This window comes from Corella eumyota, chromosome 1, assembly GCF_963082875.1.
Source record: "Corella eumyota chromosome 1, kaCorEumy4.1, whole genome shotgun sequence".
NCBI lineage: Eukaryota > Metazoa > Chordata > Ascidiacea > Phlebobranchia > Corellidae > Corella > Corella eumyota.
The window spans coordinates 964,841-1,019,830 of record NC_137490.1 but is presented as its reverse complement, the minus strand read 5'-3'; the positions used below and the strand labels follow the sequence as shown (position 1 = coordinate 1,019,830).

Genomic DNA, 54,990 nt, shown 5'->3' with positions numbered 1-54,990 from the left:
AAATAACAAACACGGAAAAGCGTTATTTTCTGCTTCCGCCTTTTGTGGAATGATTTTTGTCGTTTTGTCGACGTTTTTTTGCTAAAATAAAAGCAGTACTTCATTATATATATGTGGTTTCATTAAGGAGAAATGTTTAAAAAAAGCGGTTTTATTTCTACTACTTATATTATATGGTTCTGTATTAAATAATTAAAGGGTAAGAATAGAATATAACGTAGTAACAACGTGTAAAAATGCGGTTTTATATCTTTGAAACCTATTTTTACCTAATACAATTACTATTTTATATGGTTTTTAAGTTTATAAATAAAATAAAAATATAGGTTAGCGTACTTAATGTAATTTTAAGTCTTTATGTATTGGGAATTTTAATTTAAATATAATTTTAATATCAAAATTAAAGATATTAGAAAACTTTTAATTAGAAGTAAGATCAGACAACGATGTATAGACCAGTAATAAAGGTTATACCCAAGTACATTGAAGTACTTTAACATCTCAAAACTTAGGTTAAGTATTGTCGAGTATTAGTATTAGTGCTATTGACTTTTTAACTTCGCATAATAAGCTCCTTAGCATAACAATGTTATGAGGGATCGCTCACTGGTAGTTTAACTAAAATAAATTTGTTTTAACGGGCTAAAGAATACAAAAAGTATATGTGTTTTTGTTGTAAAATTGACCGCTAAAACGTATTATAATAGGCCGTTTTTTGATGTAGTAACAGGTTCTAATATTTGTTTAAATTTTAAACATTTTTGAATAATATTAATGTTTAATTTTGCTAATTTTTGTTAATTTATTTTATCGAAAATACGATTTTTTATCGTGAAAATAAAATCTTAGTTAAATAACCCACAATCAAACTAACAAAACATACAATTTGCATGACAATATTAGAAACTAAATTCTATTAATTCTAGAAAGAAACAGTTTTCAAAAACCCAGTTTAAAAAGATAGATTTCTTTTATGCTTCGGTCATACTCAGCTAAGCGCATCGTTCATTTTAAACCCCAGTTATCTAAGTTCTAGAGGCATCAATAGCTTGAGTATTATGATAGTTTAAAAGATATAATGTGGTTGGTTATAACAACTTTTAAAGTTAGATCGACTAGTTTATAGTTTTTGTGTTTATTTAAACCTTTTATTGTTGTTTAAATAATGAGGAGATTGTTACGAACTAGTGGCTTATTATTACGATTATAAGTGAAGTATTATGAGGTCATATTTTATATTATAACAGTCAGAGATTAGGTGTTTTTTATATAAATATTTAAAATAAATCAATTTTAATTAGCTACAATTTATATATTAATAGTTTTAGTAGGTTCAAATCATTATTAAGTTACTAATTCTGTATTCTGGGGATTTTTTTTAGTTTTAAAATTATTTTTATATTTGATTTATTGACTAAAAGGCCAACTAATGTTATTTTCGTCCTAATTTAATCAATTTAATTTTGAATTTGTATTTTATATAAATGCTATCATCTGAATAATTCATTGTTTTTACGGATTCTCTAGTTTTGCGACTAGCTTTTAAAAATTTAAAACGGAATTTAAAATTTGTGATTTTTTTGAAAGGTTTAGAAATGTATATTTTAACATTTATTAAAAATTAAAATTGAATTTTTAAAAACATATTTTTTAACTACTTTTACGTACGTTTTAAAGATTAATAAAAAACGTAAGTTTTAGTTATTTTTTTGTAGTTTTTTAGCGTTAGTTTAATTAACTTTTAGGCGTTTTAAAAATTCTAGTTTTTAAAAATACAAAATAATTTTCTATAGAAATTAAGACATTTTTTATCTTTTTTTTGCATATTAATATTTAGGTAATAATAACCACGTGTTTAAATCGTAGTAAAATTATTTTTTTCCAAAATTTTTACTTATTTTTCTCCCACGATTTTACAACAACAACTTTAATCGCTTAATGTTGGTTTGGGTTAAATTTCAGTTTAGTTTCTTTATTGTTTGCCTTTTGTTGGTATAATTGTTCTCTGTTTTCGTTTGTTTTCGATGTGGAAAAGACGATTTTACAACTTAAATTTACGGTAGTGTTACCAGTGTTTCAAACTTAAACTTCAGATACATTTTTACATCCCAACCTAGTCTAAAGTTGTACAAGTTTAAGATATAATTGACCTCATGATATTACCCCAACCCAGTCTTAATTTGTACAAGTTTAAGATATAATTGACCTCATGATATTACCCCAACCCAGTCTTAATTTGTACAAGTTTAAGATATAATTGACCTCATGATATTACCCCAACCCAGTCTTAATTTGTACAAGTTTAAGATATAATTGACCTCATGATATTACCCCAACCCAGTCTTAATTTGTACAAGTTTAAGATATTATTGATCTCATGATATTACCCCAACCCAGTCTTAATTTGTACAAGTTTAAGATATTATTGATCTCATGATAATACCCCAACCCAGTCTTAATTTGTACAAGTTTAAGATATCATTACTCTTATAATATTACCCCAACCCAGTCACAAGTTTAAGGTATTAGTGACTAAATAATATTACCTTAACCCAGTCTTAAATTGTACAGGTTTAAGATAATATTACCCTTTTAATATCAGTGACCAAATAATATTACCTTAACCCAGTTTTAAATTGTAGAGGTTTAAGATTTCAAGAAATATTACTTTTTTTACAATTTAATTTAATTTTTTTAACAATCCACGATGCTACAGTTTCATAATTTATCATCGTAATAAAAATATTTACATACGGGAAATCGTGATCCAAAATATGGGAGAAAAATAACAAACTACTGGCAGAACGGTAGAAGCTTAGATAAACAAAATAGCAGCAAAAGACAAAGGAGCGACCCACTTAACTGAGTGCTTACTCAAGCGATCACAATCGTTCTTTTCATGCCGCATTGACTTAACTTTGTTACCAGTTCGGTTTTTAAAGTTTAGGTCAATTTTTAGGATTTTAAGTTTCAATTTTGAGTCTTATTTTAAAAGGTTTTTTAGGAAATATTGAGTTTTTATAATAGTCCGTTTTTAGTTTTTGTTTTGTAGGGAAATAGGTATGTTATATAGAAAGATTAATTTAAATAAATAAATATTACTGAATTTATATTTAATTCAGTTTACCATAATTTCAGTTGGTTTTAAGTTTGTTAAAATTTAAGTTTCCATTTTTAAAAGGTTTTAGGAATATGGGTTTATGTTTAAAATCGCTTATTTTTTTAGTTTTTATTTAGCAGAATTGTGTTATTTTCTATAAAAAGAATGGTTTATAAAATAGATATTATTACCGAATTTAGATTTTAGGTAAAAAAATTTCAGTTTTAGGGCTAGAAAAATATTTAAAAAAATTTTCGTAGCGTTTTTAGTCTTTTTTTCAGTTAAAACATGTTATATGTCTGTATGTTGTGTTGGTTAAGTTTAAGATTTAAATTTTAGTAGTTTCGTTAAATGTTAATTAATTAGTGATTCAGATTTTAAACTTTTAACATTTTATGTAACCCTGTCAGCTTTGTCAGCTCATTTTTAAAAATAACATTTTAATTAAATGTTAAAATTCGAAAAATATATTTTTGACATTTTCTATGAGTAATACTTATGTTTTCGAAAGCTTATAATTAAAATTTTATTTAATTAGTTGTTAGTAAACCAGTAGTTTAACTGTCAAGTATTTCAATTATGCATTAAGTTAGACTATGACGTCATAATTAAACCTTATTACGTATTTTATATTTATAAAAATAAATAAACTAAAAAATAATTTTTTTAATTTTTAAAATCTATTTTTAATTGCATTACAAAAGCTTTTAAACTTGGATTAAATATGTTTTTGTTAAATTTTAAATTAAATTTAAGTAATTTAAAATAGTGTTATCTATAAAAATATGTTAAATGTGGTTTTTCTTTTAAATTAATCTTTGTTTTAACTTTAAACAATTCCGAATTTTTTCCTTAGAGAAATGAATAATCTTTGTCGGAATTTTTGAAATAAATTGTTTTTATTAAGATTGAAAATTAAAAGAATAATAAAACAAATAAGAGTATTGAGAAAAGAACAGAATTTGAAAAATTATTTTTATTTATATTATATATGCCGCTAAAATGGTTATTTTTTGTTAAAAATATTTAGAAAAATGCATTTTTAGACTTTTTTAAAACCGTAAACTAAAGTGGTAGCGTGTTGATGTTTTTGTTAGCGATAAAGTCAACATATATTATTGCTAGAACAGACTTTATGGCGCTTTTAAGCACACTTAGCTCTGTTTTTATTTTCATTTACTTATTTTGGCAACTTTTGTTCGTTTTATGTTATTATTATTAATATAAATATCATTATAACGTAACAAACTCCATTGTTAGAGTTCAATTAGATTCATAATTACGCAATAAACTCTTTAACTTATGTCATAAAGTAAAATATAATTAAAATTAATAACCCTAAAAATTTCTAAAAAAGCGTTTTTTGTTTTGGCATTTTTGTAAATTATTGCTTTTTTGTTAATGTAGCCGTAAAAATAAATGAACCAAAATATTTAAGTTGTAAATACGAAGTTAGACATGAGTAGGAGTTCGTTAATTTTATTTTTATTTACTCAGTCTAGCCTTGGTTGTTGAAAGATTTTTACACTAATGTGTTAAAAGTTTTTTGGAAAAGTTTTTTTCAGAAATATTCGGTTAAAATATAAAAAAGGCGCCATTTTCATAAAAAAAAATCATGTTTTAAAATCTAATTTATTATTAAAGTAAAAACACCCCCGAGAAAAAATTGTAAAAATTAGCAAATTTTTTTTTTTTTTTATTTAAAACTTGATTTTACTTTAGACTTATGGTTTATACAGATCTATAAATAAACAGTTAAGTGTGAAAAGATGTCGCGAATATTGACATGGGAATTTACTTTAAACTAAAAGGTTAATAAGCTAATAAATATTTCCTACAACTTTGTGAATTCTTTTTCACCAGTGATATTTTTAAATTTTAATGTTTTTTGCGTTTTTTTTAAGATAACAAAATGACTCTAAAATAAAATATAGTTTTAATAATTAAATTAGCTCTATTTTAATGGTTATTTTTTGTTTTAATTTTAATTTTTTATGTTTTTTTGCATTATTTTTAAAGATAAGAAAAAATGTTATAAAACTATAGTTTTAATAATTTAATCTATTTTAATGGTAATTTGTATTTTTATGACAGTAAGTTAATTTATTTATTTAAATCACTTTAACGGTATTATATACGACGATTTACTAAACATATACGTTAGAAACAATTTACATAAACATACAAAATATATTTTTTACTATTTAAACAAAACAAAAAAAACGTTAGCCTACGCTTATTTTTTTATACTTTTTAAATTAATTTTTTTGGCAATTTTATTTTTTAAATTTTAATTTTTTTTGGGTTTTTAAAATTGTAATTTTTAATGGTTAATATTCAAACGTAACCCTATCTTACATGTCCGGTATAATGCCCTAAAAACTACCCTGTAATAGATTTTAATGGAGATGTTTACTCACAAGGGAAAAAATAAGTTTTTAAGTTGGTTAATACATGAGGGAATGGTATTCTTGAGGGACCTGGTGTTTGTGTTGGTTTAAATTCTGACCTGTTTAACTATTCCTTGTATTATTGAACTAGTTTAAATACCTGGTTTATATTTAAATAATTCGCAAAACGTGAATTTTTACGTTTTTATATTTTTTAACAATAACAGTTTAATTTTGTTGGCATTTGGCAACGATTTTTTATGTAAAAATAGATCAGTAGAACCATATTATTGCTTAAACTATGCCAATATCTAAACTATTACAATAGTTAAACCATATTAATACTTCAACCATTTCTAATAGTTAAACCATATTAATACTTCAACCATTTCTATTAGTTAAACCATATTAATAATTTAACCATTTCTAATAGTTGAACCATATTAATACTTTAACCATTTTTAATAGTTGAACCATACCAAAAAATAAACCATATATACTAATTTTCTAAAGGTAACAAATAAAACTAAGAACAATAGAAGTTAACTATATTATACGACAAATAAATACATCTAAACTAGAAATAAACATAACCAAATAAACCAAATTAAATGTTAATGTACCTGATTACAATAGGAGTTTAATTTTTTTGCATTAAAAATTTTGTTTTTTTCAATAACACCTCAAGATACGGTTTATATTTTAAAGTTGTGTTGTTGTGACGTGTTTAAGCTATGTGTAAACGCTGGCTCAACGGCGAATAGTATGGCATTGGTGCGGCTCGAACCAGAAACCTTTTGGGGTGTTTAAACTAGCCGTAAACGCCGAGCTTAAGGGTAAATAGTGTGGCATTGGTGCAACTCGAACCTGAAACCTTTAGACTTTCATTTTAATTTAGTAACCTTACTGCCATATTGTTATTAAAACAATTACACAACAAACCGATACTAATATTAATAATAACAGTTAACTTATGTTGGCAATGAAATTGTTAACTTGCTTTTAAAACGTAGCCAAAATAAAATCGATAATTTTTGACAGTTTTCGTAACAAATTGAAAAATAAAATTAATTTTTTATCCATTTTTTAATCTTAAATCAAACAGCAGCCAGTAGCTGAACAGACCAACATTATTTTCCAATACTCGGCCTTTATATTAAACAAATATTTGAACCTTCGGCGTTTTGTTGACTCAACTTAACACCCGTTTTGATTATTAAACCATTTTCAATCGAATTTTTTGATCTATTATTTTGATGATTAATTTTAATCTCAGGAGCTACTGTTTTCTTGATTCAAACGTTTTGTAATGGTGACGTCATAATAGTTCAATGGTATTAGGTTTGTGACGTGATTTGTTTAAATATGGTTTTAAAAAGTTTAATTTTAGAGCTAAATTTTTTTTTGAAAAGTAATATAAAAGTAAAAGTGTTATATTGTAGAGTTTTGCAATTTAGTAAGTGATGTATATAGCATGTTAATATGGTTGACACTTAATCATAAAATGGCTTTAGAATCTTTAAAAAATGTTTGTAGTACTTACAATTTAGTTTTCAATAATACTGAAAAATAATGAACATAAAAACCAGGTTATCATTTTTTTGTGTGACGTAGAAAGTACTAAGTTAGCGTAGTGAATGTATACAAGCTAGTACTTTTTACGTCATCACAAGCAGGGGTTACTTTTTCTCTTTAAATAAATTTAATTTTAATTTTTTAAAGTTGTATTACTGAAAACGTAGTTGAAATTATTTAAAGTTAAAAACATTTTTGTGTTCAGTGACACCAACTTTATCAATTTATAAGTTAAAAAAATTGCCATTCTAGGAGTTTGAGTAAATTTTAGTCTGCGATATTTCAATATTATGCAACTCCCTCAGTTTGTTATCGAATATTTATTTGTTTAACCCTTTGATTTCGTCTGTTTTAGCCTTAAGAAAATAGTTTTAAAGTGAAAGTGTTCATTATTAGGTCGTTGCCACAGCTATAATAAACTTTCGTTATTTTGATAAAGTCTCGTTTGATTTTATTTATTATTTGAGCAGTTATTTTGGTCGTAAATTTACTTTAAAATTTATTTTTGACAAAAACTTTTAAAAACTTTTAATGATTTAAGTTAAAAACAACTTTTTAAACTGTCGATAAAAACTCGTTGCAGTTTTTTTAGATATAAATTTTTATTTTTATAATTGTTTAAAATATTTTTTTGTAATTGTTTAAAATAAGGCTGAGTTTTGTATTTTTTATAAATTGTTAAAATATCTTAAACTTATAAACTTTATTTTATTGTTAAAATCTTTAATTTTTAAGTAGTTTAAAATACCAGAGTATCAATTTTTTGTAATCATATTTATAAATATTTAAAACTATTTAATAAATTTAAGATAAATATTTATTTGTTTTGTTTATTTTATTTTTTGTACAGTTTTTTTAGTAGGATTTTTAATATATTTTTGCATTTTCTTTAAAACTTCTTTGTTAGCATTTTTACTAAGTTTAAACAGTTTGTAATATAAGGTTAAACTAAAGCTTCCCACTTAGCAAACATCGTAAAACTGACTGCATTTTAAATATCGTTGGAACTTGCAACTAATATTTACCCACGCACCACATATGCTAGTTTGTAGAAGTTATAGAAAAAATAATAATGTAACAACTTTGTTATATTAAACAATAAAAACATGGTTCCGTTATACTTCTTATGGTAGTCAACTATGAGCCGAAAGGTTTCGGGTTCAAGCCGCACCAATGCCACACTATTCGCCCTTGAACCCGTCGTTTACAAATAGCTTAAACACGCCAAAAGGTTTTGGGTTCGAACCGCACCAATGCCACACTATTTGCCCTTGAACCCGTCGTTTGCATAGCTTAAACACGTAACAATAGCAAACCTTTTCTTATAATGCGTAAATACTAAAATAATGTAATACAAAAAATAAATGTTTTTTTGCGTTTTTTTAACTTAAAAAAGTAAATATTAAGAGATTATCTTTTTGCATTATGAAAAACTTTCGTCAAATTTTAAGTTTTACCCAGCTGCATATTTTAATTGCTGCACCTGGCACAACTTGTGACGTGATAATGTACACTAGTGTGACGTTATAGTGGTTAGTTTGATTCACACTTGCTTGGAATTACGATTGCAGAAAAAAGTTTTTTGTGGATTCAAAATTTTAAGAATTTTTTTTGCTTTTTGATTAAAAATTTTATGCGAATTGATGTATTGAAAATTTTTTTATTATTTGTATAAAAACCCTTTTTTATTTAAATATTTTTAGAATTTTTTCCTCTTTTTTAAAATCTTTTTATCTTTTTTAAACCTTTAACTTATTGTTAAAATTTCCAGTTAAAAGAAACTTATTATTAAAGTTTTTAGGGATTAAATTTTAAGACCAAAAAAGCTTTTACCAAATTTTAACACAGCGCCGCGCCAATATTAATGACTTTATGACGTCATTTATCTTCAAAATTTTGTTTTTTTGACTTTAAATTTTTTGAAAAATAAAAAAAAAATTTTAAATTTTTGAAAGTTTTTTTAACAACACGAACTAAATATTGAATTTCGAATACGGATCACTGAAAATATACATCATAAACTCATCACTATTACGTCATAACCACTTTCTTGTTTTCACTATAAACAAACTTTTGTTTTAAACTAGCTCAATTGTAAAAAAAAATATTTTTTGTTTTTTTAATTTCGCCAATTCCGAAAATATAAAAAAATATTTTGGTAAAAATTGAGCGAAAGTAGAAATTTATGGTTCAAGTTTAGGTTCAGACAAATGGTTTCCTATTATGACGTCATAGAGTTGGGGTAATATGGGTTTGTGACGTTAACAGTTTGCTTAAATATAAACAATTTTATTTGTTTTGAAAAAAGTTTTTTCTTTAAATCTGAATTTTTTTGCTAGTTCAAAAAAATTATATTTTTTGCTGTAGAGCTAGATTAATTTAATTTTAATTTTTAATTAGTTTAATTATAAAATAAAAATTTAAAAAATAATTTATTTTTACCATTGATGTAATATTGAGTAGCACCTAATAACTACTTATGACGTCATAGTGGAGTGTTTGTTATCAATAATTTACATTGTCAAGTTGTTTGAGTTCAACTTGTTACCAGAAGTTTAAAAATTCGTTTTTTTTTTGTTTAAATTTTGTGATTTTTTAGATTTTAAAAGAAATCTTTGAGTTTTTATTTGTAAATAAGAAAATATTTAACTTTTCTGCTAAAAATTCTGCGTTAATTAAATTAAAAAATTAGTTTATTTTATATTCTGTAAATACTAGAAAACAATAATTATTTATTTTTCAGACTTTCAAATTTTCGGAATTAAAAAACAATTAAAACTCGATTTATTTCCTTAAAAAGCAAATTTTTTCTCCCCGCGCAAAATCAACAAAATAATCACGAACTTCTACGATCTAACAACAACTAGCATTGCTTGTATGACGTCACAATCACGCTTGAATTGTTGCACAACAATGACCCCATTGTCAACTACTTTTGTGGTAAAATTTAGGACAATATAAGTTAGGATAATAGACTTTTAGAAGTGGGTTGGATCTAGGAAAAAATCATTAAAATTTTGCCCTTATATTAAACCCGCGTTTAAACCTCGTATTGTTCCTGGTATTTGCAACATTTTTGTTTAATTTAACTTATTTTAAAAGACGGTTTTTTAAGTAGTTTTGTATAAACGGCAAATTCGATTTAAAAATTAAAATTTTTACATTTTAAAATAGAAAAAAATTCGAAACTTTTAATAAACGACATTTAAACCACGAATGCGATAAAAAAAATTATATTTTACTTTTTAAAAGGTTCAAAAGTTAAAAAAAAACGGAATTTTTATTTTCAAAAAAACTTTGTTTTTTACGTTGTGGTTTTGTTGTAATTTTGTATAAATGCCTAAATCGATAAATAATTATTTTTTACACATTAATGATAATAAAAATGTGAAAAACTTTAAAAAATGTTTTTTTTTTTTTAAAAACTTTTGTTTTTTTGTAAATATTGTCCAAAAATGGTTCTAATTCGCCTTAAGAAATTTCTTTTAACTCTGGCCCCATTATTATCCTTGCATCTGAGCCCAGTCTTAACTTAATGAGGGGGTAAAAGGGTCCCCTGGTCACGGTAGAGCGCCACCAATAACAAATGGAAGTTACTTGATACTTTCACGAGCGTTATTTACTTTTACGAAACTATTTAAGGTTGGGGTAGTGTAAAAGGTAAACAACAATGTTTTTAGGACAAAACTGAATTAATACAACTTTTAAGTCTTAGATGGAACTGGTATTTTATGCTAATCTAATCCAGTGTTAAGTTTTTAAGCGAATTTTACGATAAATTTAATCAGTTTTTAATCTTTTTTAGAATGAAATATTACGATAATTTTATTTAGTTTTAAAAGCATGTTTTATGTTAAGAATACGAGTTATGTTTTATTAAAACATTGTTTAAAACATTGTTTAGTAAAACAGTTAAGAATATAACCTTTACTAGAGCCTTTATTTATTGGTCAGTTTTAAGAAAGTAGTTACATATTTAAGATCTTGGTTAATAAAGTTACACATCTTTTGCATTAAAGGGTCGTTACAAGATTTAGTTTATGTGCAAAGCTTTAATTAGGAAATAACGTTAAACAGAGTAAAGGATATTTTATATTCTTTAAAATCTCTCTTTAAAAAATTGGTGAACGCTCCCTTAAAAATCAGTAAACGTCCTTTTTAAAAAAATAATAAACAGTTCCTTAAAAAAATTAGCAATCTACATTTCTAAACAGTAGACGGCCCTTTCAAAAAATAACTAATCCCTCCCTTTAAAAATGAGTGAACGCCCCTTTAAAAAATCAGTGAACGCTCCTTTTAAAAATAACTAATCTTCTCCCTTTAAAAACGAGTGAACGCTTCCTTTAAAAATTAGTGTCCCCCTCTTTAAATCTTAGTGAACACTCCCTGTCAAAAGCTTTTTAGTTTTAATTCACTTTCCAGGTTTAGTGAACGCTCCATTTAACTTTTACCCCAACTTTCATCTAGGGTGAAATTCCTTGGGTTTTGGCACGAAATGGTTAGTGTAGAATTGTTGCGGGGTAGAGGGGTTTTATGGATTATAACTCGGTTGCTTTTGTTGTATTTTTAAGAAGTTTTTTAACACGTTTTTTGGAACCTTATAAGTAAAGTTTTTTAGTAAAACAAATAATGAGTTTTTTAGGATTTTTTAATTTTTTAAGTCGTGTTTGAATTAAAATAGTTTTTAGTCTAAATATGAAAAGGGTAAAAATTGAAATTTTAGAAAGTTATTAGCAAGTTTTTAACATAGAATATTATCAACCTAGTAAAAAATTAAAAAAATAAATGTTTATTTATTAATAGATTGTAATTAAATTATTATTTATAATATATATTAAATATTTGCATAATTTTATTGTTTTTTTTTGTTTTAAAAGTAGTTGAAATTTGACGATTTTTCTAAAAAAACGTCATTTTTACCGTAATTTTTTGCAAATATAGCAGAGAATTAAAAATAACCTTTAATTTATTAATTAACAATTTGTAGTTAAATTATTTTAATTAGTTAAATATCTATCTTAAACTTTTTTATATCAATTGCTAAACTATTTTAAAAGTAGTTAAAATTTAACGAATTTCTGAACAAAAACGTAAAATATCTCACAATGTTTAGTGTTATATTCGCCCACCCAAACTTCATAAACTTCGCTGTTTTGAACTTGGATTAAAATTGAATTTTTGACACTTCTACACACACCGATTTCTAATCTGAATGTTAACCTTAAATATGAATGTGACGTCACAATCTAATGTGTGTGGTCCTGTCGTCATAATTATCGGGTTTATGATGTTGTTATGTAGAGGATTATTGTATTCTAGTATTTGTCGAACAATGAAATTTTTGTCGATTGTTTAGATTCGCGAAAATAACGAATTTTTATTATTATTCGATTTTGTTGTGGTAGAATTTAAGAAAAGCTTCCAGAAAAAAAATTAATTTAAAAATAAGAAAATTTTCTTAAATTAAAAAAATAAAATTTTTTTTTGAAACTCCCACGTTGAAAATTTAAATAAAAAAGCGAAATTAAATTGTGTGGGTTCCGCCTCGGTGAACAACTAGTATGACGTCATAGTTAAGTATCGCTTTCACATGAAGTAGAATCGGTTGAAGAAGTCGTTAACATTCCGTAGAATAATTACCAGTCTCAAAGCGCGATCGAAAAATAAATAAAAACTAAAAAAAAAAATTTCTTTGAACACTTAAGAACACTTTCTACACCATCATGAGGTCGTGGGTTCGATCCCCACTGCTCTTATGCTGTAGCGCCCTTGAGTAAAGCGTTATAAACGGTATAAACTACTGCTCAGCCAGCATTTAATTATTTGATTAATTATCAGGCAATTATAATCTATAATATCTTAAACTACCAAAGGCAACTCAAGACTGGGTTGGGGTAACTGATGTTACTCTATGTTTAGGTCGCGCATTCGACTTTCCCACATCGAGGATAAAGATATATATAAAAAAATAATTTTTTTTATAAACAAAAACATATTTTAAACTTGAACCTAATATTATTTCGGGTTTTATTTATTGTTCTCCGTTCATTATTCTCAATTATTTTCCTTTCTATGACATCATAATATCGTCTATTCATAAGATGACATCATATAATTGGGCCAAGGGTAGTAATTTTATCCAATATTGTTGATATTAAAGTTAAAAATAACGTTTTTAGGTTTCTATATTTTACCGAAATAAGGTACTGGTAGTTTACCAAGAAATGCATCTAATTTTTAAATTTAAATATAGTTTTCTTGTAGCAAAAATAGAAATAAAACGACATTAAAAGTTACAACATTTATGTATTTTTTTAATTAGTTTTTTTTGCGCATTAATAAATGTATGTAAATATTAATGAGACTAGAAAAATGAAAAAAAAATTAATTTAATGATTTAAAACTTGCCATAAATATTAATTTTTACATTAAAAATATAAAACCAACTAATAAGATTTGAATATAAACAAAAAACTTTACCATTTCTTTAATTAAAATCAGATTTTATTTATTATTGGTGTTATATAGGAGAATATAAACTTAACATAAAGCGGTCCAGAAATTCTAGTTTTAAAAAAACGCGATTAAAATTCAATCGCCGCTGGGTTTGTTCACGTTAATCATCCAAGTTATTTGTTTTTCGACTTTTTAAGATCTCGAACGTCGAGGTAAATATAAGTTCAGATTAACGAGGTTATATAGCTCCGAGCGTTTGTACGAAAATGTTGGATTTTTTATAAGAATCTTTTTTATATTTTTTTACAAGAAACTGGTTTTTATAATATTTGAAATTTACAGTTTTTAAAGCTTATATGCACATAGATTTAGATTAGGAATATTAACTTATAAGGACTTGTATAATATAGCAGAATCTTTAATATGAATATGTACTTTAAAAATTATTTTTTAGTAGTTTATATATTATTTTAAATTTTACTTTTTAGCATATTACTTTTTAGATTTTTAATATATTTAAAGTGAATTGTTTAAAACAATTAGGTTTGTTATGTTATTGTTACAATTACGATTGTTTAATTTGATTGTTTAAAACAATAACAATCAAGTATTTATGTTTATTTTATTTAGGAAAGTTAAATATTTTAAACACGAAGGTTTTAAGATTTTTGGTTTCCTTCTTAGGTCCGTCTGTTTTAGTTTAATTATCTAAATTTACGCAAAGATTTTTAAATACTCTCTCGTTGTAACATTATATTCTAGTAGAACCGCCTTTTTAACTCCAGCCAAAACTAATCGTTCACTTAAAAATTGGATTTATTAAAACCAAAGTTTTAAACGTTTTGCGTAGGTTTTTATATGCTGTATGTTCAGTTATAAGTAAAGATAGTTTAAAATTGTTATTGTGTTTTAAATTTGTGTTTTTTATTCATTTATAATTGTTTAAATTTCGTTTTTTAATTTACAATTAGTATATATATATATATTATAAGTCAAACATTTTCTAACTAGATATTCGGCAATTGAATGGAATATATAATAAACTAAGGCAGACAATTTGGATAAATATTAATTTAAATTAATAATGTATTAGATAATTGGTTTTAAAATTGTTAGAATCAAAATTTAGTTTATTTTTTGTAATCAGTTAGTGTATTTAAACTATGTATGATTATTTACTTTTATAGATTAAACCTATTTTTGATAAGTTGGTGACTTAAAAAGTGGAATATATCGACAAAGGTTACTTTAAATTAATAATGTATTAGATTGTAAAATCGTTAATTTATGTAAATTATGTATATAAAGTTTTATAGATATCTTGATATATTAACTTATAGAGTAAATGTAAAAATTAAAACACCATTTATTTTGTTCGTATTAGTTTAAGTAAATGGTTAAAATGTGGTTTTTAATTGTTTTATTTATTTTATATCAGAATTGTTTAAAATTTCAGATACTTGAAAGATAATTAAATCAAACAGTCTTAAAAATTTTTTGAGCTTGAATTCTTGATATTATTGAACTTTTTAATCCATTTTAACAAGAACTTTATAATTACATGGATCAAACTTTGTCCTCGGGCGTTTTAATATGATTGTGTGGTTGGCTTTTCAGAGTACTTGATGTACTTCGTGTCTAACTCGAACCACCGTTGTCTGTCTAACATTTTAATCGTTTAATTATTAGGAGTTGAACAACAATTGTCCCATGTAAATAAGAACACGATATTTTTATATCGGATTACGTCATTTAAACAGGTTTTGTTTTTTATAAGCGCCTGTCAGTTATTTTTTATTGTGTTATTAAAAAAATAAATTGTTTAAAAAAAAAACAGAATTTAGATGAAGTTTTTAAAAAAAATTTGACAACATTGGATTTTTGCACGCGATTAGTATAGTTATATTAATATAAGAAGTTCAATAACATACGAAACTCGAAGGTAAAGTAAGGCTGAAGTAATAAAAGTAACTTAAAGTTAAGGCTGTAAGGTCAATAACCCCTAAACTAAAGGCAATTTAATATAAAACGCAAATAGCGAAACCATAAAACTGTAAAGTATGCAAACTTTAATTTTTAAGTAAAATGTAACTAAAAAAGGCGCAAAAAAGTTAACTTTTTTCTGCAATTAATAAAAATTTTATCAAAAAAAACGTAAAAAAAATGTTAACTTAAAATGAGTTTTTTTTTAAGTATAAAACTTTGTTCTAAATATTACAATAATTATTTACTAGTTCACTTATTTATATTCTTCAAAAATTTCACCAAATTCTATCAAAGTAGTGGTTAGTTGTTCAACAACATTAAACAAATATTTAGTTGTGAAAAAAGTTGTTGCAAAATTAATAATTAACTTTTTTGTATTGTTGTGTAAAACTTTATACCGAGGGTGTTACTAAAATTAGAAATTAGATTTTTAACAATTTGTTTTTTTTTGATGCAGTGTCATTTTTAGCACTTATTAGGAATTAATTAAAACCATTTGTTTATTAAATTAAAATAGGTTTTTATTTATATTATTTTTAGTTTTAATTTAGGTAAAGAAAGAATTAGAAATAACTAAATCAAAATGTTTTTAATTTACCAAAATAAAATCTAATGACAACTTTAAAATATGAACGCTTAAACTGAGATTAAAAAGTGTGTTAAAATAAATAAAATTTATAAATAATTGAAAGGAATTTCAAATTTTTTGTTGAGTATAAACAGAGAGATTGCAGAACAACATCAACTCCCTTGTGGTCTTGAATCTTTGCAGACTTAATCAGCAACAACTTAGTTTAAATGGGCCACTAATAATAAAGTGTTAAGCTCTAGTTATTTGAATTTAAATGATGCAGTTTAGTAATGTAAATGTTATAGTATATATAGTAATGTAAACTCTTTTACTAGAATTTAAAAATGTTGCAGCTTAGAGTTAGGTAGAATAAAAATTTATGTTATTAAAATATTAATAATTGTCTCTTTGTAATGGTAACTGATCTTTCTTATATTGTTTTTTTGTTTTTTAGAGTATTGGGTTAAATTAATTTAAGTATTGCATAAATAATTGGGTGGAAAAAGAAAACCTATTTTTTTAGTTTTTTTGCAACATTTAAAAAGTTGCAAATTACTATGCTTTATATATTGTTTGTTGTTACTTTTTTGAATTTGTTAATTATTTAGGTTAAGTGAAAAATGTAGAGATTTTGTGAATTTTACTTAAAAAAAAAGTTTTAAATTCTTATATAAAATCTACTTATAATAAAATCATTGCAAATGTTAAAAGGAAGTCAAAATACTAGAATTGGGTATCTAGTAATAGTTTAATACTGATGATATTGTCATAAATTAAAATATAATTACCAAACTCAATATTTGGTTTGCTTATCTCGTTGTCATGACAACAGCAGTTTAACCTAAACCTAAACTAATGGCACAAGTTGATATTGTTCGGTAGCGATATTGTTAAAACGTGCCGTTCACTTTAAAATCTAATTTTTCTTCAACATTTTATTGTTTTACGACGGTAATGTTTGCTCTGCGCAAACAACGCTAGTTTTACACGAGCTTCAATGCTTTTAATTCCTCGTTTATTTTCTTAAATTCGAGATTCAGCAAAGTAAGATTAATGGCTTTAACATTTTTAACTGAAAAACAAGTTTCTGGAAATTTTTGTTTAATTTTTAACCAGGATTTATTAGTAGGTTTAAAATTGTGAGTAATATTGCATTTTAAAATATTTTTTGGTAATCTACAGTAAAGATATTAAGTAATTGGTATAAAATAGGTACAAAAATAAGAACTAGATTTGTAAAAGTATTCTAGTACTTTAATTTAATATATATTTAACCCATTTTATTCGTTCACAATATTTTTGTTACCAATATTGAAGTTTTATCAGCAGTTGTTGAAATTTTTATATTTAAATACTAAAAAATCAGAAAAAATGTGTTATTACTGACTATTTACAATTTCATTTATGAACTTTCACAATTTTTATTCTTACAGATATTATTAAGTTTTTTTATTAACTGATTATGTGAATTAAGAATGGGTTGTGCACATAGTATTAGTGACAACCATCCAAGCATGTTTAAAGCCAGGAATCTGAACAATCACGATAAATCGATGAATTCTGTCATTCTAGAAGGTAAGTTACAGCAAAATTATTTTTTAAGTTTTTAGGGGAACTGTTTTTGTTTCGTTTTTTATTGTGTTTACCTTTTCAAAGTAAGCTATTGTTTAATTTAGAGTTTTCGCACATTGATAAAAGTAAATAATAAATTTGATATACAATTAATATTACAACAATGCGACGGGAAAAAATGACAAAATCAATTTAATGATTTACATGCCAAAAATATTAATGTTTACATAAAGATGTTAAGTATGTTATGGCATGGTCACCAGACCCAATCTTAGTTACACTTAATTACAAAATTATTTTTATTTGAAAATTTTTTAGTCAAATCTTATATTATTTTACTTTACCTAAGATGTTTCAGGTAAAATTAATTTAACAATTGCAAACTAATCGATATTTTAACTTTTAATATGTTTTTATTGCGAATATTTCAAATACAATAGCATTAAATGGGGCCTAAAATTTTTCATTTTTTTTAAATGACATCATCGTGAAAGATTTTAAAAGTTGGCAAATAGTTAGTTTGTTGTTGTTTTAAGTAGGCAGGGTTGGTTTAAAACGCTTCATTTCATCTCAAATGTAACTTGAGAGCCTGGGTCAGAGGCTGAAGAAGTTATTTTGTTAAATTCACGTTTTTAAACTTTACCTCGACGTGGTTTTGAAATATGTGTGGTTCTATTTTGTGTAATTACCATTTTTGGATTTGAATTCATGTTTTAATTTATTGTGTTGATGGAAGATTAAAGTTTTAAAATGTTGTGTTTTTGTACTAATTGAATTATTGGCAGTTGATTTTTTAAAATAGTTTGAAAATATGAGTGACATAAATATATATAAATCCTTACAACTTACAAAATTTTTATTCCAAATTAAAAAATAAACTTTGCTGAAAAGTTGTCAAAAAATTTAGTTTTTTAAATAGAATAGAACAAAAGATATTACTTCATACAGCACCGAATTTTAATTAAAATCTACTTAAAAAATGTTAAAATATTTTCGATTTTTTTAGCCTACTTTTACTTGTCAAAAATTCTCAAAAAAGTTTTAAAAGATTTATATTTTTTCTAACAGTTCAACGCTCTAGAGTGGTAGTTCACAGTAGAAACCAGAAAGTTATGGCAACGTGGCCGATATCTTGTTTAAGAAGGTACGGATGCAAACGTGATCTTCTGTTTATTGAAGCTGGAAGTGGATGTGATACTGGACAGGGTAAGAACTTTTTTCATGTTTTTTTTTATATTTTACACAGTAGCAACTTGTTTTCGGTTTTGTAATTTTTTATATTATATACATATATACAAGAAAAGCTATTATATTTTGTAGGCTATGAGTTTAAGTAAAGATTGTAGTGAATTTATATATGGTTAAGATCCTCTAACTATTATATAAATACTATAACTTTAACTGTTATTTTCTACATTATACTACAATAGTAGTTTGTTATAAACAGTTTAAGCATGTAAAATAAATTAGATTTAATCTCAGATTACCCTATATTGAATTAATTCTTAAACTATGTTTTTTTACATTTTATAAAAACAAATGCATAAAATGCTTATCATAGTATATTATACAAATAATTCACTTTAAGAAATGTGTTGTATTATATTTCAATGTAGATTTCTCTATACTTATAATATGTTAAGTGTATTAAATTTTCCCAACCCACACCCAATTATGACTTGGAATAAAAATGATTTAATTATCATGCTGTCATGTTGGTCTTCCACATCAAAGATATAATCATACTTTTACACATATATGGATATTAATATTACTGGTCGATTTATTTAATTGTTGTAATATAGTTGCAACTCTCAACTAATATTTGCTTATGGTAATTTACATACCACAAACTGCAGGTTTGTTTATTTTGTAGGCCTATAAGATTGGCATACATATTTATAACTGTATTGTCCACTAAGCTCCATTATAGTTTACTATATTTAAACTTGTTTTTACTTAGGTATGTATTTGTTTAAATCAACCCGCACCGACCAAATCTTTAAACTTTTGAAACGATATTGGACGGAAATTCAGCAACAAAATGAACAAGTTAACAATGAGATGAATAATCCAAATCTAATTCCAATCACATCCTCAAATTCCAACCAAGCACAAACTGGTGAGAAAATAAAATTTTAAGTTTATTTGGTGTAAAAATTTGCTTGTTTTTGAGTTTGTTTTTTTTGAAGTCCTAAATAAAAAGAAGGCAAAAGTAAAATAATATAATTACACAAGGATTAAACTAGTTTATGGATTAAATATTACCAAAGTCAACCTGAGACTGGGTCAAGGTAACAAATGTTACTCTATGTTTAGACTGTAAAGTCGACCTTCCCACATTGAGAATAATTAATAAAAAAAATACATTACACATAGTTTCGCAGTAAAATATGTTGTTTTCATTAATTCTTTATCATTTTTGTGGTGCCAATTATAATAAAAATAACAAAACTTTAAAATTTTTATTTTTTTTATTTAGTTATCACGACAGTTACGACTCAAAATCGTGAATATTACAACATGAACCAAACCCCAACTCAGAATGGAGATGCCAACTACACTAATGGATGTGTAAGAAATTATGCTAGCTCTAGTGCATCCTCTACTGGCCACCATACTCCCAACACACCTGCCCCTAGGGGGAGCACTTCGTCTCAACACCCTTGCAACTGTAAGTTGATTTTTAACATTTTGCAATTAAGTTTTATTATTATTTTTTTTAATTTACTGATTTAAAATTTTTTTTTTACAGCTGGCCTCCCCTCCCTACCAGAGGAGCACACTCCCTCACACACCCCTTTATTAGATGGGCCAACTACTTTCACTTTACAGGCAGCCCCAGCTTCTAGAAAGGTAAGAGTTAAAAGGGGGGTTATTTTCAAAATTGAAGATTGTTTATTATAACTAAGTTTAATAACAGTTTAAAAATACCAAACTTATGAATATTTTATAATTTAAAACTTTTTTGTTTTAGGAAATGTTAAATCGAAAACGTCGAATAAATAGTGAAACTGTTGCCTCATATAATCGCAACACACAACGAGTTATACTTGAAAGCCCACAACGTAGGAACAGCGAGAACACAAACTACGAGAACAATGTTCTTCCCACCTCGTCAACAGATGGAATCCAATCAGGGAGTTTCCCTAGGATGAAATACGACAAGAAAACCGATCAAGTGAAGTTGGAGACGAAGAAAACTCGTGTGAGTGAAAACTCGTCAATGATCTCGCCTGATATTGAGTCAGTTAGCCGAGATGTCAGCACCATGTCACTTAAGTCTGACTGCGAACCCCTTCTGACCCCTGGGAGTAACAGCACATCAGGTATAGGAAGTATGAATGGGAATAACGGGGTTAATTTGACCTCTACACAACCCCCTCCCCCAATACCCCCCCTAACAGCATGCATGGACCCATGGAAACGAAACAATTTTCACACAAATCGGTTCCATCGTCGTTTATCCCCATCTTTCGTTCCACAAAGTGCATGTGAGTATGTTAACACTGTAAATGTGGGTAAAGATGTAGCGGGCACCCCGTTACCCGCAACTGCAGTGGGTACAAACATGCATTTTAGCTTTGACTTTGATCATTTGTATCCTAACCGCTCAAAATCAAATGGTTTTTACGGAACTCGGTCTTCTGAGTTGAATTACGCGATGGTGGAAGTTTCGACGAAGAACGGGGACGATTTTAACTGTGGGGCTTCTTCTGCATCATCAGGAATCCCTGGGACCCCTCGAACCCCTAAAACGCCCAAAACCCCCTCTTTAAAGAACTCGTCGACAGATTACGCCATCATCGACCACAAGAAAACGAGGGCGCTCTCGAACGCTCATCGAACCCGACAACGTGAACGAAAATCTCGCCATGGAAGTTCAGAAGTCGCGCTTTTAAACCCTGTGTGATGTCATAATAAAGTAACAATGATATCATATAAACAAGGGTTATGACATCACAACTGATGAACGTCGAATGGGAAAAGATAAGGAAGATGTGTTGATGATGTCATTCCTGTAAAATACGTCACGTTGCCATGCCAACAAACTTTTTTAAAGTTTTTATTTTTTGCTTGATGTAAAAACCGAAAATTTTGTTCATTTCTGAAGAGAATTATTTTTTGTTATCGTTTTACTGAGCTTTTTAGTCAAACCACTTTTATCGGGATTTTTTCGCTGGTTTTAAATATTTGTGCAAAGTTATGAAACTGCCAAGCTACTGAAAGTTATTTTGTTGCTGCTTGGAATTGGGTTCTGCGTTGAAAAAACTGTTTTCTAATCAGTTTTATGGATTTTTTCTAAATATTGCATTTATGATAATTATAATTATACAATTTTTTAAACATTTGTAAGGTACAAAATTACAACATTTTATTCAACTCTATATTGGTACAAAATTGAAAATTTTTTTATACAGTTCCTGTATTATTACACATTTAAATTCAACCACAAAAATTAAACAATTTGTAAAAATTTCAATTTTGAATAACACTTTTTTTGTAAACATTCAATTATTTTTATTTGCCTTTTTTTGCTTTTTGTTATAAACGGTGCCTTTTTATTATAAATATTAAATGTTATTAATAAGAAATCGTGATTTTTTCTAAAAATTCTGATTTTTGTTATTTTTAATTTTTTAAATCATGAATTTTTTGGTTCTGTTTTTTTTCCAGGTTCTTTTTTTTATAAGTTGGTTTGCAATATTCTCTGCTGTCAAATTGTCAAATGGTGCTTAAAATAATTCTGTTTTTTGTATTTTTAGAAACTAAAGTATTTTTAAAATCATGTATATCAATTATTCTGTATGGAAACCGTGATGTAAGTTAAGATACAAATTATTCTGCATTAAAATTGCAAATAACTCCTAATATTAAACTGTTTTTAACTCTTTTAAACTTCGCAAAAAAAATCTTTTTTGTTTTTTTAATATTACAACTTTTGTAACTGTTCTCCTTTTTTGTGACGTAACAGCGACTGACAGTGACGTCACAATTTCATATTTTTCACACTTGAGTGTTAATTAGTCCTGCCTCCTTTTTGTTCAAATAAATCATTCTTTGTTAAAATTTTGTTTTTGTCAGCCGCGCTAAATTGTTGACTTCGAGGTCGATGGATCGATTCCCCGTGAACGCTAACTTTTTTTTCTTTTTTTATAACAAATTGTTGTTTATTTGTTATGAATTGCCAATATTAAGCCTTTGTTAAAGCTATTTTGTAAACAATTTTCGAAATTATCGAAAACGCATTTGACCGAATGAACATCTTTCCGAAAAATTTAAGTTTTGAAGACGCCATTTTACCGAAATATTATGAGAAATTTTAGGGAATTTACCAGAGTAGGGGTTAGGGTAAAAGTGGGTTATTAAAAGTGTTTTATTGTCGGTAAAGTGGCATTTTTGGGAATGTGGTTTTCGGTCAAATGTATAACCGAAAAAATCGCGTTTTCAATAATTGTCAGTTACTACAAAACTGATAAACTTTAAAATATTTGAATTGTAATAAATAATTGTGACGTTACAAATCCAAACAACAACAAAAACAAGTTGAAAGATGTGGATTGACCGGAATCAGGGATAAAACTTTCATCTCCATCTTCTCCTTGAACATCTAATCCATATCCAGGGGGAATACAAGACATTCCTAAATTGATGATAAATTTAGACAATTTTAAAAATGTCCTGACGGTATATAAAATATTTTAAAAAACAGACAATTGTTATTCGTTCAATATCTGGCATTTTGTAATTGTTAGAGATCAAGGTTCGATTTTCATTGTTGACAACGAGATTTTTTTGTTATTTTTTTATCTTCGATGTGCAAAGGTCGACCTTACGATCTACACATAGAGTAACAACCATTACTCCGACCCAGTCCCGAATTGCCTTTAGCAGTTTGGGATATTATAGATTATAATTGTCCGATAATTAAACTGCTGATTAAGTGTTAACTTAGCAGGACTTTATACCGTTTAAAATACTTTAATCAAGGGCACTACAGCATGAGAGTAGTGGAAATCGAACCAAGAACCTTATGTAGTGGAATCAAGTGTTCTGACTACTACACCATGCTGCTAGATGTTCAGTCTATCAGTAGCATATTTAGTTACCTGGAATAAGTGTAAGAAACGAAGTGATCGTAGTTGTCCATGAGAACGTTGTGGTAGTTGGTTCAAGCGGGGGAATGAATGGAATATCTTTGTCTCTATCTTTATTCCTGCACAATTTCACTTCACAATAATCCTTCTCACCTTTCGTTTTCTTCGAGAACAAAATCAGATTTCGAGCTGTTGTGGGTTCTGTAATATTACTAAATATCTTGCAGTTAAAATAAATAGTTGATAGACCTTTCTACGGTTGGAATTTTAATTTTCGTAATATGGTCGCAACTTTTCAACTAATTTTTGCCAGTAATAATTTAATCTTGTACCACAAATAACAGTTTTATTAAATTTGTAGGCCTATAAATTGGACATTCATATGTATTTGTTCACTAAGTTTTATTATATATAGATGATGAATAGTTTTTGGGGTAATATTTTGTACTGCTGGTTTAAATTATATCTGGTCTTCTTTGCATTTTTAGAAAAGGATTGAGGTATAAGGGGTGAATAAAAATGCCTTATTGTCGGTAAAATGTCGTTTTCGGTTTTATGTTTTTTTGTAAAATGTCTATTCCGTGAAATAGTCTTAGTACGATAGTATTACCTCAGTTACTATCTCGGTCTTAAAGTTAATTTAAAAGCACCAACTTTTTGCCGCTGGATGGGGTGGTTGGGTGACTCGGATCATAATATCCTCCACAATCGTCGCAAGAGGGCCCTCTTTTGTATGGAAATCTAGGCAAAAAGTTTACAAAAATAAATTCACCAAAAAAGACATTTCTTAAACATTAAAAACTTCTTTAAATCTAGAAAATACCTTTATGTATATAGTCTAGCTTATAAGATGCATTACTTTTGGCAAGTAAAAACTTATCTTTTCTTTTTTTACCTGAAATTAACACAAGTACTAACCTAGTCTTAAGTGCTGCTGTATACGACCATTCAGTAGCTAAAGGCGAGGTATAATCTAATACATTACCACGCGGAGCATAAGCGCATATCAGTAGAACTGTATTCGTCCAAACTATTCCATTAATTGTGTAATTTTGAGCTGACGAAGCTGAACAACCTAGCTTGTAAGTTTCGGCCCAGATTACCTAAGTTTTGGTTGGTAAAAGTTGATTTTACGAATTAAATAATGACCTATTTTAGATTTTATAAAGAATTCTACTGGTTAGAATTACTAAGATGGGCCTAGGATCGTTATAGCCTTTATAAAGAGCGCTACAACATGCCAGCAGACAGCAGTAGTAATTAAACACCAAATTTAACGTCTTAATTTACTTGAAGAACGCTACAAAAGGGCAGCAATAGACTTCCTATCTAAAACAGCCTGTCCTTAAAAATCTAGGCTTCGCGATATTTTATTTGTGTTTAAATTAAGTTATTGAAATTAAAACTAACTTGTAAGTAATGTCGACATACAGCATCACATGTCCTGGTTTCATAAGTGTAGAAAAATTTCTCGGACAACCAGGCACTTATTGCGTCACTAACGAACGTTGTTGGCAAATTATTACGATTTTTCCAAGCAAACCAATTAAAACCAATCTCAGTATCTAGTGAACTATGTCGGATTATATTATCTAGTTGGATATTTAAATCGTTTTTAAGCTCCCAAAAAGCGCTTCTTTCACGAAAATCGCAACTATTTGTCCGTATTTCAGCTACCCACTGTAACTCCTTATCCCAAGTTATATATCTCATATTAGTAGCAGATGGATCGACTTCTCTTCTAGCCTGATTATGAGCATCTCTTAAAATTTCTTTATCGTTTTCAGTAATATCCAAATTGATGCAGTTTTCTTCGCCTTCAATTACTGAAAATTCAGTTGTAGCTGGCTCGATTGTTAAGTTTGTTGCTGATGGATCTGCAGTTGTTTTACAGATTGGAAGGTCTTCTACATAGCGGCCATTTAAAAATAACCAGCGAGCCCGCATACGGTTGTAAAGCGACTTCTTTTTAGGTTTTACACTTGGAAGTTTGGGTGTACTTGTAGTTGTTAAATTTAATGCTGTTGTTGTAGTTGTGGTCTTTGTTGTTTTGGGGTTTTTTGAATTCGAAAAAATATTTCTAAAGAAATCACTAATTTCTCTTTTTCGTATTTTTTGTCTGCTAATAACTTCAGCTTCATAATTTGTTCTTTCTTTAAATATTTCGTCTTTCTTATTTATTGAATTAGGTAAATACTCAGCTGTGATAATGTTGTTAAAAATAACAATTAAAATCAGTATTTTAACGTAGCTGCAATTAATAATAATTTGATTATTTGATTTATTTAAAAGCAGCATTTTTAAATTTATTAATATTTTAAATAATGATAAACTACTAGAATGTGCGTAAATAAATGTGCATTGTTTAGGCCTTGTTACATCATTATATTGTTTATATTTAATTTTAGTATTTTTTTGAGGATATATAAATAAAATAATTTTATTCGCAAAAAGATTTAAAAAATTTTAAACTGGCAACTCTGGGTAATCACGTGCTTAATTAAACCATGCATAACTAATTAGAAGCAGTTTTGTTCCTCTTTAGTAATTTCTTGGAATTTTTTCGCTTTTATTGATTTTTAAAGATGTAAAAGGTTAACGGCTTGGTTAGATTTTTAGCTGAAGGTTTCTTATTTTTAAACAAATCAGTCAGACTGTTGGTATAAACAAAATTATTTGTATTTTTGTTAAAACGATTTATAACAAAGTCAAGACGTAAATTAACTTAATTACCGAAAAATTATCAGACATTATACTGTGCGATTTTTGCGTGATAGTATAGGGTCATATGTAAATACCCATTTTCCATTTTGCAAAGTTAGTTAGATATGATCCCACTACTTACCTCCCCTTGCTCTATAGTAGTACTAAAATAAGGGACCCAGAAAGTTACGGGGTGCGGAAATTATGGATAAATGGAGGCTGTATATAAAACGTTAAAAAAATTTGCTGAATGCAGAAATGGATGAAAATTTTATACCTTTTCTTAATTTTCCTGCGTGCTTTATAGTCGATTTTGCATCATACCTTGACCTTTGTAGTTAGTCCTGCATCATCCCTTGAGTTAAATACTGCATTCATCCTGCAGTAAAGTACAAAAATGCTGTTCCGTCCCGCATTCCGCGATTTTTTGTTAACGTTGACATACGGTCTCGCACTATCCCGCACCCCATACTTTAGTATTGTCCTTTTGAATTTCTTACACTTGTTGGCTTTCTGCAACTTCCCACATCTTCTATTTCAACATCCTTTGATCTTTTAAATAAATTGAATATTATAAAGTAGTTTAGAGCATGGTTTACTGCATTTTACTTTTCAACTAATTGATTTACATTCACTAACTTTTTTTTTTTAGAACCCGAAAAGTTGTTTAAATTTTTTTTACTTGAACAAATAAAAATATTTTAAACAAAAATGCCCTCAGGAACTAACCCGGGTCCACAACCTGGGGGTCCACACGGTTCCCCACATACTAAGGGTGAATCAAATGCTACTGGGGGTGGGTTACAGCGAAACCTCTCAACAAAGGGGGAGTCCCTGTATAAGATTCTTGCATTAGAGAAAGGAGCAACACCAGAAGAAATTAAAAAGAAATACAGGTTTGAACTTTTCTACAATTATATTTACTTGTATATCTTTAATATATATATAATTGTAAATCAGTAGTAATTAAAAAAATTATGCTACTTGTACAATTCTTTAAATTACTCACTTCTTTTATGGTTTTTATTAAAGTCATTTTTATAGCACAAGTAATTTTATTATAACGGCTCAAAAATTTTGAGGTAAAATTAGGAAAATTAATATTTAATTGGAACAAACTGTGTTAGAATATTAAGTTAAGGAATTTATTTTACCAGTACAATTGTGAGATGCTGTTATTTGAAATCATCTTGAACCCAAGTTTAAATATTCTCTTTTAAATTGGCAAAACCCTAGAAAACTTGAATAAAAGAAAAGATAATTTCTTGACCTTAATTAAAAATGAGAAAACCTATTATAAAAAAGAGAAACTATGGACATAAAACATGTAGATATATAAATAATTTACGATGCTTGTTGTCCATAAAGGCAAAGGTGAATTTAAAAAAAAATTTTAAAAAAGAAAGATTTAAGTTTAAAAATTACTTAAAATGAAATTAATTAAAAAAATAAAATTGACGGAAAGCCTTTACCTGCCAATTAAATAAAGTTTTATTAATGTAAACCAGTTTCTCTTAATAGGTAAGCTGGGCAATGTGCACTATTACCAATATAACTTCTAATTGTCAAGAGTTAGGGCAAGCAAGGTAGCAGAATAAGTTAATTTATATAGGTCTATATAATTAGGGCAAGCAAGATTAAGTAGAAACAGTAATTTTATAGTTGCTAGGCCTATTTAGAGAGGTGCTTATGTAACTTTATATATATTTTAATTTATTAACTGTATTTTAACTATTTTAACTTTAAATTTCTGTGTGATTTTTAGACGACTTGCATTAAAATATCATCCGGATAAAAACCCAAATAATCCAGAAGCAACCGAGAAATTTAAAGAAATTAACAACGCGAACAAAATCCTCCAGGATGAGAAGAAAAAAGAAATTTACGATCGTCACGGCTCGTTTGGTCTCTACATCGCTGACCAAATCGGGGAGGATAACATGAAAACTTATTACACTTTACAATCACCATGTTTCAAGGTAAATTTACTTAAAACTAGGTTTATATAACACAAGAGGTAACTATGAAATATACCGGGTCAAATAGATTAAACCCTAATTCCAACTTACACTCATTTCGAATACACATGCCATTCATTTAATATATATATTTAATTTTATTGATCCCATATATTTTAGGTACCATTATGTAAGCTTAGATGCTATGCTATGTATATGTAATGTATTATCACTTTAGTTTATGTTATTTAATTTAAAGTTTAGATAGTAGTTTTACTATATTGAAATCTTATGTTATTTGTTTAAGCGGTTGTTTGTAAATGCTTAGTTTCAATTGTCAAGGTATTTATTAAACTCTAGGCTTAGTTCAATATAGATTAAATGTTATATGGACTTGTATTACCTATGGATAAAAATCTTTGTTTTTTATTAACCCATTTAATGGATTTAAAAACTAGTTTTTGTTGGGCTTAATATTTTACATGATAATTTATTATAAATTTAACCTTATTTATGATTATGTATGCTAGCATATGTGTTTAAACCATAGGTTGGCACAGTTAACGCTAATATAACTTTTTTGAATGGTAGTTTGTTACACAATATGTTAACTTTTTAATAGTTTTTAATTTAATTAAAAAAAAAGGTAACAAAAGTTATTGATAATTATTAACGTTACAATTTAATTAAAACAAAGTTAATTTTGTTAATTGTTTAGTGCCCACTCTTGACTAAATAATAATAACAACATGGGGGCTTGTTACAAAACTTTATTGCTTAATATATTAGATTTTTAATAATAGGAAGTTATAAAGTTAAACAATATGGTGAAGCAGGAATTTTATCCTTAACTGACAAATATTAGATGTTTAACAGTTTTTAAGTCGACACCCTTTCCCAATCTGTGTTCTATTTACTTTGGGTCAATTCTGTGTTTGCTCAATTTAATTTCTACTTATTATGTTGAACTTTATATATGAGTAATGGTATTGGAATGCTGTCCATTTTTAGTTTTGTTTAATTGTTATTTTTTAAACTTATAAGAAAAGAAATACTCAATAGTTTGTTTTATTTTAGTCTTTTAAAATATTTTTAATGTATAAATAGCCTAATATAAAATATTAAGTTAATTTTTTTACAGCTATTAGGGTTTAAATGTTACAATATTATTCACTTAATTAATCAATAAATACTTTGGGGATTAATTAATTAATTAAAAATTATTGATTTTAATTAGATTTATCTATTCAAGTTGTTGGCCTTTAGTAGTTATGTATAAAAAATTTGTAAAACTTGCTTTTATATTTTAAAAAAATAATATTTTAAAACTTTTTTATTTTTTTTAGCTTTTTGCTGCGTTTTGTTGTCTGATCACCGGGTGTTGCTGTTGTTGTTGTTGTTGCTTCTGTTGTAATTGTTGTTGTGGAAAATGTAAACCGGAAACTGATGAAGATGAGTTTGATATTCCTCCAGAAGACCTAATAGATGAAGGTGGGTTTGGATAACATTTTAAAATTAAAAAAAATTATGAAAAAATTTGTTTTTTTTTATTTTGATTTGGTGTATAAAATATTAAATATATAGAGAATATACTTGTGTTTTGCGGTCCTTGCTATATTTCTTTAGTTTATTACAGTCCTTGCTAATTCTTTTATGTACTTTACAGTCTTTGCTAATTCCTTAATATTTTACCACCCTACCCAATTTTCTATTACTTAAAAACCTATTTTTTTGCGAGGATCGTAAGATACAAGTTATCTTATTTTTTTATAACAAAAAATTAATATAAAATAATTTAGACTAATTTTTGGGGTTTTCTGGTTTTATTTAAAAAAATATAGTAATATACTAATAAAAAGATAATTTTATTTAATTTTTGGGCATAAAAACACAACAAAAAGTTAACCACAATAGGCTATAGGGTCATTTTTCGGTAAACACTAAATATCTGTTTCTAATATAAACTTAAATAATATTTTAATAACTTTATTTTCTAACAATGAACCTAGTATGATGTCATAACATAATTATGCATGATGCTTAACATCAAAAAAATAATATTAGATTTGAAACATAATTAAAAACTAAAACTAAATTAATTTAGAGATTTTATAGGAGTTATTAATTTGCGAATTAGTAGTTATTCTTTTCTGTTTTTAAAATAATTAGTTTGTTAATTTCCCTTTTACCCTTTCAAGTACAGTAATTACTGGTATTAAATTTTACAAAAAATAGTTTAAATTATATTGAATTTTATTGTTGAGCTGTTTTTTTATAGGTTTGTTATGTTTTTATGCCTTTTATTTTTAAAGATTATGCCTTTTATTTTTAAAGATAATTTTTTCAATATCTTAATCAAGTTAAAACTGGTAACAGGATTTAGGAATTGTTTTTTTGAACAAAATGAATACCTAATATATATAAAATAGTATTTTGAATATATACTCAAAAAGTTATAAACCAAAAATAGTCTTATGTTTTTTTAAACAAAATTTGACCGTTAACGGTTATTAATAGCTTTTGTTTCATTTCATTTAAATTAACAAAGTTACAACTGTTAAATAAATTGGCATTTAACAAAGTTATTTAATTATGCCAACTTAACCACTTACGTAAAAAAAATGTGCGAAATGGCGTAAACATAAATACTACCCTAAAAATGTAGTTTCTTTTATAAGACACATAGAATATAAGACCCCAAATAATACTCTTAAAACATAACATTATAAGACACATAAGATATAAGATTTTTGCTTATCTAAGCTCGTGGAAACATAGACCATACCGTCCCTCAATATGGAAGTAGTGGAAACATTTATGAAAATGAAAATCCAATAGTTTCACAACCTAAGGCTCAGTATTAGGTAACCTGCATGAAAGGGTGGAAATAACAGCACTACTTTTAAAGTGATTTTTCACAATAATTTCTTGAAAATTAAGTTTTTTCTGCTTTTGAAAATTTGGTTCTTTTTTGAAGTTCAAAATTGTTTAATTTTTTGATAAATTCAATAGATTTTTTTCACCTTTTCACTTTTGGCAGTGGTTGTTAGTTAGGTTTGCAAATTAGATTGGTTTAAACACTTAATTAATTAATTATCTTTGCATGGAATTAATTATTAAATTTTATTAATTATTAATATCTTATTAAAAATATGCGTAGCTTTAAATTAAATAATTATTAGCACTAACAAAAATAATAATGCAGGACTCATAAACAATAATTAATTTTTGTTAATTCTATATGATGCAGATTTTTGAAGGCTGTTATAAAGGGTTAATTGTAACAATAACAAATTATATATTATAAAGTTTTTAATAATGTGTTAAAACCGTTATGTCAACTTATTTGTTAAAAAAAGAAATAATTTAAGAATTTAATTTATGTCTTGTGGCTTCGTATAAAATGTTTATTGTTTCAACTCTGTATTTTATAACCTCCCTTTAAAATAAATTCATGAAATTGTTTTTGCTGAGGTTCAAATTTCAGTGTAACAAAATACGTTGTATGTAAAAACATTTTTTTAACAAGTAGCATTCAAATTCCCCAACCAAAAGAAAAGGTTTTGTTTAATTTTAAAACAATTTCAAAAAATAGGAACTTTCACGATTTTCGATGCCTTGTTTTAATTGAGATTAAATGTTTAACCGTATTATTGGTCATATAGAATATATTGGCATTCCAAACTTAATTTAAATTTGTTTATTTTCAACTGTCATTTAAACAACCTTAAGATTTATTTTTCCAGTTTTTAATTTTTTGTTGTGTTTTTATCACCACCTCCTAATTTTCATCCAAAAAGTCTTGTTTTAAATTCTAAACCAATTCACGAAAATTAATTCTAAAAATGTTGAGAAATGTAAAAATAATATCAAAAAAAAATAATAATAATTTTTCATTTAAAATAAAAAAAAAATGTAAAAATGATTGATTTTAATAAAAATCAATTTAAAGAAATAAAATTAAAAAACTAACATGCCAAAAATTAATATTTCAAATTTTGAAAATAAATTTTAAAAATATTTAATTGAAAATAATTAAAAAATTTAATCAAAAAAAAATTAATTAAAAATTTTTTTTTTTTTCAGATGACAGCGAAACAATTCCAAGTCCTGACGAAGTCATAACCACTGCTCCGACATCCACAAATGAAAAAGTTCCGCTCACTTCTGCTCCTGAATATCCTGCTTATAATGAGGAATCTTAATTTACTAATTAATATTTAATGGTCATTAAAAGACCAATTATTTTATTGGTTTATTAAGTCAAAAAATTAACCAGTTTTAACATATGGTTATCTAACGACCATAACCCCTAAAAATTAGTTAATTAGTAACCAAGTTATTAATTAATTAATATAAACATTTTAATAGTTAGTTAATTCCGAAAATTCTAATTAGTTAGTTAATTATTTCAAATTTTTAATGGCATTTTAACCAATTCTATTATCCACCAAAAAATAACCATTTCACATCAGATGGTTGTTTAATAAAAATAATATTTTTGATTTTTATTGTCGTCTTGTACTTTAGTATATTGTCCATTTATAAAGCATAAAATTTTATGCTAATATTAGCTGTTAGGTTAATTATATAATTCTGCTATTTAGTAAGTGGTTTTAAAGAACCATTAGAAAAATATTTCAACCAAAATTACAAAAACTGTTTTGATAATATGATTTTATTATAAAAATCTATTTTGTTTCAGCTTTATAACTTAATTCATATCATAGTTATATTTGTTCATAATATTAAATCATTTTTTAATTTAAAATTTAATTTTTTTTTAAGTTACAATAGCAGATTTTATGCATATAAGCAACATAAATTATGTTTTAAGATCAGAATTCTATTTTTTTTAACTAGATAAAAACATTATTAATATTATTACTATTGAACTATATTTTAAACTTTTTGTCGATTTAAAAATTTTAGGGTTGCTACTTTATTAAAATTGTCTTATTTACATTTGTTAATTACTTCAAGTTAAAGATTTTAATTATTCTTTTACTTTTTTGTAGTAGATACTTATAACTAATTAATAAATTTAGGAATTATGTTCAATTAAAATGCAAATATTCGTTGTTGTAAATATTTTAAAATAAAAAAAATTACCAGAAAGTATTTTTTCGATTATTTTAATTTATTATTTATTTGTGCAATGGGAAAAATGACAAAACCAATTTCATGGTTTAAAACATGTCATAATTATTACATTGTTACAACAATGTTTATTATGACATGGTCATCCAACTTTGGTTGGAAAAAATTGTATATTACATGTAGTTTATTGATTCTAATTTAGTGCTGCTACTAAAAGTACAATCTAACATTATTTAGGCACCCATGCAAGTAGTGTTTGTTAATTTAAGAAGCTTTAAAAATTGAAAAAGGTGTTATCAAAATTTGTGATTTTTAATCATAGAAAATGTTTACAATTTTTAACCTTAATTTAAAATTCCAGCCAAAAGTTTAGTTTTTTAGAAACCTATAAGATTTTGAATATTTTAAAAAGCAATTAATGGTACAATTTCGGGCAAGTTTAAAAAATTTTAATTAACAGATTTTTAATCAGCAAAAAAGTTTTTTTTGTAGCGAGCCCAATTTTTTACTTCACAAAAAAATCAGTTTAACCGGGAGGCCATTTCATTTGTCTTCCTCCCATAATGTGAATATGGAGGTGGAATACAGACTGAGCTCCGTGTTTTCCATCATTTATTATAATCCTGAATCCATCTTCTAACTTCTCCTTTGCTGCTATCTTGCTGGCGACTAACATCAGGTGGCCTGTGTGAGCAAAAACATTAAGGATAAAGTTGGAATTAAAAATTCAAATTTCAAAAGTTCTTAGAAACAGAATTATTATAAGAAAATTTAGTGTTCTTTTAAGATTGTAAGTCAACACTAATTTGTGATCAGCATCAGGTTAATCAGTCCAGTTTGAAGTCTATTTATTTGTTGCTGCAATTGTTTTTAAATCAAACTTACCCAATAGCGGGGCATCTTTATCCTCAACTTTACAGAGTTGTGAAATAAAATGTTTTGGGATCAACAAAATATGGCAGGGTGCCTGAGGATTAATATCCCTAAAAGCAAGGCACTGAAAACATAAAAAATTTTGTAATATTTAAAATAAAAACTATCTTTTTGAGTTTGTTTTTAAAGTTATTTACATTTTTTGTATATATCTTTATCCTTGATGTGAGAAAGTTGAATGCGGAAGTTAAACATAGAGTAACATCAGTTACTCCGACCCAGTCTCGAGTTGCCTGTGGCAGTTTGGTATATTATAGATTATAATTACCCAGTAATTATGCTGCTGATTAAATGTTGACTTAGCAGGAGTTTATACCGTTTATAGCACCTTACCTAAGGGCGCTACAGTATAATTTCAGTGGGAATTAAACCCACGACCTCATGTTAATTTTAATGCACAAAAAATAAACATTTTGTTATAACCTGTTCGTCTTCATAAACAATATCTGCTGGTATTTCTCTTTTGATAATTTTACTGAAAATTGTCGGTCCAAAGTCACCTTTAACTGCCATGTGTGCTGCTTTTACTTCATCATGTTCTGTCTGGGACATATTAGGTTTTGGTTTGCAATTTTTACAAAAAAAATTATTCTATCTAGAGTAAAAAGTTCGAAAAAATTGGGAATTCAAATAGTAAAATTTAGTGTTAAGGATATAAATCCTAAATAGGAATATAAATCATTTAAATTAATAAGAAGGATAATACATACTAGGCATTGTATGCAGTATATACACTACCAATATTAACAATCTCTTAATAACGTTAGTTAGGGAAAGTGGGGTATTAAATTGTGTTAATTTATGTGGTTAGGGCAAGCAAGGTTGTGGATTAAGTTATTATTAATAATTTTATAGTTGGCAATTTTTGCACATTGCCTATTTCTGTATATGCTCTATGGACGCTTTTGTGTCCAATTAAATCTTAATGGTAATATATATATTTTAAAATTATAAATTTAAAAGCTTTTGGGCAAGAAAAAATAAAGTGTTTATAAATTCACATACTTTTTTACAAGAAAATCTTTTTGGTTGAATTAAATTTGAACTTAGAATTTTATTTCCATTACGTAATTGAAGTTCATAAATTGTTTGAATTTGTTTTGTAAATATTAATTTTCGAAACATGATTTTGCAAAAGTTTCTTAAAAAATATTTAATAGTAGAATTATAATATCATTTTTTTTGTATATATCTTTATCCTCGATATGGGAAAGTCGAATGCGTGACTTAAACATAGAGTAACATCAGTTACTCCAACCCAGTCTGCCAGTCTCAAGTTGACTGTGGCAGTTTGTGATTTTATAGATTATAATTGCCCAATATTTAAACTGCTGATTAGATGTTGGCTCAGCAAAAGTTCGTACCGTTTATAGCGGCTTATTCAAGGGCGCCCCAGCATGAAAGCAGTGGGAATTGAACCCACGACCTCATGTGTGGTGTAGCAAGTGCTCCTATCAGTTACCACTACACCACCTGACCACGCTACCGGTTTAAGTCACTTTTAAAAAGTTTTGTAAGCCAGTTAGTTAAATAAAACATATTAAAAAAAATAATTTAAATATTAGCATTTTAAAATAAAAACATTTTTTAATTTCTATATTAAAGCAAAAAATTAAAAAAATCTTCGTCTTAAGCAAAATGCGTTTTATTAAAACGCTTAGTCAGCGATTTTCAATTTGCAGGGCGGTAAAAAAGGGTAACCCCCTTATTAGTGACAAGAAAAAATTTAAAGTTTAATTTTTTTCTTTAAAAATTTATTATGTAAATAAAGAACCTGGTGTATGATAAATATATAAATGCTTTTAGCCGTTTTATCATAAAAAAAATAGTGTTTATAAATATTGTATTAGCCAGTAGAGTGATGTTATATAACATAGGTCAGTATGTCATTAAATATACAAATGTTATGTAACTAAAACGTGATTCATCAATTTAGTAAATAATATAAAAGCAAAATAAAAATTTTAAGCAAAAATAAATTTTTTTAACAGTCCCTAGCCAGTATATTAAATTTGAATTAGTTTTGTATAACCTTAGGCAGAATAGAATTGTTTAAATTGTAATAATTAAATCAATTATTTTGTTTTTACAGATTTGTTATTAATTTGTTTAAAATTTTTCTTTAAAAATGCATAATTTGTTAAGTGCATTATTTTTGGATTTTTCAATTCAAATTCTTGGATATATTTTGGCAGCAACTTTCCATACTGAAAAGTTTTATGATTTAGCTGGTAACATACTCTTCAAATTAATACTAGTTAACTCAAAATTAAAACTGACTGGCAGTGTGGTGTAGTGGTAAGAACACTTGCTACACCACATTTGAGGTCGTGGGTTCAATCCCCACTGCTCTCATGCTGTAGCGCCCTTGAGTAAGGCGCTATAAATGGTATAAACTCCAGCTGAGCCAACACTTAATTAGCAGCTCAATTATGGGGCAATTATAATTTATAATATCCTAAACTGTCAAAGGCAACTCGAGGCTGGGTCGGAGTAACTTATGTTACTCTACGTTTAAGTCGCGCATTTGACTTACCCACATCGAGGATAAATTTATATACAAAAAAAATAAAATTAAATCAATTTTTTAAATTTAGGTTCTTTAACTTTTATACTTTTGACGCAACTTAGTTTAAGATGGAGGTCTGTGATGTCACAGAGACAATTTATTTTGTCATCAATGGTCACAATATGGGCAGTTAGGTAGGTTTAAAACTAAAATTTTCTAAAAAAATTTAATTTTATTATTTAAAAAATTATTAATTTTAGATTAGGAATATTCTTGTTTTACCGAGTCATTACAGAAGGTGGGGATCATAGATTTGATAAAGTCAAAAATAAACCATTTGTTTTCCTTATTTATTGGATGGTTCAAGGCAAGAAAATAAACAATTGATTAAATTCTGTTAATTACAAATTAATTAAAAAAAATTAAAAATTTTAGGTGTTTGGATTTTTGTCACTTTATTTCCAACATTACTGGTTAATGATGAGACCAACCAAACACCATTAACAAGCAGGGACTATACTGGTTTTTGTTTATGGTTGTTTGGTTTTATATTCGAGGTGGTTGCTGATTATCAGAAAACCAGTTTTAGAAGCGACCCTGACAATGCTGTAAGTAAATTATTTTAATTTATAAATTTTTTTTCTTAACTTTGTTGTTTTTTTTTATTTATGATGTGAAAAAACTGCCTGACCTAAACATAAACTTCACAACTTAAACATAGAGTAACATCAGTTACCCTGACCTAGTCTCAAGTTGTCTTTTACAGTTTGCGATATTATAGATTATAATTGCCTGTTAATTGAGCTGCTGATTAAGTGCTGGCTCAGCAGAAGTTTATATCGTTTACAGCGCCTTACCTAAGGGTGCTACAGCATAAAAGCAGTGGGAATCGAATCTAGAACCTCAAGTAGTGAAGCCAACTTTTTGACTACTATACCAGACTGTCAGTATAAGCAAGATATTTAATTTATTTAAATTTTTTCTTATTTTTATGTTTTTATATTCAGGGTAAATTTATGGACAGTGGTTTATGGTCAATAAGCAGACATCCAAACTACTTTGGTGAAATTGTTTTATGGATCGGAGTTTTTATTGTTGCTTCAACTGTTTTAACCGGTAAGTTTTAACTTTGAATAAAACTTGAGATATGCTTGGTGTTAGTTGAGAGTTTTATTTATAATTTCAAGTTTATGTTTTTAAAAGTTTTGTGCTTGGGTATATACATTTTTATTTTAATTATTTATCAACTAAATTATTGGCTTTTTTTAAGAAACATGTTTAATTATTTAGTGTTAAATTAATTTGTTTTTCATTATTAACCGCTTTCTTTTGGCTAAAACTTTGTAAACTAATATAAGTATTTAGTTAAGTTGGATTTAAATAAATTATAAAAATAGGTTTATTAAAAATAGGGCTATTTTTTACCGATTTTGTCTTTTTTTAATAGCCTACCATAAATCATTATTTTGTTTTTAAACTAAGTTTTTTAGTTTAAGGGGACTACTATTTTTTAAGCTCACATTGTGTGTACTCATTGACTGAAGTTGTTTTAAACAAATGTTTAACTTTTAGGTTGGAAGTGGGTGAGCATTGTGTCCCCCCTGTTTGTATATTACCTTCTTAACTATGTAAGTGGGATTCCTATATTAGAACGGGGTTCACTTAAAAGATATGGTGGTATGGAGGCTTATCAGAAGTATATTAAAACTGTGCCTATACTGGTGCCCTTTATTGGTAGACCATAAAATTACGTTAACGGTACATCTATTTTTTTTATTTTGGTTTTTCGCGCATTGATAAAAGTTAATAATAAATACGATATACAATTAATATTACAACAATGCGACGGGAAAAATGACTAAATCAATTTAATGATTTAAAACATGCCAAAAGTAATAATGTTTATAAGAGATTTTATAGTACATTATGGCATGGTAACCAAACTTATGACATTTTAGATCTAGGTCTAATTTATATACTAAACTGTAAAAAACTATATATCTATATATTTAATTTTTATGTTTTTTTTAATTTATATAATCAGGAATACAAAACGCAATTAAATTTCAAGTATTTGTTTATTTAAAATTCCACAAAACAGTTGTAAAATTTATTTTTCACTAACAAGGTTAATATAGGGAACAAAATTCTTGAATTTTTTAGTTAAACGATGCGAAGGTTTTATACAAAATTGATCCCCGAAAATAACAACACGATAATTTGAAATCATTAACTCAAAAATCGAATTCTTTTTTGGGATCATTGAAGTTTTATTTTCTGTAGTCACAACTTGAAACATATTTTTTGTTTCAGTTATAACTGTCCCTTTTATTCCTTTATAAGCTTTACATTTTGATTCGCAAACTTTTATGTTTGCCCCGTGGTAGTCGGCTTTTAGAAGCATTTCTTGTATAATTTTGTTATCTATTTTCGAGTTTCCATCAAAGATTAATTTATGGATATATTCGCTCCATAGTTGTCGCAACATTTCATATTCTGAATATTTGTAAGTTGGGTTGGTTTTCATATTTTGTTTGACTTTTATAAATTTTGGAATTTTTGTCTTTTTTGGACGGATTTTGTTGTTTTTTTTGGTGGTTTCGTTTACGAGCATAATTGGTTTACTGTGAAGTTTTGTAACTGCTTTTTCTATTTTAGTTTTATGTAATTTCGGTAGATTATCTGTTAAGAAAATTTCTGCAAAACTTTGTTTTTCTTCTTCCATTTTGTAAAGCTTTAATTAACTTTTAAACCTAGATTCTGCAAGATATAAGCATAACAAATTAACAATAATATTTAAGGTTAGTAAAGTTAGCATAAAACAGAAAAAAATGAATTTCTTAGAAAAACTTCTCAAATTTAAAAAGATATAAATAAGCACAAATTCGAACAAATTAAGTTAAAAAAAATTGGTTAATAATATAAACAGAAATTTTATATATTGCACAAAACTTGTTAAAAATCAAAAATTTAAAAGAATTTTATATATATATTTTATTAGACTTTAAACACTAGCATATAAGTACAGATGCAAAATTAATATTTGTTCATTGCTTTAAATATAATTGCTGAGCCCCCAAAAAGTTTTGTATAAAAACCTACAAGTAGAAAAACAATTTTTAACACTTTTTGAGAAAACAGAAAATTAATTAAAAATTGCAACAACGAGACAATTTTGTTCATATTATTGCACTTTATTTCAACAATATTTGATTTTTACAGCTTTTAAAATATGTTTTACAATTTTTTGCATTTTAACAAATAAAAATTTTTCTTTTTTAACGACTTTCAGTTTTTTTCTGGAACGTTGACGCTGTCTCGTAAAATATCTCTAGCTTGTTTTAACTTTGCCACGGCAACCAACATTTTCTCATTATTTGGGGGAATACCCTCGGGGTCAACCCCCTCAGTAGGGTTGTCAGTTGAATTAGTTGGGTTAAAATATTGTTGGAATGTGGCAATGTTAGTGTCCAAAATATCGAAACAATTTTGGCATTTTAAGCGAAGATCGGATAATTGTTTTTGAAGGGTTTCCGTTTCACTTTGATCAATTATTTTCATTTGATTTATTTTCTGAATCGGCGGCTGTTTTTTAACTGGCAAATCCGTCGAAGTTTTAACATAAAAAGTTGTGTTAGAGCTTGGTTTTTTCTGAGTTAAATTCAACTTTTTATTTGAAAATGGATTGTCAAATTTTAAGCCAGAAAAGAAATTGTTTGCCGAGTTTTTTTTTGGCACTGGCACCACTTTTTTATTAACAGGTTGATTAGAAATTTGATTTACTCCTTTGAACCTATTGTGTGAAGGTCTTTGCTCAGTTTCAGGTTTTCTGTAATAAGAAGCAAGGTGTACTAAATCATAAATGTCCTCGATAGGAGGATATTTCATTAACAACTGAGTACAACTGCAATAATCACAAGCTAACAGTTGTTCACGAATATTATGCAGCATCGCAACAAAAACATAATCAACTAAATCTAATGATCGACTATCAGCAAAAATTGAGTCCCAAAGAACTAATAAATCTTGCAAATCGAACTCACGACCGAATAATAATCGAATCCATCTTAGGCCATAAACTTGTGGTATTATCTCAAGTCTGGTAATATGATGGTATAACTCTAAGTCATGTGTCTTAAGTAGGTTATGATGTATATGGTTTAGTTTGTTGGTAATTACCAAAGGCGGGCCGTCGGGGAAGCTGTTCTCTGTTTTGAATGGCTCAGATGGAATCGGAGACTTGTTCTCCTCACCTTTAATAGGTTGCTCTTTCACAGAGTACCACGAGTTGGTGACATCCATGAGTTGATAAAACATTGAATACAAATCGTGCTCGATGTACTTTTCATCCAATATTTCGGAGATATTGTCAGGTAGTTGTCCCATATCTCGGGCATGTGCTGCGCCTTGCAAATCACAGTGTAACACAAACACTAGAGGAGCTAGAAGCTCGTGCATGCCTTGTCGATATGATAAATTCTCGTGTTCTCTTGCATAACAAAATAAAACATTTGCCATCATAGTACGACGCTCGTCAGTGTGATAAAACTCCTGCTCCGGACAAATTCTTAAAACATCACGGTTCACAACATTTCGAAGCTCGTTGTTTCTGAAATATTGCAGCCAAGTGCTTTGGTCATTTTGGGACAACGGGTTCTCAACATCAATGCTTTGCTGTTTCTCGTCGTGTGGATTTGTGACATGCTTTTGGAGTAGATTTTTATAGAATTCCCTTGATTTTGACACCATATCTGGCCATTCTTTTACATCATCAGATAAAGAACCCAAAAACACTCTCCAGCAAATACTTCGAAAATGGCAACTTCGTAAACTATCGTTAAATGTTTTTTCTCGCAAGTTAGCAAGTAGTCCTTTTTCACCAATATTTTCAAAGTATTCCTGCCACTGGCTTAAGTAACTAGTCATTGCATTTTTTGAAACACTATCTGTACGTTGCTCTTTGATTTCGCTTTCAACTTCATTCGTAGATTCCATTTCTTGATTTTTTATTAACAAATTCAACACCAAACTGTTAAACAAATTGTTTTATTTTAGTAACTTTTTTATTTATCTGCTAGACTGTATATGTTGTAAAAGGTCTGGTGAAAAGATAAATGGTGTTTTCGTTATTGTTAAGTTAACAAAATCATCAAGTTTATGAAACTTAGAGCTTACAAAGCAAAGTAGAACGTAAACAAAAATTCCACATGACACATCCAGTAACATCGTTTTGTTTACAAAATCTCGGTCGCCCACTGCCGGTTATAAATATTTTTAATATATATTTTAAAACAGTGTTTTTTCTATTTGCTTTCATTTCCTAAAAATCAAAAATTTAATTTTTTTGAAATTTTTCACACTATTTTTTACTTTTTTTGATCCTACTTAACTAAATGTTCTTAGATAATTTGATAAAATATGAATTGTCATCAAATTACAAGCCAAAAGGTTTTGGGTTCGAACCGCTCCAATGCCACACTATTAACCCTTGAGTCCCGTGTTTACGTATAGCTTAAACTTGTAACAACAGCACACCCTTTTTTGATAAAATATAAAACCTATCCTTATGGGGTTAGACGAATAAAAACTAACATTTTATTAAAACCACTTGGCCTAAAAACTCAAAAAGTTTTTGTTTATATGTTAAAGAAAATTAGGTAAATATGTTGAAATGGAAATATCATAAAATTTTAAAAATTCAGTAATAACTTTAACCGCAAAATAAATACATTTTAATTCGTTTACTGTTACGCCCTTCAACGTCATAATTTATTGACTTTCATTGTTCATTTAAGTGGATCGGTATGCACGAACTGAAAGCAGCGGGGGTCAAATAAATAAGAAATTATTTACTGCTTAGTTGTTTATAATATTAAACCCAGTTGGTTCGAAAATATTGTCATTTTTTAGTTTTTAACAAAATAAAAATTTAAAGTCAATAACTAAAAAGTTAAAACAAATTAAAAGTGTTTTATAAAATAAAAATATTTAGTTTTTAGGAAAGGTATTTTGTAAATTTACTTTAATTTACTTTAATTCTTTGTAAGTTTTAAATTGCAGCAAAAATTTAGACAGCAAAATAGGAGAATTAATTTAATACAAAAATCAAAAAATACTGCTCAAAAAGTTTTAAAAATAAATAAGAAATATCAGTTTTTTTAAAGACAGTTATATCGTTAATTTTTTCTTTTATTTTATTTTTTTTAAAAAGTTTTTATTAAAATTACAGCTAAAACTTAGGTGGTAAAATGCAAGTATCAGTTTGATTCAGAAAACAATAAAAATGCTGTTTTTTATTATTTTCATTATTGTTTTGAATGCTTGTATGACGTCACAAACCAATGTTTGTTTCACCAACTCTGAAACAGCGTTCTGTAACTCTTTGAACCTTACAAATATTCCTCAACAGTTAAACAAAAATAAATTAAAAGTTATTGACTTGAGTGATAATTTATTAACAGGGATACTGGATGCAGATTTAAGGTAAGTGGGTTAAATGAAATATTTATATTTAAACTTTAACTGTTTTACCGAAAATTATTACAATTTACATATTCCCGAAAACGGTATTGCGAAAGAGACATTTTGCCGAAATTTAACTTAAAGTGTATTTCAAATTAAAGGGGCAATTTTCTTAAGAAAAACTGGGGTAAATTAAGGGTTAACAAAACATGTTTTATTGTTGGTAGAATGGCATTTTCGAGTATATAGTTTTCAGTAACATGGCAATATCAGCGTAATGATTTAAAGCGGTAATTTTGCATCTTGGAAGGAAAAAAATAAATTTGTTTATTCTTAAACAGTTTGTTAATAGTTTAGTATGTTAACGCTTGAACATATTATAATAAGAGGTCTATAAACGTTATATTAAACCAGCATCTTGAGAATTTGATACGTTGAAAACAGATCCCGTTTATTAGGTTGTAAATGCGACCTTTTCACATCAAGAATAAACTGAAAACGAAACGTTTTATCAAAAAAATAAATTTTACAAAAAAAAAACTTTTAACTTTATAGAAACTCTCGACCGATTCTGCAACAGTTAAATTTACGAAACAACAAAATTGAAAACTTGACGTCATCATCTTTTAAAAACATGATTCAATTGAACGAGTTGGATTTATCATGGAACCAAATCGCAACCAGGATTTCAAACCAAATTTTTAAGGATGTTTTGAATTTGGATTTTTTGTCGTTGGCTCACAATAAAATAAAGTGTATTGAGGTAAAAATGCGATTTTTTTGCACTTAAAATTAACAGTTTATTTTTTTATGGTTTTTTTTTCACACATTAATAGTTGGTATATTGAAACAATTACTTTTGAAATTTTTGGTGTAAACTAAGCTTTTAACACGTCTTATGTTTAATATTACTACTGTGTTGTAGTGCCTCTTTTTTGTATATATCTTTATCCTCGATGTGGGAAAGTTTAATGCGCAACTTAAACATAGAGTAACAACTGTTACTCCGACCCAGTCTCGAGTTGCCTGTGGCAGTTTAGGATATTAAAGATTATAATTGCCCGATAATTAAGCTGCTGATTAAGTGCTGGCTTAGCAGGAGTTTTTAACTACATGAATTCTTGAGTTTGATTTCTATTGTTTTCAAAGTTTAAATTCTGTGTTTAAAACATATCAAATAATAAAGCTTTGTTTTAGCACCATACATAATATAATGTCATATTTTTTTAGGAAAATGCTTTCCAGAATGTTGGAAAATTAACCGAACTAGATTTAAGCAACAATGAGCTAACTTTAAGTTGTTTCAAAAAATCAACAATTTGTCAACTTTCAAATTTAATTGTTCTAAAAATTTCGTCAAACAAACTGCCAGAAATATTTAAGGGTGAGAAATTTAAATTTATTTGAATCAAAAAATTTTTTAAAAAAATAAGGTCGTATGTTAAAATATATATAAAGAACATTGTTTTTGTGTTTTTTTTTTCTGGGCTGTAAAAAAGATCGAATTAACGACTTAAACATAGAATGACATCAGTTATCCCGACACAGCCTCAAGTTGTTTTTACCAGTTTGGAATATTATTAATTATAATTGCCCGCTAGTTATAAGCTTCTAATTGTGGTATAGCTAGGCAAAAATTTACATTGTTTTAAATGTCTCTCTCTCTAAGGCGTACAGCATGAAAGCAGTGGGAAACAAACTTGAGACTTCGTTTAGTAATATTAGGTGTTCTAATCACTACACCGAACTTCCTTTAAACATTTAGAATAAAAACAATATTATTTTTGTAATTGAATATTTTAACACAAATCTTAAACCCAAAATATTTGTGCAAAGTTAATTAAATCTAATTATAAATTTAATAAGATTCTATGCCCAGTGACGTCACAAGCTCAAATGACGCCACGCACCCAAATGACGTCACAAACACGGGGTTTCTATCTTGTCTTTTAAAACTCACAAATCTTCAGGCTTCTAACTGTGGAATAGCTGTAATATCTGAAACAGCATTCAAAGGATTAAACAACATTATTAACATCGATCTTTCTGATAATTTGGTTAACACTTGGCCTTCCAATATACTCCATGGTTTAACTAACTTGGTCTATTTGGATCTAAGTCAGAATTATATCCAATATTTACCACCAGATTTCTTGAAGGGTAAAACAGTTTTCTTTGAAATTTAATTAAAAAATTGATAAAAAAAAACTCAAATTTGGAATATTTATTTTATTGAAAAACTAAAATATTTTAACTAGTTAATTTTACAACAAATTTTTCCAGTAATTAGACTTTAAATTTTAATTAAATTTCTCTCTTAAATGAATTTTATTCTTAATTTAATTTACCGCTAATTTAACTTTATTAGATTGCTCGAATTTAAAGCATTTAAGTCTGCGAAACAATGAATTGAAAGCAATCGATCACAATTGGTTCAACGCAATACAATCCAATATTAAAGTAAATCAAATGTTTTTTAATTAAAAGTTTTTTAAACACAAAGTTATTTATTTTATTGGTGGTTGTGCTGTTAGAACGTGTTTAAGCTATCTGTGAACTTCGGGCCCTTTAAATAGTGTGGTATTGGTGCGGCTTAAACACGAAACCTTTCGGTCTTTAAAAGAGTATGTTGCTGTTTAAGCTATCTGTAAACGCTGGGCTCAAGGGCGAATAGTATGGCATTGGTGCGGTTCGAACCCGAAACCTTTTGACTCTAAGTCCAAAGCCAATGCATATTAACAAAAATAAATCTTGTTCCCAAAGGTGACGTCACTTTCTATTATGACGTGGTTAGATTGGAGCGGAAACCCATGGCTATGTGATTGTGACGTCATAGACTTCGTTGATTGGATATTAGACAAGGGTGAATGGCTTTCCAGAATATACGGCTATCATGACGTGATATGTTATGATCCAACGCTGCATAGAGGGTCTGCGTTATTGGATATTTATATAACAGGGTTAGTGGATCAAAGCACAGTGTTATCTATTAAAGAAAAATGTGAATCAACGACAAGTTTGAATATTCAACCTTTAATTATGAATATAACAACCCCGACTTTGCAACCCACTGTTTCAAGTGGAAGCACCCATGCTTTACAACCCTCTATTGTAAGTGAAAGTACCCAAAATGTTCAAAATTCGACAACTAAAATTGAGAATTTTACAGTCAAATATACAACTCCAGTTATCCGTTTTCAACATCTAGTAGCCAACAAAATAACAACTTTTCAACCGAATCTAAAACCCACTGTAATATATAACACTTACAATGTTACACTAGAACCAAAAAATGCCCCTAAGAAATCATATACTACTATTATATTGGTCTGCTTGTTTCTTGATGTGTTGATATTAGTTGTAATATTGTTTGTTGTAAAGAAATATTGCTTAACAAAAACTCAAGGCAGATGGGCAACTATTGTTCCAGTTAACAAAATCGAGACGGGATATTAAGAATGATTTGATAAATTGTACTAGAGGTTTGTGGTTCAATTCTTAACAACTTTATACATTTTTAGAAACCATAAATAATGTAGTAAGAGCTTTTGTTTATGCAAAACTAAAAATTATTTTGCAATTTGTTTTTTAAAGAAGACCATTTTAATATTGATAAAAAAGCAAATATAAATGGTAACTACTTCTTAAAATATTTTTAAAATAATTCAAAAAAGTTTTATTTTTATGTTTTCTTCAAAGTTTTCGTTCTCAAATCAATGTTCAATATAAAATACAAAATTGCAATATTTCGACTTGTTTTACTTAAAGTTTAAACCGAAAAATGCCGCTTGCTATAATTAAAAAGCAGCAATACATTTTACGCCTAAGTTGGTTTAAGGCTAGGGCTGATTTTGTTTTAAATGCGCTTTAGTAAGCCTTAGTTACTTTATTTCAAAAATAGCTATGAAGTATCATGGTATTAAGGTTATAAAGCAGTAGTGTGTAAGGATGGTATATAGAAGACAACATTGAAGGTAAATGATTGTTAATAGTCGTTAATTTTTACTAAAACTTGATTTTAAATTTTTTTTACTTTAATTTGTATAACAATATTTATATAAAATACTAATGACTTGAAAACTGTAAAGAATGGTTTTTTTAAGTGTACTTCTTTGTATGTTAGTAATATATGAAATATTTAAATTTAAATTATAGATAAAGTTGGATAAAGTCCATTTTTCGATCGGAATTTGGATTATAATTTTGACGTCATAATTTGGGAATTAATTCAAGGTAATTTTTTTTAATTTATTACCGCGTGTTGTCGCTACAGAGCAAATTACTGTAAAAATAATAACCGTATATATTTAAATGGTTAAAAATGAGAAATGTAAATGTAATAAAATGTATTTCAATTGTTTAATATAGGATATAAGTCGCCTGTAAGTCTCCGATTTTGATTATAAACTGAATTTTCTTTATAACAATAACCCTTTGTTTAATTATTTCATTGTTAAAACTATTGACAACAATTAGAAACGGAAACAAGATTTTAATTGCTCGTGTGAGGGGGTTTTAAACAAAATAATTACAATTTTAAACAATTAAATGAACCCTAATTACAAAGGCGTGTGTCACCAAGACACGTGGTTAGATTTTCTAATTATTTTTAGTTTATTTTGCCGCCTTTCATCTTATTTAAAACAAACTTAAAAATTTGATTTTTAAAACCCATAATAATGGAATTGGATTTTCGTTTTTAAACTAGATGTTGGTTTGTTTTATAATATTAATGTTTTGTTAAATTAAATTAATATTACTTTAAGAATTGAATGCGATAAGTTATATTTAAACGCTGTTTGTGATATAATTTTTCTGATCACTTGTAGTTTACGGTCTTTTTAAATGTAGACTGTAGTTTACGGTCCTTTTAAATGTAATATTCAAAAAAACGTAAAATAAATACACTCAAAGATTTAAAAAAATTTTTTTTTTAAATAACCGTAAAGTTATAAAAAATTTGACGATGATTGCGAATTGAAAGTTACCTATATAAAAAAGGAATGTTACAACATGAAATAGTTTAAATATAAGGTGAACAAAAACCCCCAAATTGTAATAAAAAGTTATTATTGCCACCTGTTTAGTTAAGTTGTAAACTTTGTAATACCAGACATACAAATATTAAATTTCTACAAATACCTTATTTTACTAACACTGCTTTTATATTAAATTTAATAAAGTATATGATATCCAATCTAGTTGTAAGTACATTATAGTTGATCCCAGACACTATATCAGTTAAAAACTTTATTATTGCCATCTGTTTAGTTGGGTTGTAAAAATTCGTAAAACCAGACATATAAATATTTGGTTTCACTGGGGTTGGTGACCATGCCATTACATACTTAAAAGCTTTAAACACTAATCACTAGGACTGGTTTAAAATCATTAAATTGATTTTGTCATTTTTCCCGTCGCATTGTTGTAATATTAATTGTATATCGTATTTATTATTTACTTTTATCAATGTGCGAAAAACCAAAATAAAATAAAATAAATTTGTTTTATACTACATTTGATTAAATATATACAATAAACAATCTAGTTATAAGTATATTAAAGTTGAACCCAGGCACTATATCAGTTATTAAACCTAATTTAATATTAAGTACCAGACTATTCTATTTTTAACCCAAGTTACGATTTCATGTTTAATGGCTCTTCAAAACATAATTCTCCGATCATTGATTTTTTGGCGCGAAAATCGATTATGACGTAGTGTCTGTCGCCGCGGTGGTGTAATCGTTTTGTTTATTTAATCAACTTGTAGAAGTTCATGTCGGGTCTGGGGGTTCCAAATCTCTGCGTGTGATATTTCGACAAATTTTTACATAAATTATATTAAATTACTTTTCTTTAAATATGTCAACTTATTTGTATATTTATGAACTGTTTTAAACTATCCTTATTAGGCAATAACGCTGTGGTATATTAATCTGCTAATAATGATAAAGTGGCTATACTACTAAGTAGTTAATAGATGGGTTATATGTTGCTTGTTTTATAAAGTGTATTGGTTTGTAAATCGTAAAATAAGGAAAAAAAACAGAAAAATATTTTTAAGTTTTATTATCCATGTACGTTTCGACATTTTAACAAATACTAAATTGTCTTTGAAGGGCAAAATTTACTTTAAAATATTGTATTCTTTACACACATAAATATATTATACTTTTTATGTAATACTCTGCGCGAGCGTCAACAAGTTCTCGGTCAAAAACCTAAACATAGAGCAACATAAGTTACCCTGACCCAGTCTTAAGTTGACTTCAGCAGTTTTGGATATTATTAAATATAATTTTCCGATAATTAGCCCGCTGATAAGTGTTGACATGAAGGGGTGTTTATAGAGTAACATTTGTTACCCCGACCCAGTCTAAAGTTGGCTTTGACAGTTTGGGATATTATATAGATTATAATTGCGCAAGAATTATACTGCTGATTAGTTTTAGGCTTAGCATATGTATAACTTAACTAAAAATAGTGTTAACTGTATGGGTCGACTGAAAATGAGGGAATGGAAATTGAAGGAACGGAAAATGAAGGAACGGAAAATGAAGGAACCGGAAAATGAAGGAACGGAAAATGAAGGAACCGGAAAATGAAAGAACGGAAAATGAAGGAACCGGAAAATGAAGGAACGGAAAATGAAGGAACCGGAAAATGAAAGAACGGAAATTGAAGGAAAGTGAAAAAAGGAGTAGCGGAATCCTAAAAAAATAAAACGCGGAAATACCGTTGACTGTTTATTTAGGATTACTATCATATATTCGAGAACTGATAAGCGATAATGAATTAATTTTTATTACCCCAGCATACCCTAACCCTCTTCTATAAAATGCCCGCTTATTTCTAAAATAATATTGACTTAAATACAAATAAACAGTCAACGGAATTTCCGCGTTTTATTTTTTTAGGATTCCGCCTCTCCTTTTTTCAATTTCCGTTCCTTCATTTTCCGGTTTCTTCATTTTCCGTTCCTTCATTTTCCGGTTCCTTCATTTTCCGTTCCTTCATTTTCCGGTTCCTTCATTTTCCGTTCCTTCATTTTCCGGTTCCTTCATTTTCCGTTCCTTCAATTTCCGTTCCTTCATTTTCCATTCCCTCAAATTCCGCGTCCCCAACTGTATAGCTACAGCGTGATTTTACTTATAAGCACAAATAATAAGTTTCAAAAATCCCCTTAAATCAAACTTGGAATTAAATTACATTTTAAAATAGAAATAAGTTGAATGGATTGGAAATCACCTACACCATTTTCTCCAATATCGAATATCTAAAAACTCTAAATTCTAGTTTGTAAGAAATTCAAGTTTTTCCGCGCGAATCAATAGTGACGTCACATAGTGATCATAGTGGTGCAATATCGGGTTGTTTGTTCAGTGAACCTTAAAGTCGTAAATTCGGGGAATTTTAGGGAAACCAAAATATTCACGAAATAAACCTTTTTGGATTAGACAAAACAAAATATTTTAACAACTTTAAAACTAAACAATTAACATTTTCATATTATAAACATTTCTACAATATTTATTATGACGTAATTAATATTATATTGTTGAAACTTCGGTTAATATTCGAGTTTTTGGGGTTCGACAAACCTATGATTGTGACGTCATAATACTTTTTAGAACTTACTTGTTTAAACGCGATTCTGACAATTATTGATATTTGTTTATTTAATAAGAACAATAAAATGACATAAATTCTAATTTTTTTTGAAATTGATATATAATTAAGCATGGGGTAGATGATGTTTATTTAATGTTCAATTTATAAATGCTTAAATTAATTAATACAACACTCGTAAAAAAAAACTGTCGGTGCGCAAACATTGGTTGTAAGTTGTGACCATATTACAACAAACTATAGTTATACTAATATTGAATGATAAATAAAACGTGTTAATGTGATTACTTTAATTCTATAACTTTTAACAAGACAAAAATGTTTATATTTATATTTAAGAACACAAAATTATATATATGTGATATAAAAAGCCTTTTTCAAATTTTTAAATTGATTCTTGTCATATTTATATAAGGCAATGTGTGGTTTACCACGGATAATAAAGCATTGTGACGTCATAAATGAGTAGCAGTTGAATTGAGTTTAATACCAACCCCCACACTGAAGGTAAATTAGGAATAGTGGTTGAAATAAATATTTAATAAAATTATTAAAAAAAATAGTGATTATAAACGCATTTGGAATATATAAAAAAATAAATGTTTTTTTGTATATTTTTGTATACATATTATTTTTAATGTGGGAAGGTCGAATGCGCGACCGAAACATAGAGTAACATTAGCTACTCCGACCCAGTCTCAAGTAACCTTTAGCAGTTTGGGATATTATAGAGAATGTAATTGCCCAGTAAATATGCTGCTGATTAAGTGCTGGCTCAGCAGGAGTTTATACCGTTTATATCGACTTACCCAAGGGCGCTACAGCATAAGATTAGTGGGGATTGAACCCGCGACCTCATGTGTGGTGTAGCAAGTGGCTTAACCACTACGCCACGCTGCCGGTCAATATAACAAAAAATAAAATATAAAAACGACATTTGGTCAAATTTTCAAAAAAAAAATTGTTTAAGATTAGTGAATACATAATCCAATATTAAAACATTTAAACCCGACAAGTCAATGCCCCCGCTGTTGCAGAGTATTAAAATAATATCCTGACCTAATTTTAAATATATCCGCAGCATATAAGTTTAAAGCTTCTTAAAATTTCAGTTTATATTTCCTATAGGAAATGAGTTTGTTATGACGTAATAATCGTTGTTTGTTATTAGTGAGAATAGATATTGTTTCTCACGATATACAGGATGTGATAAAATTATTAGAAAAGTTACTAAAAAAATTATTATTTTTTAACACTGTTTTTGATTTTGTAATATTACCCCAACCCAGTCTCAAGTTGTACAAGTTTAAGATATCATTGACCTTATAATATTACCACAACCCAGTCCCAAATTGTACAAGTTTAAGATATTATTGACCTTATAATATTACCCCAACCCAGTCCCAAGTTGTGCAAGTTTAAGATATTATGATATTACCACAACCCAGTCCCAAGTTGTGCAAGTTTAAGATATTATGATATTACCACAACCCAGTCCCAAGTTGTGCAAGTTTAAGATATTATGATATTACCACAACCAAGTTCCAAGTTGTACAAGTTTAAGATAAAATTGACCTCATTATATTACCCCAACCCAGTCTTAATTGGTACAAGTTAATGCCATTATTACATTAAATATTAGGCTTTTTTTTGCATATTGACTTAGTATATTAACATTAAATTTAAACCACTTTACGCTATTTATTCTAACTTATTAAAATTTTAAGATAATCAATATTAAAAGGCTTACAAAGTTGAACTTAGTTAATTTATCTTAATAATAATATGTAATTGATAACCCATGTTGACAGCTTTCGAATATTAAGTGTTAAATAATATGGTAAATGATTACCAGGTGTTGGGTATAAGTTATAAAGTAAACAAATTAGATAGCGTCGTGTTATATTAAGCTAATAATAATGATAAAGTGGTTAAACTATAAAGTAGATGGTAGGTGGTTATTTATTGATTGCTTTTAGAAGTGTATTAGTTTGCATATCGTAAAGTATTTAAACATAAGGTTAAAAAAACAAAAAAATATTATAAATTTAATTATTTTACAAAAATAATTTTGTCAAAATTAAAAAAAAAAATTACAAATATAATTAATAAAAATTTGATATTTTAATTATGGTTAGAATGTTGTTTTGACAAATTTTTGTTGGTTAAATCAATTCTATTCTGAAATTCGAAGCTTTCCGCTTACAAGGCGAGAGAGAATCTGCCAATAACATGTTTACCAAATTGTTATTACCACATGTAATATATATTCCTGTTTATTAGGATTAGAAAAATGTTTTAAATTTTTATTTAGGTTTTTCGCGCATTGATAAAAGTAAATAATAAATACGATATACAATTAATATTACAACAATGCGACGGGAAAAAATGACAAAATCAATTTAATGATTTAAAACATGCCAAAAGTAATAATGTTTACATAAAGATTTTATAGTATATTATGGCATGGTCACTAAACCTATATAAATATTATATCACAATATTAATAACTATACTATAAAAGCCATAAAGTTAAGTTTATTTGGCTTAAAATTTGTGATTTTTTTAAACAAATTTTCGAACAAATTCTGGTAAATTTGGCATTAGTTTAGCCTTATAATATAATATTAATTTTATCGTAATTCATATTAATTTAATTTATACTGGGTTTGGTGACCATGCCATAACATACTTAAAATCTTTATGTAAACATTAATACTTTTGGCATGTTTCATTAAATTGATTTTGTCATTTTTTCCCGTCGCATTGTTGTAATATTAATTGTATATCGTATTTATTATTTACTTTTATCAATGCGCGAAAAACCAAAAGAAAAATTTTAAAAAAAATGTATAGGCCGGTATATTTGTGTTTTTTTTTACTTATATAGATAGAGTGAACACCAGCTTATAAGCATATATCGTTTGTATTGGTATATACAATATCCTCGCTATCCTATAGTAGTATATCTTAATATGGTGGAGTGCCGGCGCGGTTAAAGATCGATGAAAACATGTTTACTAGTTCAACTTAATAGTTGAGTGGGTTAGTCGTTCAACTTGTTTACTACTGGCTCTACTTATGTGTAGGCTACTTCAATTTAAATTTAGCGTTGTTGTAAATTTGAGATTATATTTCAAGTTTAGTTATCTTTTTATGGTTTTAATTTGAACTTTTGCTGGTATTAAAATCAATGAAGTAATAATTGAAGTATTGGTTTGGTTATGACGTAATAAAAGTAACTTTGTTACAAAAAATCAATCTATTTGAAATTACATAAAATTTTTAAAATATTAAATTTGAAACTTTATTAGAGAATGTAGGTTCTAAAATATTAAAAAAATAACGTTTATAACTATGACTTTAATACAGTTATTGTTGCTTTTTATTAAGTTTGATTAATTACCAAGATATACGATTTCAAAAGCTTTTAAAAAGAAATAATTAAACGTTTTAGTTACGGCCTTTGCTTAGACTTTTCATGGTTGAATAAAAAAGTTTATTTTTCAATTTATGCCTGATTAAATACACGCTTCTACCTACTTACTTTGCTAACTATAAACAGGTTTTATTTTGACCGAATCAATCACTACATAACACATGGTTCGTTAAACTTTAAGTGCTCGCAGAGTTTGGATTTTAGTCGAAGTTAAAATTGTAAAAACCGACTAATTTGACCAAATTGAAACATTATCTAAGTTGTAGTTTGGGATGATTTGTTTTACGTTAAAACAAATTCGTGTTTTTCAAGTTAAATTGATTTAAACTAATTGTGTTTTAGTGTAAATTTAAATCAATGATCTTCAAACAAATTCGTTTTTTTACCTTAATTCGATAAAAAAACAAATAAAAGTATGTTTTAAATCATGAAATTGATTTTGTCATTTTTTTCCATCTGATAATTGTAATATTTATCATATATCTTTTCTATTACTTTTATTGATG

At 27.2% G+C, this 54,990-nt stretch overlaps 8 protein-coding genes across 9 annotated transcripts; 4 read left to right on the top strand and 4 right to left on the bottom strand.

Annotated features, from left to right (window-relative positions):
- Positions 1 to 17,510: 17,510 nt before the first annotated feature.
- LOC145752883 (uncharacterized) lies at positions 17,511 to 22,699 on the top strand. The gene is made up of 6 exons (XM_082569251.1): positions 17,511 to 17,653; positions 18,719 to 18,856; positions 19,614 to 19,772; positions 20,133 to 20,324; positions 20,406 to 20,506; positions 20,628 to 22,699. The coding sequence occupies exons 1-6, from the start codon at positions 17,554 to 17,556 to the stop codon at positions 21,561 to 21,563; spliced, it is 1,626 nt and encodes a 541-aa protein (XP_082425377.1). The 5' UTR covers positions 17,511 to 17,553; the 3' UTR covers positions 21,564 to 22,699.
- LOC145763867 (uncharacterized) lies at positions 22,671 to 26,132 on the bottom strand. The gene is made up of 7 exons (XM_082575403.1): positions 26,128 to 26,132; positions 25,159 to 25,999; positions 24,667 to 24,851; positions 24,410 to 24,489; positions 23,761 to 23,949; positions 23,217 to 23,294; positions 22,671 to 22,798 (listed from the first exon to the last, which is right to left on the bottom strand). Exons 1-7 carry the CDS (start codon positions 26,130 to 26,132, stop codon positions 22,671 to 22,673), a joined length of 1,506 nt encoding a protein of 501 aa, XP_082431529.1.
- A 975-nt stretch (positions 26,133 to 27,107) lies between these two features.
- On the top strand, positions 27,108 to 33,049 carry LOC145755444 (dnaJ homolog subfamily C member 5-like). 2 transcript variants are annotated; one of them, XM_082571693.1, is made up of 5 exons: positions 27,108 to 27,347; positions 28,217 to 28,430; positions 29,756 to 29,900; positions 31,173 to 31,273; positions 32,496 to 32,621. In XM_082571693.1, the coding sequence occupies exons 1-4, from the start codon at positions 27,163 to 27,165 to the stop codon at positions 31,271 to 31,273; spliced, it is 645 nt and encodes a 214-aa protein (XP_082427819.1). In that variant the 5' UTR covers positions 27,108 to 27,162; the 3' UTR covers positions 32,496 to 32,621. The 2 variants fall into 2 exon arrangements, with proteins under 2 accessions (XP_082427819.1, XP_082427814.1); XM_082571688.1 differs by lacking the exon at positions 31,173 to 31,273 and having other exon boundaries at positions 32,496 to 33,049.
- Positions 33,050 to 33,675: 626 nt separating this feature from the next.
- On the bottom strand, positions 33,676 to 35,636 carry LOC145751594 (adenosine 5'-monophosphoramidase HINT1-like). Its single transcript, XM_082567780.1, has 4 exons — positions 35,448 to 35,636; positions 34,866 to 34,985; positions 34,395 to 34,506; positions 33,676 to 34,193 (listed from the first exon to the last, which is right to left on the bottom strand). Exons 1-4 carry the CDS (start codon positions 35,565 to 35,567, stop codon positions 34,036 to 34,038), a joined length of 510 nt encoding a protein of 169 aa, XP_082423906.1. The 5' UTR covers positions 35,568 to 35,636; the 3' UTR covers positions 33,676 to 34,035.
- An 896-nt stretch (positions 35,637 to 36,532) lies between these two features.
- Positions 36,533 to 39,021, top strand: LOC145752040 (3-oxo-5-alpha-steroid 4-dehydrogenase 1-like). The gene is made up of 6 exons (XM_082568231.1): positions 36,533 to 36,673; positions 37,040 to 37,145; positions 37,212 to 37,318; positions 37,387 to 37,559; positions 37,959 to 38,067; positions 38,524 to 39,021. The coding sequence occupies exons 1-6, from the start codon at positions 36,571 to 36,573 to the stop codon at positions 38,694 to 38,696; spliced, it is 771 nt and encodes a 256-aa protein (XP_082424357.1). The 5' UTR covers positions 36,533 to 36,570; the 3' UTR covers positions 38,697 to 39,021.
- Positions 38,975 to 39,707, bottom strand: LOC145752047 (ribonuclease P protein subunit p29-like). Its single transcript, XM_082568243.1, has one exon. It carries the CDS (start codon positions 39,674 to 39,676, stop codon positions 39,062 to 39,064), a length of 615 nt encoding a protein of 204 aa, XP_082424369.1. The 5' UTR covers positions 39,677 to 39,707; the 3' UTR covers positions 38,975 to 39,061.
- Positions 39,708 to 39,977: 270 nt separating this feature from the next.
- On the bottom strand, positions 39,978 to 42,082 carry LOC145755379 (TBC1 domain family member 5-like). The gene has a single exon (XM_082571607.1). It carries the CDS (start codon positions 41,944 to 41,946, stop codon positions 40,240 to 40,242), a length of 1,707 nt encoding a protein of 568 aa, XP_082427733.1. The 5' UTR covers positions 41,947 to 42,082; the 3' UTR covers positions 39,978 to 40,239.
- A 1,194-nt stretch (positions 42,083 to 43,276) lies between these two features.
- On the top strand, positions 43,277 to 46,869 carry LOC145763866 (uncharacterized). The gene is made up of 6 exons (XM_082575402.1): positions 43,277 to 43,434; positions 43,969 to 44,176; positions 44,644 to 44,810; positions 45,335 to 45,573; positions 45,782 to 45,873; positions 46,177 to 46,869. Exons 1-6 carry the CDS (start codon positions 43,277 to 43,279, stop codon positions 46,867 to 46,869), a joined length of 1,557 nt encoding a protein of 518 aa, XP_082431528.1.
- The last annotated feature ends 8,121 nt before the right edge of the window (positions 46,870 to 54,990 follow it).

What these genes read in the sequence shown, in the direction of transcription:
- LOC145752883 (XM_082569251.1), top strand. Translation starts at nt 17,554, where the DNA reads ATGGGTTGTGCACATAGTATTAGTGACAACCATCCAAGCATGTTTAAA. An exon ending in TGGATGTGATACTGGACAGG is followed by an intron (nt 18,857 to 19,613) that starts GTAAGAACTTTT and finishes GTTTTTACTTAG; the next exon opens with GTATGTATTTGTTTAAATCA. An exon ending in TTCCAACCAAGCACAAACTG is followed by an intron (nt 19,773 to 20,132) that starts GTGAGAAAATAA and finishes TTTTTTATTTAG; the next exon opens with TTATCACGACAGTTACGACT.
- LOC145763867 (XM_082575403.1), bottom strand. An exon ending in TATGTCGACATTACTTACAA is followed by an intron (nt 24,852 to 25,158) that starts GTTAGTTTTAAT and finishes ACCAAAACTTAG; the next exon opens with GTAATCTGGGCCGAAACTTA. An exon ending in GTTTCTTACACTTATTCCAG is followed by an intron (nt 23,295 to 23,760) that starts GTAACTAAATAT and finishes TCATCAATTTAG; the next exon opens with GAATGTCTTGTATTCCCCCT.
- LOC145755444 (XM_082571688.1), top strand. Translation starts at nt 27,163, where the DNA reads ATGCCCTCAGGAACTAACCCGGGTCCACAACCTGGGGGTCCACACGGT. An exon ending in GAAATTAAAAAGAAATACAG is followed by an intron (nt 27,348 to 28,216) that starts GTTTGAACTTTT and finishes TGTGATTTTTAG; the next exon opens with ACGACTTGCATTAAAATATC. An exon ending in TACAATCACCATGTTTCAAG is followed by an intron (nt 28,431 to 29,755) that starts GTAAATTTACTT and finishes TATTTTTTTTAG; the next exon opens with CTTTTTGCTGCGTTTTGTTG.
- LOC145751594 (XM_082567780.1), bottom strand. Translation starts at nt 35,567, where the DNA reads ATGTTTCGAAAATTAATATTTACAAAACAAATTCAAACAATTTATGAA. An exon ending in AAAGATTTTCTTGTAAAAAA is followed by an intron (nt 34,986 to 35,447) that starts GTATGTGAATTT and finishes AATATGTCCCAG; the next exon opens with ACAGAACATGATGAAGTAAA. An exon ending in TTGTTTATGAAGACGAACAG is followed by an intron (nt 34,507 to 34,865) that starts GTTATAACAAAA and finishes TTATGTTTTCAG; the next exon opens with TGCCTTGCTTTTAGGGATAT.
- LOC145752040 (XM_082568231.1), top strand. Translation starts at nt 36,571, where the DNA reads ATGCATAATTTGTTAAGTGCATTATTTTTGGATTTTTCAATTCAAATT. An exon ending in AAAGTTTTATGATTTAGCTG is followed by an intron (nt 36,674 to 37,039) that starts GTAACATACTCT and finishes TTTTAAATTTAG; the next exon opens with GTTCTTTAACTTTTATACTT. An exon ending in TATTTATTGGATGGTTCAAG is followed by an intron (nt 37,319 to 37,386) that starts GCAAGAAAATAA and finishes TAAAAATTTTAG; the next exon opens with GTGTTTGGATTTTTGTCACT.
- LOC145752047 (XM_082568243.1), bottom strand. Translation starts at nt 39,676, where the DNA reads ATGGAAGAAGAAAAACAAAGTTTTGCAGAAATTTTCTTAACAGATAAT.
- LOC145755379 (XM_082571607.1), bottom strand. Translation starts at nt 41,946, where the DNA reads ATGGAATCTACGAATGAAGTTGAAAGCGAAATCAAAGAGCAACGTACA.
- LOC145763866 (XM_082575402.1), top strand. Translation starts at nt 43,277, where the DNA reads ATGACGTCACAAACCAATGTTTGTTTCACCAACTCTGAAACAGCGTTC. An exon ending in TTTAAGGGTGAGAAATTTAA is followed by an intron (nt 44,811 to 45,334) that starts ATTTATTTGAAT and finishes CCCAAATGACGT; the next exon opens with CACAAACACGGGGTTTCTAT. An exon ending in ACCACCAGATTTCTTGAAGG is followed by an intron (nt 45,574 to 45,781) that starts GTAAAACAGTTT and finishes TAACTTTATTAG; the next exon opens with ATTGCTCGAATTTAAAGCAT.